A 72,089-nucleotide genomic window follows, 5' to 3' on the forward strand; every position below is an offset into this window, starting at 1 on the left:
AAATTTGAGTCTTTAAATATGCATGATGATGAATATATTTCAAAGTATTTCTTGAGAGTTTATGAGGATGTGAGCGTTATATGAGGTCTTGATGAGAAATTGGAAGAACCTATAATAGTTCAAAAGGTGTTGAGATCTCTCCCTAAGAGATTTAATCCCATGTTCTTAGCCATTGAGGAGATGACAAATTTGAAGACTCTCACTTTGGACGAGCTACTTGGCACACTTACTGCTTATGAGATGAGAATTTCTAATGGAAAGCCTACAACAAAGGAGTCAACTTTCAAAGTAGATAAAAAGTCCCAAGGAAGAGCATGATGATTCTTGTTGTGAATTAGATGAAGAAGAAACCAAGTTCATGAGGAAGCTCAAGAGAGGCTCAGGAAAGTATAAAGGTAAGTTAACTTTTAAGGATTTTAATTGTGGAAAATTTTTTCACTATGATTCCAAGTGTCTTAAAAGGATGAAGAAGGAGTATGATCCAAGAGAAAAGCTTAGAAAAATGCAAAAGGATAGGAAGAAGACAAAAAATAAGAGATTCTACGCTCGATATTCCATCTCATATGAAAGTGAAGGAAACCAATCCTTTGATGAGGGAGGAGATGATGAAAGCACAAAAAAGTTCATGATTATGGCTATAGACAATATGGAAGTTGAAGCCATTAATTTTGATGGTGAAGAGGCTGAGGTAGACTTAGAAGTAGAGTTGGTCAATGCACTTGAAGAGATTGATAGGGTGAGAAAGAAAAATGAATCGCAAATCAAGTTGTTGATCAAAGAAAAAGCTAAAGTTGTTAAACAATTATGCCTGCAAATCGAAGAAGGTAAGATGATGCAAGCCTGGCCTGCAATACACAGGATTTCCTCTCTTCAATTTCAACATACACCTCAGTTGATGCCAATCAAACACCCAAATGGCTAATTCTAAATCATTCATGTAAAAATTTGCTGCATTTCCAACGCCTATCGATCGCCTTTTACCTGTTATAAAGGTTCTAGCGCCAACACCATCAATCGATCTGTCCTTCTAATCATCTTTCATGGAGAGGTCAGAATATTATATTGAAATAAGGCAGATAATCAAATCACTAGACTAATCGTATAAAAGAATAACCTTCATTGTTAGAACAACTCGTATAAACGGTCTCAAGGCCCTCCGCTTGGATTCGAAAGCTTCCTCGCTGCCTCAGGTAGGAAGCTTCGCTCCACTTATAATTTAAATGCCATTACACGTACTTCAGGCAAATTGTGATTCAATTCAAGAAAATGTCACATAAACCCAACTGCGCCCATGCTTGCAGGTATTAATATACAGTTTATATATATATATATATATATATATATATATATATATATATATATATATATATATATATATATATATATATATATATATATATATCATCGGCAACCCTCTCCACGCGCACAGTTATATAACTAACAGTCAATATGTTAGGAACACACTGCCCTTTCCATACATATAATACCGCCTTCGAGCCAAACGCTGGAGAGTTCATTTCCAAAGTATTTAATACACATGGTTATATATATCCACGCTTGCAGGGCGGTATTAATACATAAGTTTATATATATCAAATAAAAACAGCTGTACCATGTGGAAGTGGCAGAATTCTCAAATGCAGCGTGTAAGGTTTGGTAATTCTTTCACTGGAAATTGCGCCTGAGGTTTGAACTTATACTGCACTGTCACCCAACTGTATTAATACACAGATCTTTCAAACATTCACTGGAAATTTACTTATACCGAATTTTGTGTCTTGGAATCGATCCATTGAGATTGATTTGTTAACTCCATGATTTCAATTAAGGCGCAGGCTAATTCGATAACTCCATAATTTCACACAATTTCATATAAACAAACAGTCATTCACATTGATGTCTTCACAACCAAATTCTATGAAACGTGTATTCAACTTAAAATCAAGTTACAAAAATATTCCACCACGTAATGAATCGAGCCCCACAATTCTGAAAACACATTGTTTTTACATTAATAAATGCAATTAAATACTTGCAACATTTCTTCGTGGCCAAATATTCAACAGTGGTGGCCTTACAATTTGTTGAAGGCTTACAACCTTGCTGTCTAAGCTTACTCTCCTTCTCTCTCCCTTCTTCAATGCCTTTGAGGCTTCATAATTTATTAAACTTAGCATGATCTAAAAATCCTAAAATCACTCAACTAAAAGCTCTAAGACTCTACATGCAATGCATACATATGGCAAAAAGCATCTCCTCAGCTTTATTCCATCTTTTTCCCTGTTCTAAAATAGAAAATCTTTCCTTATCACTTAATGGTCCACATCCATTCCTTTTATGCCTAAAAGATCTCCTAGTTTTATTTATTTATTTTGAGAATATCTAATTAAAAGCATAAATATTAAAGTGACTTGGAATTTAGGAAACTAATTCCACAATTGCATGACCCCTATGTCTATTATTTACAATAATTTCCCTTTGGGCTGAATGCTCCCGCATCATACTCCCAAGGTAGAAAAATTTCATGATCTCCTGATCATGTGTTCAGATCTATGTTTGCCTGGATCCCATATCTTGTACTGTAACTTTCCATTTGTCGTTGCTTCTGTCTGTTGTTCTTCTCCAGGTCTCCACACTTTATGCTGCTTTGCTCCACTAGCTGTACTCTTGCAATCTTCTGTTGTTTTCCTCTTGCTGCTTCTCTTTTGCTTCACTACTGCTGGTCTCTTCCGGAATTCCTTCATCATCATCCGCCTCATCATTTCAATTTCTTTGTCTAGCAGATTTTCTCCAGCTTCTTCAGTAAGACCTGTACTCACAAAACAATTGTTAGAATAAAAAATATAAGGCATCAGTGCCTCTTCTGCTGCTATCAATGTTGTCTCAGCTGTCATCATAAATGTCACCCCACATGTTGCTCTAGCTGTCACTATGGATGTTGCCGCCATTGATGTTGCTATCATTGCCACCATAGATGTTGTTGCCGCTGCTGCCATAGATGTTGCTGCCACTGCTGCCATAGATGTTGCTTCCTCCCAAACTTCCTAACCCTCTGCAACATTCTTTGGCTCACCACCTTCTTCTTCCTCTTCAAAAATCTTCAGTAATTGTCCACCATCATCTTGATTGATTTTCTCAATCAAATCAAGTCCTTCAAACATTGTAACCTCATCTTCTAACATTGTAGCAGCTCCAAAATTCTGTATACTAGTCTTCTCTTGGCTATTTATGCAAGCCAACTCTTTATTGTCACCCATAAAAACAAGTTTCTGCATATGAGACATGACTGTCTTATCTTCTTTTTGCAACAGTTCTTCTTCCCTCAAGACAATTCCAAGTGATGGATTGTCTTCTTCATCACCTGCACTCACAAAATACTTGTTAAAATTAAAAACATAAGGCTGTTGTGCCTTATCTCCTTTTGGCAATAATTCAAATGGTTGCTCTGTTTCCTCCTTCTCCTCTGTCAGCATATCAGCATGCTGATTCGAATTCTTAGCAAAATTCATAAGATTGTCCATTAGTCTATCTTCCACACCATCTATTCTAATGATGCCTTCTTGCTCTTGTACACTGTACTGAACTCTTTCATTTGCAATCTCCCTGTCATACCTTGGATTCTCCAACAAGTATTCCAACAATGCAATTTCTCTATGGCATTGTTGAAGCATTTCGTCATCACTTATAGTCCCTGCATTCACACACAAACTGTCAGTTTGAAAATCACAGAGTTCAAAAGTCTCAACGGTTGCTTCATTTATCCGTGCTACAGACTGATCTACTTCTTCTGCATCCATAAGAACTTCCTCTTGTGCTGTAGCAGCTTCACAAGATTGCACATCCTCCTTAGCCCCTGTAGCCACATCAAAAGTATCAGCTACATTATCCAGCTGGTCTGGATTTATCCAATAACTCAAAAAATCATCAATGATCTCCTCTTCACCACTCAACGGTATACTTATCATCTGCTCAAGGTATTCCTTTTTTCCAAGTAACCGGTTTTTGAATTAGTCTTCTGTCCCGGCTCATCTTCTTCTTGCAGAGGCAACAATGTATGATTGATACTATCCTTTCCAAACTTGTAGGTGTTTCTTTTTCCATCATGCATGGCTCCTTTGTCATATTGCCAAGGCCTTCCAAGAAATATGTGACACACATCCATAGGCATCACATCACAAACAATTTTATCTTTGTACTTGCCCACTTGAAATTCCACTTCACACTGTTCACTTACCAACAGTTGATGTCCCTTTTGTAACCATGACACCTTATAAGGTGTTGGATGCTTCATTGTCTTCAGCTTCAATTTCTCTACTACCTCTGTAGAGACCAAATTATCAGTGCTGCCACTATCAATGATCATCTGGCAACATTTCCCTTGGACTTTGCACACTGTCCTGAATAAAGTTTTCCTTTGTGGCAGTTCAGCCACCTCTTTTACTGGTTTAAGTAAGACTTTATTAACCACCAGAGATTCTCCTCTTTCTGGTAAATTTTCTTCTTCTGCTACCGCTGCCACTGGCATCTCTCCCTCAGCTGGAGCAACAATTGCATTCCTCTGCTTTATGTCTGCATTCTCTGGGCACTCAAAAGCTCTGTGTCCCAGCTTGTTACATCTGTAACATCTTAATTCTCTGCCCCTTCCTCTGCCTCCTCTTCCTCTGGAAAAACTCCCTCTACCTCTTGCATCACCTCCTGTGGGTGCATGCTAGGTTGAGCTACTGCTAGCTCCTTCTTTAGGTGCTGTAGATCCTCCTCTACCACCTTGACTTCCTTTTCCTCTGAAAGTCTCTCTCCCTCTGGCAGACTGCTTCCTCATGAGTTTTTCCTCAGCTTTCAGCGCTATCTGATAAGCTTCCTCTACTGTTTTAGGAGACAGCAAACTTATCTCATCCTGAATGTCCATCCTAAGGCCATTCAGATATCTAGCCACCTTCTCATCTGTATCTTGGGCTTCTCCAGCTCTTATGCTCACTTTATAAAACTCTTCTGTATACTCTTTTACTGTTAAAGCTCTCTGTCTAAGATTTTGCATTTGTCTAAACAACATTTGCTGATAATTACTTGGCAAGAACTTACCTCTTAACTTTGCTACCATTCGGCTCCAATTCTTGATTGGCTGCTTACCAAGTCTCTTCCTTTCCGCCTGTACACCATCCCACCAGAGTGTTGCGTGGCCTTTTAACTTGGTGATAGCAAACTTTACTTTCTTCTCATCTTCTATTTCTTCGTAATCGAAGAATTTCTCCATGCTGTTAATCAAGTCGATCAATTCTTCTGGATTCAGTCCTCCTTGATATACCGGTACTAATTGGTTCCATGGCCTGGCTGTAGATTTTAACACTGACTGAAAGAATCTCATCTCAGGAGTAACCTGTACAGCTTCCTCCTCTTCAGCAGCTTCAATTTCGGGCTCACTGATATCTCCATCATCTATATTTCTATCTGAAGTTAATGCATCCACTCTAGCTCGCAGCTCTTCTACAGTTGCCATTAGTTTAGCATTTGCAGCAGGTCGTCCTCTTCCACCACGTCCTCGTCCTCTTCCAACTCTGAAAGCCAATCCTTCTTCTTCACGACACTGCAATTGTCCTCCCTATCCAGCCTTCAGCTAAATGCCAGGTTCACTGCCACCTTCTCTGCAACCATAAACTTCATTTACAAATTTCAAATCAGAAAAATAATCTCACCTCTTAAGATCTTGCATGATCTTGTCTTCTTTCCTCTTCTGCAATCCTGTTCACTTGTGTAGTTTGCATATCAGATTTAAAAATCATTCATCACACTTCAGTTCTCAAAAAAAACAAACATGTTCAGCTGAGCATTCTAGCTCTAATACCACCTGATGCAAGCCTGGCCTGCAATACCCAGGATTTCCTCTCTTCAATTTCAACATACACCTCAGTTGATGCCAATCAAACACCCCAATGGCTAATTCTAAATCATTCATGTAAAAATTTGCTGCATTTCCAACGCCTACCGATCGCCTTTTACCTGTTATAAAGGTTCTAGCGCCAACACCATCAATCGATCTGTCCTTCTAATCATCTTTCATGGAGAGGTCAGAATATTATATTGAAATAAGGAAGATAATCAAATCACTGGACTAATCGTATAACAGAATAACCTTCATTGTTAGAACAACTCGTATAAACGGTCTCAAGGCCCTCCGCTTGGATTCGAAAGCTTCCTCGCTGCCTCAGGTAGGAAGCTTCGCTCCACTTATAATTTAAATGCCATTACACGTACTTCAGGCAAATTGTGATTCAATTCAAGAAAATGTCACATAAACCCAACTGCGCCCACGCTTGCAGGTATTAATATACAGTTTATATATATATCATCGGCAACCCTCTCCACGCGCACAGTTATATAACTAACAGTCAATATGTTAGGAACGCGCTGCCCTTTCCATACATATAATACCGCCTTCGAGCCAAACGCTGGAGAGTTCGTTTCCAAAGTATTTAATACACATGGTTATATATATCCACGCTTGCAGGGTGGTATTAATACATAAGTTTATATATATCAAATACAAACAGTTGTACCATGTGGAAGTGGCAGAATTCTCAAATGCAGCGTGTAAGGTTTGGTAATTCTTTCACTGGAAATTGTGCTTGAGGTTCGAACTTATACTGCACTGTCACCCAACTTTATTAATACACAGATCTTTCAAACATTCACTGGCAATTTACATATACCGAATTCTGTCTCTTGGAATCAATCCATTGAGATTGATTTGTTAACTCCATGATTTCAATTAAGGCACAGGCTAATTTGATAACTCCATAATTTCACACAGTTTCATATAAACAAACAGTCATTCACATTGATGTCTTCACAACCAAATTCTATGAAACGTGTATTCAACTTAAAATCTAGTTACAAAAATATTCCACCACTTAATGAATCGAGCCCCACAATTCTGAAAACACATTGTTTTTACATTAATAAATGCAATTAAATACTTACAACATTTCTTCGTGGCCAAATATTCAACAGTCGTGGCCTTACAATTTGTTGAAGGCTTACAGCCTTGCTGTCTAAGCTTACTCTCCTTCTCTCTCCCTTCTTCAATGCCTTTGAGGCTTCATAATTTATTAAATTTAGCATGATCTAAAAATCCTAAAATCACTCAACTAAAAGCTCTAAGACTCTACATGCAATGCATACATATGGCAAAAAGCATCTCCTCAGCTTTATTCCATCTTTTTCCCTGTTCTAAAATAGAAAAGCTTTCCTTATCACTTAATGGTCCACATCCATTCCTTTTATGCCTAAAAGCTCTCCTAGTTTTATTTATTTATTTTGAGAATATCTAATTAAAAGCCTAAATATTAAAGTGACTTGGAATTTAGGAAACTAATTCCACAATTGCATGACCCCTATGTCTATTATTTACAATAATTTCCCTTTGGGCTGAATGCTCCCGCATCATAAGAGGATGCAAGAGACTTTAAACTATCAACTCCATGAAAAGAATCAACTGTGTGATAGGCTTGGGAAAAAAGTTGTTTTGATAAGAAAGGAGTTGGAAAAGGCAAGGAGTCAGTTGAGTTTTAATTAGAAGATTTGAAAGGGGACAAATAATTTTAATGAGCTTTCGGAAGCATGGAGAGTCTCCATAAACCGATCTGGTCTTGTATTTGAGGACGAATCTAGCTTAGCAATAGAATTAAAGGGAAAGAAACCAATTACCTTCATGCAAGAAACCAAATATGGTGACATTGCAACAACAAAATAAGGGTCAATGAAACAACAAAAACAAAAAACTTGTGTGGATCGAAATAACCATGAACAATTACCAAATAAGAGGAGGAATTTTTCCCAGCCAAAGAAAAACAACATTAGAGAGGCAAATTGAAATTCATAGAGAGAAACACAACCATTGTTTAGAAATATATTTTCTTCCTAGTATGCAGACATATTTACTGGCTATTGCTTTACATGTACCAAGTGTGGACACAAGGAAGCGAACTACAGGGTGAATTTATCATACAAGAAACTCATATCAAGAAGAAGAAAATATTAGCATGATCATCAATTCAAACAAAGGATCATAAGGCTCAATTATAAAAATTAATTTTCTCCTTTGAAGAATTTAATTCAATGCTATAATTGTCAAAATTTTTGGCATATAGAAGTTGAGTGTAGATTTAAGATAAAAAGGTATGATCTAGTTACTAAGCAAACCAATCAAGAGCCCAAAATTTGGAAAGAAAATTAGAATTCATAATAGTGTAACATTGTCTTAGTGTAATAGTGTAACATGTGACTATAGAAGTTGTATGAAATGGTCTCTTAAAAAAATCAAGAAAGAAGATATTTCTACTAGGCATAAAGAAAAATACACCAAGGTATGGAGAAGAAAACAAGAGCCAAATATGGATCTATATGATCAAGGCATAGGAAATTTTTTTTTATGAAAGCTTCTTCAAATATATGAAAGGTTGAATACTCTAAGGAAATTGAAGAAAGGGACATTTGGCATATGCAACATGACCTTTTTCTTACTACATATTGATCATACGAAGTTTGCAGAGGATTTTTCAATATATATCTATATATATATATATATATATATATATATATATATATATATATATATATATATAGAAACACTAAAGTCTATGAGGACTCATACAAGTCCATAGAAAATATGGAAATGATCAATCCTTTCGAAGTGTCTTCAAGGGAAACTATTCAAGCTATCAATATGGCTTTATCATATAAAGATATCAGCTCACACCATCAAGGCAACTCAGCAGGAGGTCCATAAACAATTATGGATATTCTTATGTTAGGGAAACACAACTATTTATGGTAGAAATAGGGCAAGCATATTTTTTAGAGACCATAAGTGGATATGTCTACCCTCTTTATTCATGGAAGGAGGGATCTCGTGATGTGTTGGTACACGTTTTACAGGGACCTAGAATTTTTCTCAGCCTACCAACACTAAACTTTCATCATCCTTTTTCTGAAAAAACACGTAGGGAAATGGTGTTGCATTGATGAAGTATCAAGTTTTTGTGATTGGTGTTGTTTCACTAGATATGGAGTTCAGTATCATATATGGTGATACTTTGAGGTTCTCATGCACTCTCAAAAGGAGAAATGTCCCTAAGTTGGACCCAAATGTATAAACAATTTGGAGGGATCCAAAACGAATTATTTGACAAATGGTAGTGGTATTTGAAGAAGAATAATTCTTGCATGCCTTCCTATAGTCGAATGTGAAATCTAGGAAGCTACGGCATTATCCCTTGTGTCACCCTTTCAGGGCATATTTCTCTTGATACACTACCTTATAGATGTACTATAAGGCCTAAGGTGAATGCTTGATTGGAATATTGGTAGAATAAATTTAGTATGGCTATGGGGGATAATATGGGGTACAAAGGGAGGTACCGAAGGGAATAATTTACTGTAAGGATGATAAATAAATGGGCTATAATTAGTAACCCACATTATGCATGAGACCACAAGTAGTTAGGAAATATAGTGATAAACCCATTTATTTATCATCCTGTTGAGGTGAAAACTCAACACCCTAATTTTTGACTAATTTATTTCAAATAATTTGGACCCTTTCCATAATTTTTTTGCCTAAATAGTCTTTTAATATTTTTCATTTGTTAAGTGTCCTACAATTTTGCTAGATTTTCATTTACTTCAGATTTCCCTTTTGATTGCTCGATAGTGTTCAATTTTTTTCTAGTTTTCCATCAATACTATTTTATCTCATTTGGTTACACGGTTTGCAAATGATGTTCATTTGAAGTTTGATCATTTTGACTATGAGCCAAAAAAATGAAAAAAAATGTATATTGTTCTAATTTTTGCGAATTATTTGTCAATATTGAGTTTTAATTAATTTTTACTAATTAATTATTTTTTTCACTAATGATCCTACAAAATCACCACAGCCAAATTATAGAACAATTAAAATTATGCGTTTTCGTGATTTGAGGAGGTTATTCCAATTCTCATTTTTAAAAGAAATTACGAGATCTGAAATGTCAAAATTGCGAAGTGGTTATAGTTTATTTTGTCAATTTTTTAATTATAAAGTGGTTGTAGTCTATAACAGAAGGGATCTACTCTACACGGTCTCCACTTCACGTTATACCTCCCAATCCAACCATACCTAGAGGCTTATGTAATATCAAAACCCTTTTATAAAACCTCCGATGAAGCATTCTTCCCTCCCACTCCAACCATACCTAGAGACTTATGTAATATCAAAACTCTTTTATAAAACCTCCAATGAAACATTTTTCCCTCCCACTCCAACTATACCTAGAAACTTATGTAATATCAAAACTCTTTTATAAAACCTCCGATGAAACATTCTTCAAACCTCTAATGACATCCGGTCCTGATATAAAAAAAGTCTCGGAAAAACCATGATATAAAAATAAAATCTGATAAATAAAAAATCCCGATATAAAAAAAGTTTCGATATATTCAAACCTTTGATGCCCGATGACATCAGAACTCTCGTAACATGAGAGCCTTTTTTAAAAACTTATGATATAATTTATCCTTCGATGCCCGAGGTCCCAAGGTCTTCACAGTTTCGCTCCAATGGTTTTTTCCATATTAAAATTTAATGGGGCTTGTCAAATTAGAATTCTGATTACTGTTGGTTAGAAGTTAATTGTACAAAAGTTGAATCGGTGTGAGTTTTTGGTATGAAATGTTTAAGTCCAGGGGAATAAACAAAGGCTTTATATTAGTTAGATATTTTAATTTTATTTATTAATAAATTAATTTTAATATTAATGTAAATTAAATTTTAATTAATTTTTTTATATAATTAATTCTTGTTTATAATTTGATTAATTATAAATTAACTTGTAATTAATTTAATTAATTTAAATAATTGTGATTATAATGATTTTAAATTAGTTTGTATATATTTAATTAAAAATTTTAATTAATTGAATTTTAATTAGGATTAATTGATTTAGTATAGAATAAGAATATTTAATTATTTTTTTATAATTTTGGTTGAGGCCGCTATTTTTATAGAATTTTGGAATCTCATAAGTTGAGTTTGATTTGGCCAAATGAGGTCCAGGATGGGTCGTTAGATAGATAAAATTATGGAGAATATCTCTGAAGTGGTTGAATGATCAAATTTGGTCACTAAATGAGTCTAAAATTTAGCAAAAAATTAAGCTTCGAATTTGTAACCACAATTAATTTTCTAAGTTTAATTTTGCATTTTCATTTGCTCGAAACCTCTATTCATTGTAGACCCATTCATTTATGTTCTATTTGATAAATAATATCTTTAAAAGGATCAATGGAAAGCTCAGATTTACTTTTATTTAATTAATTAATTAAATTTTGATTGGAGATGTTTGTTTTCTAGATTTGGTATTTTTTATTTTGATTTGCATTTTAATTTAATTTTGATTGGTTTTTGGCAGGAGAACAGTTGAGGAGATGAGGAAGAGAAGATTTGGATCAATGGTATTGCTCCAGCAAGAGAGGAAAAAGAATGGTGGCCAATCAAATTTGTGGAAGCAAATTCATTTTCCAAAACAGTTCTCTCATTTTGATTTTGATTTGTAATTATAAATATGGCTTTTAGAGAATGTAAAGAGGCTCCTCTCTTCTGAAATTTTGTAATTCTTAAAGAACTATTGTAATAGAGGTTTCATGTTATAGGTAGAGAGGATCAATCTCAGATCTGGGAATTATTGGGATTTGTCTCTTTTCATTCTGAACTGTGTATGAGAGGCAAAGCTTGCACTATTGCAACTCTTTCTTTTAGCAACAGAGTTTATGATTTGTAGTAAATTGTACGAGATTGGATTTAAAAAATAGAGTAAGAGACTAAGTTTTAATAAATTTGTATTAGAAATACTATTATTTTTAATGTGAATTTCATTCTTGATGGAAAAATTATGTTAATTGGATTTATATTGTGCACTACTGTCAATATGAATACTTGTCTTACATATTAGATATCTAATTTGTTTGTCTCATGAATATATTTTCAATTGTATCTTTTTCTTTGATATATTAAAACCATATTTTTGAGTAACTATTTACTCATAAATCTGTCATCTAATTCAGATTTAATTTCCATTAGCATTATGTGAACTACTTCCTAATGTTATTGGTTCATCATTCATTGTTAATAGATCTTTGAACAACATGTTTGATAATTATAATATTAGTTAATTGAACTACTTCATTAGCTACATATTCATCTTAAGCCAGACATGTTAAAATCTCAATTATGTTAATATCTTTCTCTCAGTTGGGTTAGATCTACATCTTCCTAATCAAGATAGGCTTAGGATTTCTTTCCTTTTGCTTGCATTCTAGCATAAATCTGCAATTTAGATTAAGCCTTGAATTATAGTAGTCCTCTTCTAAAAGAGGCGTAACCATAGTGGTTTGGCTGAGCCTTAAATTAGCTTAAGGATTTGCTTTCTTGTTGTGCACAACAAGAAGGCTAATCTGATTGCTCTTTCATTGTTGGCAAGTTATAGACATACATTGAGCCAACAAATATAGAGAGAAGATAATTGGACCTAGTTTAACTAGTTGGAACCACCATTCCAAACGGAAAAGGAGATGCTTTAAGTTCCCAACCAGGTGGTCTCCCTTATAATGTTGAATGAGAATTTTGGGCCATCAACATTTTTCCGGCAAGAAAGAAGGCCATAGTAAAATTTTGTCTCTCATGATTTCATGCTTTAAGATTTTATTTTATTGCTATGGTTCCATGCGTAAGACTTCCCTGCAGTTGCTTTACTGGACCTCATCCAACTACCACTCTGGTAAAGGCAGTCCAGACCCTATCTTAGGTAAAAAATAATGGTAATACATCTGTGTTTTATCATCTCCTTACATTTAGGTTAAGTTGCAATAATTTCAATATTGACGAAGGTGTTATTTGTAGTGTTTTCACTATTACATTGACAGGAAAATCCAAAGACTGGTGCTTATCACTTCCAGTTGCCTCCGTACATAGTTGGGATGAATTTTTGAATATTTTACTTTATGCATTTTAGGAATATGATTATGAAAAAGGTGTGTGATGAGTTAAAATAATTGTGTAGGATGGAAGGTGAAACTTTGGATATGTTTTATATTAGATTTAAATTAATTTTAATGCAATTTCGGTCCAAATATTTTCCTCCTTAATTCCAATTAATTGGATGGTTTAAACATTTAGTGTCTTTGTTCTATGATAACTATGAAGAACCAGAAAATATATCCATTGTTGATACAATTGCTCAAAACGACAACTCTAATTCTTCACAAATTGAAATTACAAATGGTAATCATTATGCCAAAACTGCTCCAAATTTACATAATGTTGGTCATCTAGAAATTCAACAAGATGCACAATCTATTAGCAACAATCAACAACAATTAAATCAATCAGAGAGTGACAGAACTGTGTAGTCTACTGCAAAAATTAATTCACAATTTGCTGATAATAAAATGGATCAACTCAACAACAATTTGTTGATTGATCAAATGCATGAAAATTATGATCTTTGTGAAGTCAATAATCAGTAGACTGAAATTGATAAGAACACAATAATGAAAGGATCTAAAATGTTTATTTTATACAACGAGCAACATTCTTCTAAGAGAAAAATTTATAGGTTTGTAAATTCAAATTCCCACTTTTCTATATATCTCGATTTGTTTGATAATTCATTAAATAATAATGCATCTTCTTTCTTTGGCATTGATAATAGTTCAAAATATGAAGGAGTTATCATTTACAAATTATCAGTAAGTTCTGATAGGAATAGAGAAAATTTAATTGTTTACAATTCTGAAAATTTTTTGGCATACGATTCCCTATCTCATTCTGATTTAGGAAAAGAAGATACTAACGAAATTGTTCATGATGATGAAATCATTGAACCTTGTTATTCTTCTTCTTCAAAAAAATGTTTTAATTGACTCCCATTCTTTAAGTGAATCTATTTTTGAAGAGGGAAAGGATGCTAGTTTAAATGTTTTAGTTAATTCTTCATCATTCGATCATCACGATGATTTTAAAAATCATGAATATGCCCCAATTTATGACTCCTACGATGATGACATACCTTTTTGTGATCATATCCTTGAAATTGTCCCATCTCTACAAGTGAACAAAGAAAAAAATGACTTTAATTTGATAATGACTTGTGGAAATTAAATCTTTACAAACAAACACCCACTATGTTGTACTATTATCTATAATATAAATGTACATTATAGTTTTCCTTTCTCTCATTTCGCCCATTTTAGTTTCTTTCTTTTCCAAATTTTATTTTTGATTGTCTAGCCATATTGTGTTGGCATTTTGAGTACCAAAACTCTAGTCTCTCATCAAGTGTGTTAATCAACATATATGAAAATCGATTTCAGAATTTCAATCATGAGCATTGACAAATTCATATTTTTAGATTTTATTTGATGATTATGTGTTGCAAACTTGTTTCTGATTTTCAAATTATTTTTTCACAAATGTTGACATTTGAAATTCCATTATCGTATTCTCACCATCCACGTAAAACCTTTAGAAATATCCTACATTATTATCCACGTTTCATCAAAAAGAAGATTTCTAATCATGCACTTTCTTTTGTGCATAAAATAGTTTTCTTACAACAACATAAGATAGTTAAAGACATATCATTCAATGTTGGCATGTTGTTTCCTCTTCCTCTGAACCTCTTTCAAGCATCAATTGAAATACATCCTAAATTTTATGATCTTGTAAGCAGATGTTTGAAGGAATTTCAAGGTAAGGCTTATGTAAATAATTTTATTTTGTTAAGTTTAGATGTAAATAGTAGGTTGGGTTTTTATTTTAATGATTTAGTTGTAGTTTTATTTTTTTAATTGATTTTTGACATTTTCATATTTACATAAATAAAACTAAGAGAATGGCTTCACTGGAAGTATGACTATACTTAGTCATATGCTCTCTCAATTAGTTACAATAGTAATAGGATTAATTTTGTTTATTAGTTCATCTCTCTTTTATTTTTTAGTTTATTTTGTAATGTTTTAATAAATAAGTGATGGACTCAACTGTTTCCTTTGTTATCCATTTCATTTTTGGCAAAAGTGGCTTAGAGCGCTTTGAATCATGCACATATGTGATGCTCTTGATTATCCCTCTTCATAAATTTTCATCAAAATACTAAAATTGTTTTTCTTAAACAAAATCATGAATGATGAAATTTCAAAGAATCATTACAGCTGAGCATACCAATTTTCCCTAAATTCACAAACATTTCTTATGGTCATTTTTACCACAGTTTCCTCAATTTAAATGGGAAATAGATGAAAATTTCTCATTACTTAGTAGTTAATTTAAATTGAATAAGAAGATGATTTTGAACTTATGCAAATGCATGGGAGAACTTGAAGATTCATGAGGTAAACTTACAATTCGACTCTTCCAAGTATGCATAAATATGTTCATCTTCATCTGTTGCTAGTTTTCTATTTTCATTAGTCTATTTCTTATTTCCCTTTTACTTCTTTTTGCAGGTCTTCATTAGTTTGATTTGGAGACTTGATGTGTACAAAAAAATTTAGTTGGCTTTAGAATAAAGCGAGCAGTCAACCCTTTACAATTTGCAACATGTTCAGGGAAGTATTTGTTTTTTCATCAAAATCTTGGTATTTTATATTTTTTCTTCTATTCATATTTCCTTGCTTCACAAATGTATAAGATGAGCTAATAATCATTAATGTAGCTGAAATTGAACACTTAGCCATTCCTTGTTCAGATTTTTCATGGGTCTACAACTTCTCGCATTTTAAATTAAAGAAGGCCCATAAGCAAAGGAAATTTGCTCCAAAATCTTGCAGCAAGTCATAAAATAATCCTATCCATGATTTTATCTCTACCCATTCCGAATCTTACAATTGCCAAGTTGAGTTGAACCATTGCATCACACTCATTCATATTGTTTTCCCTTTAGTCATATTCCTTTCTTCCGAAGTGACTCAGAGCCTCTAATTGGTGAATCTTGGAATCCTGATCCTTTGCTTTTCATTTTTCCGAGATATTTCCTCAAAATTTCAGACTTTCTATCTTATCGAACTCTTGAGTTTGTATTATATTGGAATCATTTAAAAATAAATTCTGAGATTTACCTCTCTGAGATCCACATTTCCTTTTCCTCCACTTTCACGTCCATTACACTTAGCAAAAGAAAATGGTCCCTATTTCACTGTCTTCACTGGAATCGTATGGGCTCAAAGTTTTGTAAGTTTATTTGAGTTTCAAAAGGGTTTTTGAAATCTTTGACACCCGATTTATTCTCAAATTTATTAAATTTCTATTTCCTTTCCTCAGAATCTTATTTTTATAGGAAAACTTAGGTGCTCTTCTTATTTTGTTATCATAACAAAAGCTATCAGATCCATTTTATAAAAATATTACAAGATTGATTACCTTAGATAGTTGAATGCCCAATATACAATATTCCAATGTTATAAATTAAAATCCATTCACTATCGGGCATATTTGAGATCATAATATTTCTTTATAGGAAGTCACAAAAAAATGTTTCGAGATCTTGCTTCCCTTTAATATTTTAAATATCCAGACTTCTTATACCAAAGATGAAATTTAATTAAACTTCCAAAAATGAATGTTGTCAAAAATGTTAAGAAGCAAGTTCTTTGTTTATCGGAGTTTTACCCATTAAGAAATTTTTGGAAACCTTTAGCTCTTACCTTTGGCACATCATTTATCGATGCCTTCCATATCGAGACATATTTTAAAATTGTTATGAGATTTTATCTTTCCAAAATTTAGTTTTCCGATAGATATTTTTATACAGTTAAAATATTGTTATCAGAACATATTTATATTAGGGCCTTCATAACTCGTAATATGTCTATTGAGCCTCCCTATTTCGGTACATTGGAATATCATAACTTCATCCATTCTGAAGTCCAACATGGCAAGATTCTTGTGGTCTAAAATCTTTTCACTTAAAGTGAGATAAAAGAGGTGTAGGTCCCTGACATATTGAAGAAATGAAGAAGGTTAACAAGGCACAAAAAAGGCACTCTTCACCAACTAACTAGTAAGAAAGTTTGGAACACACAAATGCAACAGAGCATGACCAATTCATTTTTAAACTCTATTTTGTTTGAATTTTTAACATATCACTTCATATTTAGCATACAAAATTGAAGTCCTCTCCCTCTACACAAAGTTGGGATTTGGTCTTGAATTTTGAGATTTTATGAAAATCTTGAAGTTGATATGAAATCTAAAAAGACAAAGAGAACAATTATTGCTACAATTAATAAAGAAGCATATCTTCATTCTCTTTTTTTATGGATTTTATTCATTTCATATCCCCTGAACATGAAACATTGTTTTCTTCTAGTTTACTGCTCGTCATAATTTAGCTTTAATAAGTTATGATTTTGGGCTAATGAAAACTACATTGACAACCACTTCTTCATGTTTTTACTTCCAATTAAAAGAAGAGTTTACATTTTGTTGAAGAAGATCCTCTCCTTTCAAGTAAGTTAGCCGATATTTTCTAATGGTAAGTCGCATATGCCCATATTCATTATTTTTTATTATTAGTTTTATTTTGAATTTTTCTGATATATATCTCTATTTTTACAGGTCTCCCAGAATTAGCTCACACCCCTCCTCACTCAGATTTCGCACTCGGTCTTTTTTTTTATGTGTTTCCGATTTTTTGAAGAAGTGATGATCGTTACCAAATCAACTAAACTGGGGAGTTTCTAAACCTTTAGTTTGTTTTTTAAACATTGCTTTTATAAAAAATCGTTAAGATGCTTTTATGCAGAATTTGCTTTGAAACAAGAAAACTTGCAGTAGGTAGTGATTTCTCATTTGGGCTAAATTTTACCTTATAATTGTTTTTCGCCTTGTTTGTTTCAGAGCCTAATAGCTTGTACGATTGCAAGATAAAATTCATTAGATTCTCAACATAAAATGAAAACACACATGTTTATCTTCTTTTACTCTTTTTTTGAGACATTTATATAATTAATCTTGTTGGATTTGTCTTTAATTTGGGCTTTTCTTTCAACTTTTCGTTTCTCATTTTGACATGTTTGGATTTGTTTCTTTCCTCTTTCATTTCAATTCCGATTCCTTTTTCTCTTTCACGATTAGTGATGGTTTGATTTTGGTGACTCCACTATCATTTATGTGAAACATATTCTTCTCACCCAACATTGATTGGCATACATGGGAAATTCTTACTCTGTCAATTTCATGAATTTCATTTACCATTAAAGGTATATCTTTATGGAATCATAAAGCCTTCTTGCTTTGGATATTGTGAGGATCCCTCATAGGGTCCTCTAACTAAAAACTAAATTTATCTAATTTTAAACATAATAAGATGGGAAATAACTTATTTATATCTAAACATTTATTTGATGATAATATACCATTAAATTTTATTTACCACAAATTAAATAAGTAAGAATTTAATTTCAACCATTTACATAAGTAATCAATAAACGGAGGAATACTTGTTCCAATAGCTTAGTTGAGATTCTCCTAAACTCCTGACTTTGTTGGGATGCTCCTCTTGACTACCCAACTGGATTTGCCTCCCATCCAACTAGGAAGTATTTCCTAGCCCAAGGAACCTCCACAAGTTCCCTAGCCCTCCAATCCCAAGTCCAACCAGATGTAGTGTGTCCAATTTTAACAAACACTCTCCAGATCCAAGTTTGTATTCCATCATTTATATCTCCATTCTCTCCCTTCTCTTTCTCCACATTCCTCCCCTAAAACACAATCCTCCAAAAAAAATTCAAGACCAAGAATCCCCCCTCTCCTCTCATGATCCTTCCCCTTTTATGTCTCTTCCTCCCATCCACCTCAACCACCTATCATTAATGTCATGACTAACCCCTCATCCTTTCATTTAGTATCCTTGACTTTTCTTACCATATCTTGTTCAAGTAGATTTGAGAAGACATTTTGGGGATAAGATATGGATATTTAATTTGGAAATTAATTGGAGAAGACCATATCTTCTCCCAAGTAGATTTTCATAAGACACCTTGGGATATGGATATTTAATTTGGAATAAATGGAAGGAGACCATATCCTATCCAAAATTAAATTTGAGAAGACAAGTTGGGAATTGAATAATAACAATAATAAAATTTATATCAGTAAATAAAATTACAGTTTCACAAATGTAGGTATATACAAATATTTCTTGATAATTATAAGTCAATATTTTCAGGTAATTTAAACACTAATAAAATTTGCAGGCTAAGATTAAGTAGGGAATTACATACACCCCTCATTTAGAAAACTTCATCCCGAAGTTAGAGTGAAAAAGATACAAGGAGTTTGAAAGGAGTTTGACAGTAAGGCATAACAAAATAGAGAGAGAGTTATGGTAGTAAAATTTAATAAGTTAGACAATGATACCACTTCCCATCAATAGTCTCCAACTAATCTATATCCTCCTATCCTTCCTAACCTACTTCCATTCCCACCCTTTCCATCCTGTGCTACTATATACTATGGCATCAGCTATACCAATCTAACCACTGATAAAACCAATATGGCGAAAGCATCGACTATATTGACCTAACTTCCCGAGCAGGCAACTGAAATTGTCATCACATATCTAGGAGAGCATGTCCATCACTGCCCTCCCACAATTCCAGGTTTGGAGGTTACATGGTGGGAAATACCTCCACCCCTCCTTACAACTAAGGTCAACACCCTAATATGGACGACACTACAACACTGGTTGGATACTTGTCATCGAATAATCCACTCAGGTAGTCTTGCCACCTGTCATTTACATTTTACCCATGTCATAACAGTGCATATCATTTACATACCAAATGTAATAGGACAATGTACATCATACCATTCCTCATTGGGTTTATCGACCTTCCCCAATGGAAGAGTAGATATTGGTTATCATATAGTTCTTCCCAATCTGCAGGTTAGTTCTCATTCATGCATACATATAGCAAAAAACCACATATAGATACGTGGTCTTAAACATCATATTATTAAGTCTAATATCCACGTGTCAATTTTGTAGTTCATACTGGAAATAAATCTTACATTAGATAAATCATAATTTCACTAAGTCATTCATTAGATAAATCATATCCACTTAAGCCATACATGAAACAACAATAACTCTGATAAGTCATGCACTAGACAAGTCATAACCAATTAAGTCATACATTAGGTCATACATCAAACATTTCAATCATCAATACCTAATCCATCTAATGATTTATATAAGTAGTTTCACATTTACAACTACATGCATCAATATTACATAGCGTTCATAAATAAATAACATGGAAATACAAATAGAGCCTTAGCATAGGTAGTTATCTAAGTCAAAATGAGCATCACAGGTGCTCAAAAAGTGAGGGGTAGTCATGATGTATAGGCTCTGCATCCTCCCAGGTAGCAGATCCTGGGCTATACTTGTCCGACTGGACGTTAACCCGGTCCACCATGTGACGTCTGAGCTGTCGAACCCTATGGTCCAAATACTCCCTGAACACACCATTCATGAGGCTCATGAATACTACTAGTGCATTTTTCAAACCAAATGGAACAACTACGAACTTGTAGTGCCCAAACCTAGTTTGAAATGCAGTAACATTAGGATATTTTTCTTGCTTTGATAACTAATTCTGATGTTTTTTTACTTCACTTACTTAGCTTCTTCTTTCTGTTGATATTATTATTGTCTCTTCATCAAACAACTACCAAACAATAAAGAACAATGAGACTCAGGGCATAAGATATAGGTGATCATCCAAGGCCAAAACCTCTCAAATCAAAGAGGAAAACCCACGAGAATTATTCTTCTTCTAGAATCTTCAATTGACGAATTCCAAGACCTAGACCCTTGACCAAAAACTTCTCTAAGACCAAGTCAAAACAATCCTTTGATCAACTCTTCTTCCACAAAGTCAATAGTAGTTAAACTTACTTGCAATACTCTTGTTTTCAGCTTCTCCTCAAATCTTCGGCCTCTATTACAGATCTGTAATTATCGGCCTACCTGTAATCTTTTGTAGTTCTACACGTGTGAACAATGAGGACAAATCAACAAGTCTTTTCTTCTTCGCTTGGGATTACTCTTCTTCCATGTCACTTCGACATAGCAAAACTAACTCTTGACACCTTGTTTCGGCCTTCTTAGGATGACCATAACTTTTATCTTTGTTGGCACAAAGAGTGGCCCTAAAATCTTGCATGTGTGAAGTATATATCCCAGAAAGAAAACAATCCTTCCAACCTTCAATTTCCTTATCTTCTTATCCTCCTCTTCTTCTCACTTTTCCTCTTTCTTAGTCAAACTTGTGTGAGGGATAGGTGTGAGCTTTAATGAGGCTCAGTCCTCCTTTATATAGGATGACCTGTAACTACCTTTAGGCCGACTTGTTGCTTGTGTAGAGTGACTTGTTCATTGCATTATGACTTGGTATGAGAGAGTTATTTGGCTCGAATAAATTCTTCTTACAATTTGTAACATGCCCAAATGGGTCATTCATACATGAAAATGACTTTCTTGACTTGCAGACTCAATGACAAGTCCTATGAACTCACAATGGTAGCCAAACCTAAAATAAATTTCCTTTAGCATGAAACCCATGGCTTAAGAACAACAACAATAAATTTATTTTTCTTATTACATCAAATACATAAAATTATGATTACATATGTCATTATGAAGACCAAACCTAGTTACATATTTTGACAGGTTTTTCCCTAGCCTTTGGCCTAACTTCTAGTGTCTCTTGGTTCTTGTGCATTATGATATATACTTTTCTTTATGTTTTTGAATGTATAATTGTTTGATGACATAACCTAATGAAGTAAATGTTATAAGGAGACATATATCAATGACAAGTAATTATCATGAATCAGAAATTCATCCTTGTAACTGAATTTCCAACAATGGCAGCTTATATAACTTAGTCAAACTTCATATTTACTTCTTGACTTCGCACATGTGGAGAAGAATAGAAGAGAGAGAATGTGTGTGATCCGAATTTCTCAAGGTGGAGGAGTCACATGTGTATTTATACTAGTAAAATGGGGTGGACTTTGACCAAGTGTCACACCCATTCATTGGTGGGGATGGCTTGACACTTTGGGGCCTACATGAAGCCAAAACTAATAATTTTAATTTTAATTCTCATAATCTTCCTTGGCCGACTTGGGAGGGCCTTTTTGGCATGCGGGAATACCTCGTGACGCTACACAAAAATCAACATGGACATGTGCCAAATTTTCTGCACCAATCATAATGCAAGGCCTGAAAATAGTTTAATAATTAATGCTGGTGTGTGTGTGTATATATATATATATATATCACAAGTGGGATCATTGAATGAACATAATTTCCTTTGAATGCATTGATTTTGATACTGTCCATGGCATATTGTTTATCAAGTATTAGCAGCATAGTTATAATTGTGGAATAGTTTTCACTTGCCAAATTATTTGGTGTATCATGGTTTCATGGTGTTCTGTTGAATGATCATGTAAGAGAATATGTTGAAGATTTGATTTTCTCTTGCTGCAATAAAACATTCACAAGCACCTAATTGATCGAATATGGACAATATAATTTCTTGGTTTTCATAAGAATTTTTGGATTATTTTTCAATTCAAACATCCTGTTGTGTAATAGAATCACGTTTGAAATATGCAATAAAGTCATCACTCAGTTTGAGAAGTTTCCTTGTTAGTAAAACTTAAGATCAACACCACTTGAGCTAGTTGAATCAAACGCACTAATCCTAGGCCACTTTCAATAAAGGTGAAATGGTTGGATTATTTTATATCTAGGTATTGTGAGAAATGACTAAATCAATGGTTTTGAAGAATGTCAAATCTCCCCTTTTTTGTGTTTGTCACCTGAATTATTGTTTCTTTTTTGTGGCTACTGGGCCTATAGTCTGCACTTGATAAATGTCGAGCCTGTGGACACCCATCCTTCTCTAAACCACTACATTATTAAGAACATAAGGTTGTTGATCTCTCACTCTACCCTTGCTAAAAACTAAAGATTGGTTGTAAACATGAAAAGGCATAAGACAGGGATAATGTGGACACATCAATATGCAAGCATATTTTAGAGAAAGGGAGGAGATAAAAAAAGAACAAGGATGGAAGTATGTTTTCAAGAAGGAAAATAGCATGCAGGTTTAAGGAAAACTCAGAGAAAAGAATGAAGAGAACTAATAAATAATTCGTAAATTTCAGTAAATGATATGCATTTTAAAAAGGATATGTGCCTAAATTTCCCTAAAATTTCTTATCTTTGTTCTAGTGTTGTTACTATACTTGTATCTTTTACATTTTTGTTTACTTCTTATATTTCCTTCTCTGTTAATAACTCCAGTCTATCTTTAACTAATGTTCTTGAACATTCTAAGAATTTTCTAATTTGTTGCTTTCTATTCTCTCCACCTAAAGTGTGTACCCATTTTTGCCCTCTACAAAAGTTAGCATGTAGCTTTCCATATGACTGTAGATATTTTTCACAAAGTGAGTTTTGTTTCTCTTTATTTGTTGTAATGCTTCAAATTCTTATTTAGTAATATTTAAGCTGTATTTTCTCTGGAGGAGAGGTCTTAAGGACTTGTAACAGTCTTCGTGATACTCTCCGAACAAATGTATGTTGTTTGACAATGTCAAACTCAAGTTTCCTTGACAGTTTCAAATATAGGTCATGTGTTATACTAGTTAAATAAAATAAAATAAAAATTATGACCAAATGTGACATCTACCTTCTTTCCTTATGTGTATTTAAATGCTTCTTTTCTAATTCTCTGGATCATGATTTTATTTGTCGCTTTTGAAATACGACCATTATTATAGGGATCAAATATTGTGTGAACAACATCACACTGGACACTGGGTTATGGTTTGGATCTGTAGATAATGATAACCATACTTATCAAAACTGGAAGTTCTCTTGGTTCCCCAGTAGAAAGCAAAATCTAATGACTAGAGTGACAGGAAGAGAGCCAAAAATATAAAGATATGCATAAAGAAACCAAGGGATTCAAGGAATTCATAAACGCCTCTCTAATTAATAATGCATGCATTGTTATGAAACCCAAATAAGTGCGGACTAAATAATCGCAAGTCTAATGGAATGCCAAAAAAAATGTCATTTCCAGCTGACTCCAGGCTTCAACCGTTGCGAGTTGTAAACAGGCTGGAAGGAAACTTTGACGAGTCGTACCCATATGCAGATAAATACTTGTACTACTATAGTTAGATCATGTACTGAAGAAATGTGAATGATGTACAGAGGTTCCAAATGAAGCCATAGTTGAAGAAGTTATTTTTTTTAATGAATTCCAAAATCAAAGTGTTTTCAAGGAAGTTAGATCCAGGCACAACAATGTTGAAAGCATTATTTATTAATCTCTTATCAATCATAATCAAGTATTTACAAGAGCTTTGAAGGAAAATAGAGTCTTTGACGAAATTTATAAAATTGTTGTTGGAGATGATAAGAATAAATTCAACCACTACCTATGTATGATCTTTTGAGATGTGTATCTTTATTTTCTCCTATTCTAAATTCCATCTGACCTCTCTCTTTTGTTTTCTATTTGCTAAGGTATTCTATGAATACTAAAACTTATGCTACGATGTTTTTTATGTTTGACACTTCTTTCAGCCTCTCTGAGCAGTCTGGAATTCAGGTCATCCTAAATTTGTATTTAATGGATATTTTGCATCGTCCATCTTTCAAGTATTTTATTACCTGTTTCTGTGCTCTATCACTTTATGCTTACGATGTTTGTATTCCAATAGAATATAGGGTCATATCACTACCGAGGCACTTGACTTTTTTTTTTTTAATCCTATTTTGGGCCTTAATATGTGTTGCTTTTAAATTTCAATATTAAACCATTCAAATTGTTGCACCATTTCTCTATCCATGCATGATAGCATGATGAATAGAGGTATTGCGGAATTTGGATGCTAATGTTATTGGCAAGACATGTATAGTCGGTGACTCTATAGGCTAGCCTGGAATCAACAACCTCACTCTTGCCTTCAGGTTGAGAGCAAGACCAATTTCTCTATAAGAAAAGAAATAAGTAACAGAACGAACCTGAACTAGTAATAGGCCCAATATATAATTATAGCACTGATTCACAGTCATGGCCATTCTTTGCATATTTATAACCATGAATTAGAAACTCAGAATGCCACAATTAGTTGTTAATTTTCCGTGGATGACAACATGTGTGAGTTGCCTCATTTGGCCAAAAGATGCTTACTTGACAACCACATTGTCCAAACTGAAGCTGTAAACAAAATAAAACAGTTTCACACACCTACCATGTGCTCTTTGGACTGTTACATCATACATGCAACCAAAAATAGGCAACCAAGTCTAAGTAGAAAAACATATATGCATTTTGTAAACCATTTAAGTGCTCATCCAATTCATGCTAATAGTTTTTATGATTGAAAGGGTTCAAATACACATACTTATATCAGTATTCTAAGCAATGTAAATATTTTACATTTAAACTTAGGCATATTTAATCTCTAATCAATGCTCATCAAAATTATAAACCATGATGTCCAGAGCAGTAAAGAACAGTGCATATTTATCAAACCTATATTTTATTTACTTATTTATGTTAGTCTTTAAGGTGACAAGAATATCAGATATTTGAACTCATGCATTTTTAATCTCTTATAGCTTCTCAATAAGCCAGCCTTTTTAATCTCTAATTAATACTCATTGACACTATAAACATGATATCCATAGCTTAAAGATCAATGCAGATTAATCAAAGCTTATATTATCTATATACTTCTTTGGTGAAAGGTGGACGTTCAGAGCTCACAATCATGGACGTTCAGAGCTCAAGTAAAATCCAAGAAGAAATCATCAAGCAAGTATGTTGGTACATAGAATATCGTTGCTCAATAGAGAGCCATCAATCCTTCCTAGCCTATTCAAATGTACCAAGTCCAATGTCATATATTCTGGAGATGGATATGAGTTCAAATATCTAAAGGCACGCTGTAGCGGTGGTAAGAAAATGATCAAGCCATTCAAGTAAACACATGCACAGAAAAGGACTGCTATGCGCAAGAAGTTTAAGACAAAAAAAGGAATAAAGTCCAGAAATTCAGACAGATATCTCAAAGAACATTGATGTAAACTCATAATAATAAACATTCAGAACACCCATGTAAAAGTCCAACAACTGATCGAGAAAATGTGCTAGTGCGGGCTCTAAAATTATTAAATTGATCTAAAAATCTCAACACATCCATAGACAAAGTATCATGACTCGTAATCGAGTCATCAATCCTTTCTACCCAAATGTACCAAATTCAGTGTCATATACTCTGGAGATGAATATGAACTTGAATACCAAAAAGGGCATAACTATAGGCGTTGTAAGCACATGATTAATTCATTCAAATGCACACATGCACAGGAAAAGGGCTACAAAGGATTATGGGTTTTATGCATTTGACTTGTAATTATGGATGCCACATATCAACTTAACTCAATAAACAGATATGTTGAATCACAATATGTAGGTAAGATAATTTATAGGTTCTTCAAAGATAATGGAAAAAAAATTACATGTTAGAGTTGTGTTTGTAGGTTTAGTTTTGCAGAGCTCCATTGCAGTCGCTAATAAGTAATTTGAGCTCCATATAGCTATTGGGTGTGTACTTGATTTTATTTGTGCATTTTTGATAAATTAGTTGTGTTTTGATGACTTTTCTTTAGCGTTATCACAATCCTGAGACCACACTAAAGCATAATTTGGTTCAGTCCATGTCTTTGTAGTTAATTTTTTGTGAGTAACTGTGTTGTTCATCTATCAATATGGATTTGTCATTCAATTTTTTCTCTCAATGAGGAACTAATTAACTGATATCAGTGTCTAAAGATTTAAGGCAACTCCAAAATGTTGTTCTAATAAGAGAACATGTAAAACACTGCCCTTCTTCTGTCCATGAAATCATCCATTCTCCACCCTAAAATTAGGAGATAGACGAGTTCTTTTTCGTTGGCAATTAATGACTTGGTTGATATTTTCTAAGTTCAAAAGTTTGATTCCCTTGAAGCCTCACAACAGTATTATCCATACCAGTAAACTTACAAGCATGGAATGACGTAAACATAGACATAGTGTAAATGTAGATTCCCTATATCAGAAATAACGTGCTCCTCCTCTGGAAAAATGGAGAACTGTCTCATTTGTCTGTTTGACATTTTGGATTGTGTGCACTACACACTTCCCTTGTTGTTATACACTATTTACTTGTTTTACATTTACCACCTTACTTTTCTTCTTGTCCTATTTTCCTTTCATTTTTATTCCCCTATCGATACATTTCTTATGTTTTCCTTTAGGACTATGGTTTACAACAGATATATCTTTATCGTTTTTTTTTTTGCTAATTAAACAGTACAAAAAAAAAATATGTTTTAACAATGCTATGCATTTGCAACTGTTTCCTAATGCAGCCCAAGTCAAAATGAAAGTTAATAAAGATGGAAATGTATGTTTCACAATAAATCAAATATATGGAATAATAAAGAGATCGGGTTCGAGAAAATCAGAGAAGATCCAATCTTACAACAAAAATATCTATGTTTGTCGATGGGGTTCACTGTAGCCATTTCATTCTCACCAGATGTGGCATAAGCCCAGTGGAGTGAAACCAGGAGATAGTTGTATCCTCAAGAGTCATTAATTGAGAGAAACCCAAGTCAGGAAAGATACATCCCTTTGGTTTTGAGAGTTTGGCATCGAAGATGTGGCAGTGCCCCTCCTTTCCCAAAAGAGTCGAGTCGAGAAGAGGTGAATATGCTAGGAGTTTAAAAACAACAGAACGGTGGTGGGAAAGGAACAAATGGATTCAAAGGCATCGCCGGATAGGGCAATGGAGGACTTTGAGGTTCTCATCACAGATGAAACCTAGAAAAGTCCGACATCAAAGGCTGAATGGATAGCCTTTGTGAAGAAAGCCACAAAGGTCTCGGAGGTAAGAAAAAAAAAAAAAACTTCCCACGGTTTACTCAGGAAGACATGGAATCCTCAGAGGGCGGAGAGTGTAGTATTAGGGTTGAAGACTCCCACGACATTTATGCAACATTGATTTTCAAAGAACCGGAGGAAGATGCTTCTCTACCTCCTCTTCTCCAAAGGATACGTAAGGATAGAAGAGGACCTAACGATTTCGATGCAGCACATGTCGACGAGGAAGATGATATTTACTCTACAGTTGTCGTCAAATCCGAGGAACCTTCCTCTTCTTCTGGCCTGTATTTTGGCGGAGGATGATTCCGAAGTTCCACAACAAATCTTTCGAGTAGATACACAAGACCGTCGGTTACTGGTAGTGGTAGAAAGTTTAGAAAAAATGAAGAGAAAATCCAGCAAGAAGATGCTTATTCAACTTTTCTGGTTAATCCTACGATAAGCCCTAGAAGAGAAAGCCAAGAGTTCCTATTCCCGCTGACAATATAGATTCAACCATGATTCAGAATAATGATTATGGAATTATATTAGATGATTAAGATTTGTCTGAGAAGTTTTGTTTTATCCTTATTTAATTATTGCATCGAGGTTTTGAATATTGAATATTTCTTCGTTTTTCTTTATGGCTAGCTCCCCTCCCTGAGATTATCCTACCTTTACCCTGTTATTATAGATCCATATTCACCCTAGATTTATTAATCAAGGTGATGGATCAAAGAACCCAAATTTATTAATCAAACAGGTGGACTAGCATTTGGACGCTCAAAGGATAGTTTCTTGTATTGTTATTATTATTATTATTTCCCATGTATCACAATTAATACAGTTAATATGTATTATAGTTATAACGATGACTATAAAACGCAACTCTAACATGTCTTTACTCCAATTTTATCGCTTTCCAAGGCAATAAAGAGACGTATCATTTTCAATCTAAAAACAAATTGATATATATATATATATATATATATATATATATATATATATATATATATATATATATATATATATATATATATATATATATATATATATATAGATAGATATATATAGATATATATATATATATATATAGAGGGTCATATATATAAATATATTAGGATTACAAGTAATTATGAGGGTTACAAGCTCTTATAGTAGAAATTTGGGTTTAGTGGGTTTTGTGTCCAGATTTTGAATCTAGGCTCTGATACCACGTGTGAGGGTCCCTCCTAGAGTCCTCTAACTAAAAACTAAATTTATCTAATTTTAAACACAATAAGATGGGAAATAACTTAGCTATACCTAAACACTTATTTCATGATAATATATAATTAAAATTTATTTACCACAAATTAAATGAGTAAGAATTTAATTGCAACCATTTACATAAGTAATCAGTAAACGGTGGAATACATGTTCCAATAGCTTAGTTGAGATGGTCCTAAGCTCCTGACTCTGTTGGGATACTCCTCTTGACTACTCGATTGGATTTTACTCCTAGCCAACTAGGAAGTATTTCCTAACCCAGGGAACCTCCACAAGTTCCGTAGCCCTCCCAGCTGATGTCCAACTAGATGTAGTGTGTCCAAATTTAACAAACACTCTCCAGATCCAAGTTTTTATTCCCTCATCTATCTCCCCATTCTCTCCCTTTCATTTCTCCACATTCATCCCCAAAAAAATAATCCTCCAAAACAAAATCAAGACCAAGGATCCCCCCTCTCCTCTCATCATCCTTCCCCTTTTATGTCTCTTCCTCCCATCCACCTCAACCACCTATCATTAATTTCATGACTAACCCCTCATTCTTTCATTTAGTATCCTTGACTTTTCTTACCATATCTTGTTCAAGTAGATTTGAGGAGACATTTTGGGGATAAGATATGGATATTAATTTGGAAATTAATTAGAAAAGACCATATCTTCTCCCTAGTAGATTTTGAGAAGACACCTTGGGATATGGATATTTAATTTGGAATAAATGGAAGGAGACCATATACTATCCAAAATTAAATTTGAGAAGACAAATTGGGAATTGAATAATAACAATAATAAAATTTATATCAGTAAATAAAATTACAGTTTCACAAATGTAGGTATATGCCAATATTTCTTGATAATTATAAGTCAATATTTTCAAGTAATTTAAACACTAATAAAATTTGCAGGACAAGATTAAGTAGGGAATTACAGATATTTTCCTTGGAGGCACATACATCCTTTCTAAGAAATATCGTTCACATTTTCAAGGAAAGAATTGACTTTAGTTTAACTAAATGGATCCCTCCCATCCATCCACGTCATATAAAAGCTTCTAATTGATAGTCACGGGGAAAGAATTTGGAGTCAACATTATGGAAGTATTATATCCATTAGCATAAGTCTCTATTACCATCCCACCTCTTTCACTCAGGTACATCATAAACTAAAAGCTCACATACGCGCTTATCAAAAGGGTGATCAAAAGGGGAAGCATGTGCAATACAAGTAAACCTATTGGGGCTATGGAAGCTCGCTAGTAGCGGGGCCATGATTCTATGGAATAAAAGACAACTTCGTTGAGGTATTATTCAAGCTTGCTGGCAGCGACACGATGTCAAAGACCATTCATAACAATGGATATATGCTTTATCAAAAAACTCTTGTCTGTACCTTCTTATATTTTTCATACGAGGTAATCTTAAAGAATAATTTTTTCCCAAAATTCGGATTCATGACTTTAGGTTTAGTATATTTTGAGTACTTATTTTTTAAAAATTATATTTATTAATTCATTAATGTAGGACCCTTGGAAATTTTTATTATTTGACGATTTAATAAATTTCCTCACTTTTAACCTTTGGGTAAATTGAATTTCATCACTTTTAACCAGAGATAGTTGGTTCTTCCCTGTGTGTCACCATTGTTGAGGTGAAAACTCAACACCCGCATTTTTTACTTATTTATTTCAAATAATGGGGATCTTCTAGATAAATTTTTGGCTAAATCACCTTCTAATATTTTTCATTTGGTTAAGTTTCCTACAATTTTGCTAGAGTTTCATTTTCCTCAGATTTCCCTTTTGATTGAATCATTGTGTTCGAGTTTTCGCTAGCTTTCTATCGACACTAATTTTATCTAATTTGGTTATATAGTTTGCAAATGGTGCTCATCAGAAGTTCGATAATTTGCACTGCCAAAGCTAAAAAAATGAAAAAATGTATATTGTTTTAATTTTTGTAAATTATTTGTAAATATTGATTTTTAATTATTATTTAAGAATTAATTCATTTTTTCACTAATGGTCCTACAAAATATCTTTATCCAAATTGTAGAAAAATTACAATTATGTGTTTTCGTGATCTCGAAAGTTTATTCCAATTCTATTTTTAAAAGAAATTCAGAGATCTAAAATCTCAAAGTTGCGAAGTAGTTATAGTGCATTTTGTCAAATTTTTAATTATAAAATGATAATAATTTATAACGAAAAAAATCCACTCTACATAGACTTCACTTCACCTTATACCTTCCATCCAATCATAACTTAAGACTTGTCTAATATCGAAACTCTTTTATAAAACCTCCTATCAAACATTTTTCAAACCTCGGATGGCACTAAGTCCCCATATAAAAGTCTCGATATAAAAAAAATTCTGGATAAAAAACTTCCAATAAATAAAAATAGCGATATAAAAATAAAGCCCTGATCGAAATATTCCGATAATTAAAAAATCCCAATATAAAAATCTCATTATAAAAAAAAAAGTTATATTCAAACTTTCGATGCCCAATGACATCAGAACTCTCGTAACCTCGGAGCCTTTATTAAAAACTTATGATATCATTTATCCTTTGATGCCTGAGGTCCCGACGTCTTCGCACGTTCGCTCCAATGGTTTTCTCTGTATTAAAATTTAATGTGGTTTGTCAAATTAGGATTCTGATTGACGTTGGTTAGAAATCAGTTGTACAAAGGTTGAATCGATATGCGTTTTTGGTATGAAATGTTTAAGTCTAGGGGAATAAAAAAAGATTGTATATTAGTTAGATATTTTAATTCTATTTATTAACAAATTAATTTTAATATTAATGTAAATTAATTTTTAATTAATTTATTTATAGAATATATATATATTTTTATATAATTTGATTAATCATAGATTAAATTGTAATTATTTTAATTGATTTAATTAATTAATTAATTTAATTAATTGTGATTATAAGGATTTTAAATTTGTTTGTACATATTTAATTAAAAATTGTAATTAATTAACTCTTAATTAGGATTAATTGATTTAATATAGAATTAGAATATTTAATTAAATTTTATATTTTTGGTTCGAGGAATTTTCCAAAGTTCTAGTAGTTTTGAACCTTTAACTTTGGAAGCTCATAAGTTGAGTTTTATTTAGCGAAATGAGGCCCATGACATCTCATTAGACAGATAAAATCATGGAGAATATCTTTGAAGTGGTTGCATGACCATAATCAGTCACCAAATGAGTCCAAAATGTAGCAGAAAATTAAGCTTTGAATATGTAACCAAACTTAATTTTCTGAGTTTAATTTATTGCATTTTCATATGCTCAAAACCTTTGTTGATTGCAAATACTTGTTCTCTTTGATAAATACGATCTTTAAAAGGATCAATAGAAAGCTCATATTTCGTTTTATTTATTTATTTGAATTTTTATTGGAGATTTTTGTTTTCCATATTTGGTATTTTTCATTTTGATTTGCATTTTAATTTATTTTTTATTGGTTTTCGACATGAGAAATGTTGAGGAGATGGGGAAGAAAAAATTTGGATCAATGGTATTTCTCCAACAACAGAGGAAAAAGAATGGTGGTCAATCACATTTGTGGAGAAAATTCTTTTTCCAAAATAGTTCTCTAATTTTGATTTTGATTTGTAGTTATGAAATATGGATTTTAGAGTGTAATGAGGCTCCTCTCTTATGAATTATGAGATTCTTAAATCACTATTGTAATAGAGGTTTTAGGTTGTAGTTAGAGAGGATCAATCTCAGATCTAGGGATTATTGGGATTCGTCTCTTTTCGTTATGGATCGTGTATGAGAGGTGCAGATTTCACTATTGAAGCTCTTTCTTTTAGTTGCACAATTTATTCTTTAGAGGAGATCCTATTTAAATAACAGAGCAGGAGACCACATTTTAATAAATTTGCATTAGAAATACAATTATTTTTGATGTGATTTTCATTCTTTATGAATTATGTTAATTGGATTTATATTGTGCACTGCTATCAACATGAATACTTGTCTTACAGATTAGCTATCTAATCTCTTTGTCTCATGAATCTCTTGTCAATTTTATCTTTTGCTCTGATATATTAAAACCAAATTTCTGAGTAACTATTTACTTACAAATATTTCATCTAATTTTGATTTAATTTCCATTGGAATGATGTGAACTACTTCTGAATGTTATTGGTTCACCTTTCATTGTTAATCAATCTCTGAACAACATGTTGCATAATTATAATATTAGTTGATTGAACTACTTCATTAGCTACATATTCTTCTTAAGCCGGACATGTTAAAATCCCAATTATGCTAATATGTTGCTCTCGTTTGGGTTAGATCTACATCTTCCTAATTGAGATAAGCTTAGGATTTCTTTCATTTCTCTTTCATTCTAGCATAAATATGCAATTTAGATTAAATCTTGCATTGTAGAAGTCCTCTTCTAAAAGAGTCAAAGCCATAGTTGTGGTTTGGCTAGGCCTTGAATCAACTTAAGGATTTTCTTCCTTGCCCGTGCACAACAAGAAGGCTAATCTAATATCTCTTTCTTTGTTGGTGAGTTAAAGACATACTTTTAGACAGTAGAGATAGGGAGAAGGTAATTGAACCTAGTTTAACCAGTTGTAATCACCATTACAAACAAAAAAGGAGTTGCTTTAAGTTCTTGAATAGGCGTCTCCCTTATAATGTTGAATGGTCATTTTGGCCATCAATCCATCCTTACATTACATTATTCCCTTGGGTACCTCCCTCTATATGCCATATTATCCCCCATTGGTATACTACAATACATATATACAAATGTATCTCATGCACTTGATAATGACTCGAAGGGAGATAGGATATAGACAGAAATATTTTTGTTGGAAGAAACTATCCATCTTATCACTCGAATTCCATGTTCCATAGATGTAGTAGACTAATAAGTGTTGTCAAATTTCATAACAAACAAAGAGAAAACTCCTATTGAGTATAGTATGATTGATTTTATGAGGTTTGTTCTACTTTTTTGAAACTTGAGGTCGATTGTATCCAGAATCCACTTAGCTTGATGTATCCATAGAAATTTCATCCATTTAATTTCAGTCAAGGACCGTTGTTTATTTTATCCTTCAGAATTTATAGATTTGGGTGCGTACCAAGCAAAGTGGTGGTTTTTAGATATTAAGAGTTGTATTATAGCTTTGGACAAGTTTCTTTCATCAATACATGAAGCTAACTGATTTTTCTTAAGTGGTTGTCTCAAAATCGTGGAAGTTAAGGTGTGAAGCTCCCCCACAATCTCAGTGTCTGCACCTTTTTTCCACTTGTTTCCCATAACTATATATGCTTGTATATTTTCATATGATTTATTCTATGTTTGTATATACATATGCAAGAAAACTATTATATTCATGACATCTGAGTTATATTATTCATATTCCTAATTTAATGATATTGAATCGATCTTGTTTATAATTCCCAATTTCATGCTTGTAGTTGTTCATACTTATTTATATTTCATTGTTGATATTAGCAGTTGTTAGTGTAAAGTTTTAGGAAAAGTGTACCGAAATCCCTTAAGTTATAGGTGACTTATAACCCTAACAACAAAATATGGCTTCTTCTATGCTCCAGATCTACAATAAAACATGAATAAAAATGCCACAACACAATGGATCTTGCAAATAGAAACATATTACCACATAAAATAGAAGTGCAATAACTCAATGGAGGAATTAATAAGATGATGATGTTATTAATGAATACACATGGTGAGGATAAATTAAAACATTGGTTTGCAGTTCCTCCTCCGTGGGATGGGTTATTTCTTGTCTTTCTGCTTTAGCAATATGCTTCTCTCTCTCAATTTGTAATGGGAGGAAAAAAAAGGTGCTTGAACTTAAGTGGTAGCTAAATTGCTATGAGGCGATAATGTTGACGATGGAACCTGTCACGATGAAGAATGAATAGAAATCCCTTTATTTATAAGAAATTACTGAGTTAAATTAGGAAATAGAAAATAATAAAATATTATTGACTAAATCAAAATCTAACCATTGTGAATACCTTATTATATTTTTTGAGAGGAGAAAGATATTCAAACTGGTCAAATATCTCTATTTAGAAAGTGATTGAAGTAATTAACAAATAAAAAGGATTTATTAATCACTTTGTGAGAATTAAGAAAGAAATAATTATTAAATAATGGTTTAATAATGATCTCATAAAGAAAATAAGGAATAATAAATAAATAATGGTTTATTTAATTATTCCAAGGTGATAAAGTAAAAAAGTGTTAAGAAGTAATTATGAAATAATTATTTCTAGACAAAATTAAATAAATATTTATTTATTCAACTACTCTCATGGGGTTTTTTGAATTTTAATGAGAAATAATTTAGAAAAGTGGTTTTCTAAATTATTTCCTATGGGGAAAGTGGGTTTTACCATGGTAAAATTAATCTTACATGGTGTATTTTGATCCACCTAGTAAGAAATAGCTATGCGGACATTTTTTGAGTGATAACAGATTGCCCCCCAATTTAAGAATGTCAGCAGTAAATCGTATGACCGAAATATGTTGTAGGTTGCACTTTCACAAGACATTGAAGGGGAGTCATAAAGACAGAGAGAGAGAGAGAGAGAGAGAGAGAGTTGAGTCAAGGAAAGGAAGGACTGAAAATGAAGGAGGAGAGACCTACTTAGTTGATAGAAGTCTCCTTTTATTGGTAAGTACATAATTTTAAATGAGGTGGAGGAGGCATACCCATACCCGTTGAGATAAATTAGTACAAATAATATTGATGTACCCAACAATGTGGGTCTGAGAAAAAAAGTACTTGATACATCATATGTTAGCATAAATGGGCTAGAAAGTGATACAATGATATGATGAGTCCCATATACATTAGTTCCTTGAAGACAGTCCATGACTAATATAATGAGATCTATTGATATGAGTACATGAGACATATTGCCCCTCAAGCTAACATGGTGGGGGGAGATAACAACCAAAGAATCCATGTTCAACAAGTTAGGGATCTGAAGATATAAATGGATCATTTGAAGGAGAAGGCCATGCAGTGAGCGCTTTGATCCACAGAGACCAAACTAGTCAAATTAATAGATTGACATCATAGGTTGTATTGAGAGCTATTAAAATACAGGCATGTTGGGGTTTGCTTGAAGGGTCACCCCCTCATGAGGTTTGTAACATCTCAAACATGCCCAAGAAATGTTGGTACAATAGTGTGGATCACTGGACCATCAACTGTATAATTTTAGATTGTGTAATAACGAGTTGGAGTTGAGGAAATGAGAATCAACCAAGTCAAAGGGCAATGGGGATTCCATTTTCTTGATATGAGGCACCAAGAAATGATGAAGTTTGGAAACAAGATACACTACCCTCTAGACCTCTCAACTAGAATAGATGTTCTAAAGTAGACAAAAGAGGGTCTTCCAGAGTCGAGGCAATGAACTTTCCTCAACAAAGGCATGAGGGATATAGTAATATGACTGATAAACTGACACCAAGGATGATGATGGACGGAAAATATGAGTGGTTAACTGATGAATTCCCTTATCAAAAAATATTATGCATGGTTGACCTGATAACAACTGACTCGATTCTAGAGTGGACGGCCAATTACTCAAATAGAGGCTTTTCAAAGATAGTTCATTATAGCTAGAGGCCAGATATGAGTGAAATGTGATGAATGTAATGAAACGATGGATTATGGAATGTAGGAAGACATGATGGGACTTGGAATAGGCTGCATGGATGTAATACTGACTCATCTCTGATGCTCTAAACAAGGGTGACTTGATGATGCTACCACATGGTGGAGGCCGAAAGGGGACCATAAAACCATGAGTAAATAATGGTTACTCATGATGAAACTCGAAACAAAGTCAACAAGTGAAGGGAAGAGTCGTACCAAAGTACATGCCATTCATATGAAGAGATTTAGTTTCGAGAGGTGGCAAAGTGAGACCTCATGGAAAAAATGGCTTCCTAGTGAAGTTTCAAATTAACAAAAAGAAAGAGATACCCATTATAGAGCTTGGTGAGATATTTCTAATGGCACTGACAGTTCGTCAAAAAAAGCTATGGTTTTTCTATATTTTTCAATTCAAAAACTATGGTTTTTCTTATAAAAGGGATTCATACCCCCAAATCTAATTCATTTACATATTGAGTTGTTGGAGAAGTTGGAGAGGAGGAGAAGGCCCTAAATCTTGGAGATCTCATAGTGGACAAACCAACCAATGGATTTCACATATGTGACTTTCAGTTAGGTGACCTTACTTATCTAAAAATGGCAATAATTGTTCTTGGAAGGGTGGTTCGTGGTGAAGAATCAAAGTAAGAAAGAAGTATGGGAATGAACTACTAGAGAATATCTAGGATCATTGCTACCCACCAAGTCAAAAATGGGGATTGGGCGGTAAGTCTGGTATCACATAAAGTAGAATATTTGAAAATATGGAATCAAGCATCTAAAATATGTGATGTTTATATGGCTCAACAGAGAGGCTAGTAAGACAAACTATACAAAGAATGAAATGATAACCAATCGTACCTATATCATTGGGATCTAAGTCGAGACTCATGTTAATTAAATGAAAAGGTGGCTGGGGGTGTCATCATGCCCCCAGGCATGAATTATTTGCCCCCAACATATGATGAGGGAGGGGACTTATCATGTATATAAAGGTGGTAATAATGCCCCTAGCTGGATCCATTTTTGGACCGCCATTTTGTTCCAAGTGCTCAAATAAGGGATTCAAGCATTGGACACTATTGGCATAAGAGTCTCTAGAGGATGATGAGTACCCCTAGCTTTTTATGTATATTTATGCTATGGACATGCTAGATGTATTTATAATAATGGTCCACTCTAAATACTTTATTGGATGTACATAATATGGTTATCCATGTTATCGTGGTGTCGCCATTTATTTTTTATGATTTTATTCTTGTGGGAAGAATGGATAGATGTAGTAGGAGATAGGAAATGGTGGATTACCAATATCATTTAATACTGCATATATAAGTCAAATGGATTGAATTTCTGGGTCCACACACATGGTGTCACTATACCAAAGAGCGGCTTCAAATATAATGAACTGATGCACACCTAGATGATACGGGGATTGAAAAACAACAATGTCTAAGGGGCTGGGTTGTTGATTGAATATGGAAGAATAATTAAGTGGATCATTCCCAAGGTGATTTGGAGTGATATGGGACTATAGAGGTTCTTCAAAATGGGGAATAATAGTGGTTCTAGATTTAACACTACCAGATACACTAGGAGGGTTGGAAAGAATTTCTTTTTCTAGGTTGGCAAAGTGGATGCCCCTTACAGAAACATTGAATGCCAATGTAATGGCCACAAGGTGGATGTGGTTCAAATTTATGGGTTCACAGTAACGGGTGATTAAACCAATCATCATCATGAGAGACATAGTTCACATGCGCATCATCAAAAGGGTTAGATGAATGACTAGCAGACGTGACCTCTACTTATGTTGAGACCAAAGAGTCATCTGAAGAAGTTTCGAAAGAAGCCTAATAGGAAACTCCTAAAGAGTCTGAATAAATTGATCCCATCAATGAAGATAGGTATAGAATAAGGGTGGAACTATCTGTTATCTTGACATCAAGGGAGGGAATCATGATGGTGGGTTGAGAAACCTTCTGTCATGGTGAAGCATTTGGGTCAGGACCCGTAGGTAGAGGGGAAGTGGAATCACCGTGAGAGACATCTAACTTGCGAAGAAATTGAAGTGTATCATGAAAATATTCTAGATGGGGACAAATATGGGAATAATATCCATACTTATCACACAAAGCACAAGGGTGATTCATGCATATGGTTTTATTCTTCTTGGTGGACTCATATAAGGTAACATGAACCTCAGGAATGTTAGTGTTATCGGGAAATCTAGTGTCCACTCAGAGCTGCTAGTCCCACTAAGACTTGTAGCTATCTTAGAAACAAACAAATTAAAACTACTTTCATTTTCCTTTATGAGAAGTAGATAAGAGAGGAATGAAGGACACCAACCTCAGTCTTGCGCTTGGTTCCTTGCTCGGTTCCTCTCCCTTCTGACAGATCCTTGCCGCTTCTCCTTCGTCTACCCAGCTTCAAAGAGCGCCCGTGGAATCAAAGTAGCATAATGCTATCGAATAATAGAGATCTACAATCATAAAAAATATAGGACCAAATATATATTGACCACACAAATGCATATATCATCAAACATACAAGAATGTGGAGGAAAACTTGAATAGCTTTATTAATATCAAGAATAAGCAAAGAGGATTACAACCAATTGTTCTAACCCAGCATCATCCTCCAGCATGAAAGCCCTTCTTTCACCTCATGAAAAGCTTATATCACCCAACACTATGATGTTCCACCAAGAAACCAACAACACTTCCTTAGAAAATACAAAATTCTAACCTATGGATCTCTGGGATGAGGGATCCATATATAGATGATTGCAGGGGGGTGAGTCAGCTTCTGGGATTTTGATTAGTGTCCTCTGTCTGATAGTTCATGATTCCACTTGGAGATTGATGATCTATTACTAATCCCTGGGCGAATTCAGAGAGGCAAGTGTCACATGAGAAGTTTCTCGAAGATTCCATGATCATCCACCTCACAAACTGTCGCTGCAATTTGTCCACTCTCACCCATTATACCCTATAAAAGGGATTTTCAATATGCATCACACCCTTTTCACTGGGCAGGTGGGATGCATCGCACCCTTAGCACTGAGCAACTTGTATGGTCCAGTTTTGACTAGTTTTGAGCAGTTTCCTGTGGAGAACTTCTGGGAGATGATGTAATCAGTTGTCCTTGTTCCTTTAGAGTATGAAACAACACTTTTAGGGACTTAAGAGCCCTTGGTTTATGGACATGTTTGATTGGGTTTGTAGTTCCCAAAAATTTCTATAATAGTTTCCCCCTAAAGCATGAGGTCGTTAATCCTTTGATGTCGAGTGAAATTCTTTATCATGAGGATCCGAAGTTTTTTCGAGCTGGAAGGCAACCCGTAATAAGATACAATATAATACATTACCTTCATAATATTTTTCATGATCTAGCTTAGGCGGGCATTCCCATGCTCAGCTTTAGAAATTCATTTTTATGTACATAAGATAGAAAACCGCCTGTGCGATAGACTGATGATTCTGATAGAGTCATCATCCTTTGATTTGGATGATCATCTATGTAGAAACAATGTACATTTGATGTCTTTATTTTCCTGAATATATCGTAGCCCGGACAGATGAAACTAGATCCGGGGTCTTCAAACTCATTCAATCTTCACTCGGAGTACAAGTCGATCCATGTGAAAGATGTTATGGAGTCGAACATGGAAGGACATCGCCTGATTACCAGCCAATGATGTAAGTTGTTAACAGGCATGAGAGGAATCACCGATAATGACGATGACCCTCAAGGTACTACAATACAATTCGCATGGTATGAAAAGGGACTTGGCATCAAACACTAAGAAAAATCTTTCAGTCAAAGGCCAATGATATAAAACCTGTCGTCAGAAGTGAGAAACTTGCCATTGAGGCATGCAAGCTTCAAAGTACTGAAAGGGTTGTTCCTAAGTCGACTTCTTGGATAATGAGCTAATGTCGACAAAAAGCGACCCGTCATAGGAGGGCCTTAATGAATCCCACTTTTATGACACGGAACAGAGTAAATGACTTTGGAGGTGAAAACGATCTGATGATACAGGGTTCATGGTGGCGGTCATTAAAGAATGGAGTGTGAATGTATTGCAGTGGATGAGACACAGGTGAATTCTCTGAGCGACTTCTCTTGAACATACTGACGACACTGACATAGATTGGTAGCATTAACCCCAAATATGGATGGTGTGATGGACCAATGGTGATATGACCAGTGAACGGAACAACCCAACCCGACTTGGATGTGGAGTGAAAGTGTCATGTTCAAGAGCGACTTGCTACCAATAAAGTTTCTTCAAGTTTTCTTCCCAATTTTTCCCCAGTCATTGTTGACCAGTACCTCTTTACTTTTGTCAAGCTTGAGGAGGATAACATATGCTTGTTCTATAATTTTCCCTTCAGGCAAACCCGTCGGTATATTTTAACGAGCCTAGCGACAGTGAAGCTCGTTCTTATCTATATGGACAAGTTTGTCGCTATTCGGTTTTAACGAGTTTAACGAAAAAGATAACTCTTTCCTTTTCAATTTTAGAGAGTCTGAAAGGGATGTAAAGGAAACTCCAATAATCCTTTTTCATAATATAATCCCTTAAGTCCGAAAAAGTATAAAATAATACAAAAGGGATGAATTTTCGTTAATTTTAACAAGTCGAACAATACAAGTGCTCAATATTTTTCTGTAATAATCCCTCAAGTCCAAAAAGATTAAAATCTAGAGGAGGCATAGCACTTCCGGTCGCTTTAATGAGATGGAGAGGCCAATTTCTCGACAATCTTTTCATATTTTATGAGTCATATGAAAAGAGCTTAAAGGAGACTCATTTTTTGAGGAACGAGTGATAATTCTAGGTAGCAGCTGATTCCAGGTAAGGTTTGGAATTTTCCATTCACGGCAGTGTCACAAGGATGGCTAACAGGATCACTCTTCGCATCTATTCCTCAAAAGGGGTAAACAATCAAATGGAGGTGAATGATCGGCTAAAACAGAGTGGAGGTGATGATGAGAACATGGCCAGGGCTCAAAAGCTTATGATAATGCATTCACAATGGTTATTTACCGGAAATTGGTTCATTTTTTAATGAGGTTAAACTCTGGGGGGAACGTTTGCTCATTGCTTATGTTTAATTTTTAACGAGCTTGAACTCCACATAAAAACTGCTCGTGCCAATCGTATAATAAGGATGTCTCATCGATAGGTTCAATTTTTAGGGAGCTTGCACCATTCGAAACTTTTCTCCGAATCCTCTCATTATGAAAGCTAGGAACGACCAATCCTACGAGTTTAAAGGGTTGAGAAACTACAAACCAAGAAAATAAATGGTCTCTCTTTTCTTGCATGCAAAATAGTTTGCATGCCCCTAGGTATAGTGAAAAATTTCCAAGCTACCATATGAAAGCTCTCCATCCGCGTTGCAGACAAAATGCTTCCTTGGCGATGTCTACCAAAATAGACAAAGGTGAGTGGCGCAGTCGCCTCCACTCACATAACTTTGACGATGGAATCTTATTCCAGTCTAATCCCATTTTCCTAAACGGACGGGTGTGTCAAACTAGTCATATATCCTCCGCGGAAACCTACCCTATACCCAAGGTTTTCCTGCCAAAACAAGCCAGGGTGCACGCCCCCTTGGTTTTAGTCATGTCCGCGCGAATCACTCACGCTCTTCAGGTATACGGATTGGAGATTGATGAGACATTCCTTGCATGAAAAGACCATTTAGGGATGGAATTTTACCATTAGCTATGTGTGACCCGGGGAGCGAAATCTAGTCTACGAGCTTGACCACTCGTCCTTCATGTGAAAAACACATTACTCTAAAGAGTGAGGATACAATGGCTTCCATGCTATAAATATAGTCGCGCCCAAGGAGTAGATTATAGTCTAGAGGTCCTTGGACTACCATTACGTTCATATTAACGGTTTTCCTTCTTAATGTTATGGGCACATTGGGAAGGATCCCTAACGGTCGATTGGTTCCTTTGTCGAAGCATCTCAGATTTCTCATCTCAGGCAGAAGCAATGGCAAACCAAGCGCTTTCCAAGCCGTTGAGGAAAGGATACTCACAGAAGCCTCTTCATCTATGACGGTATTGGCCATGACCATTCTGTAAGCTTGTACAATGATTCAGAATGGTACACTAGCTGGTAAACGGGGTCTGCCTAGTAGATTGCAGTCAAAGGAAACGACTAGGTTGCTTGGAGGTGGGACCGAATAGACCACCAGATATGACTCTAACAAACTTCTTTCCTGTGATAAAGGAATGGGTAGACTACCCCCATGTTCATCGGAGTCTGCGTTTATGAAAAGAATTTGAACGGTGTTGTTCCCATTCTCTTCGGTGATTATGTCATCTGAAGATGGACCTTCCAAAGAAAAGACTAGGTCGACTGCCACCTCGACCTTTTGACTTTCGTCTGGTATGGATTCAGTGGGTTTATCTTCAATGAAAGATGCTTCGACCGACCACAATGGCGTGTCGGTCAGATTTTCAACTAGTGACGGACTCGGCAAGAGTTTCTTATATCCAGGAGGAATCCGTAGCGGTGAAGCTGGACAGTTATCCAAAAAAAATTTTAGCTTCATCTAGGAAAGGACAACAGTGGACGACGTGATTGCCTTCACACAGTTTACAAGGAAATTTACATTTCCTTTTGGTCCAAATGCTTCACTTTCACTAGTTGAGGGTGTACTTTCAACATGATCTTCAGAGGTTGATGACACCGGATTGTGCAAACAAGGAGACCAGTCCCTTAAGATCCAAGGGATGTAAGGAAAATCTCGATGATAGTGGTATCCTTTGCAAATGACACATGGAGATTTAGGCTTTGATGGTCCAGTGTGTGGATTTTCACTAGACAATGCCTGGTTACCCCTTTTTGAGTTTGGCTCCTTCTTCTTCTTCTCTTTCTTCTCCTTCCCTTTCTTCTTCTTCTTAGTTACTTGATTTTTAGCTTTACCAGCTTTATCAAGCGAAGAGGAAGGAGGAGAGGGAGAATCAGATGAAGTAGAAGGTTGGGGGGTAACTTTAGTATCATCCAGTTGCTGACTCGATTGTTTAGGAATCACGGTGTTCTGAACGATGGAGGTCAAGAAGAGCCATATTGGCAAGCCAATCATCAATCCTGGAAGTGATAATGTGGCCATATGAGGTGCACCAACATCTCCCCAAGAGGAGAAAGGACCAGGATTTCCTCCAAGGGGAAATCCTTGGTTGGTCGACCCCATTTTTCTCAACCTAATACCAATGTGGGAATGGTGATATTATTCCGATTGAAATAAATTTTAGACTGTTTGACACAACTTGCCTTTTCAATTTTTAAGAGTCGAGAAAAAACAAAAGATGACTCTAGTCGCCTTCAATTTTTAATGATCCTGAAGTGACAAGTGCTCGGATGGACCTTTTCATTTAAGGAGTCTGAAAAGGAACAAAAGAGACTACTCTGGAAATCTAGACAGAGGGATTACCAAACCAATCGAAAAACTTCAAAATACTTTTTATGGTACGGCAGTTAATCTTCCTGAATACTATGTTCAGTGCATTGTGACTGATAGGGTGGAAGACACGGCTTCCTATGGATAAAGGATATAGCCTATTGTGGTCTCCCAATATTTACTCGACGGTATGTGGGAGCACAAGTCCGTACTAGCACTTGTCGTCTGAAAGAGGAGGAATCACCCGACCAATAGTGAAAACGACAGTTACCAAGCTTTACGACGCCAGAATACGTCTCTAGCCTAGACTTCTAGATGTTGTGCGTTAGGTTCCAAAGCATTTTTATGTTCATTGAATTTATTTTAAGTTGATCTTTCTTAAGAAATTTTCCTTTTAGGTTCACCGCGTGATGTAAATATAATTCCTAAAATGCAATCTAAGATGATAAACAATCGTTTAATCTTCTTTTTGCAATGAAAATCCTAGCTACTAAAGAAAGAGAGATGATATTCTTTCAACATAGAGCAGAGAGAACACACTAGATGCACTATCCTAAATCAAACCAACAAGCAGTCTAAATGAAAATGCACATGCATGTATTTGTTTTCAACTTTCTTAATGTGTGAATGACAAGAAGAATTCCAAGTACAAATCTGAATTATCTTTTCAAAGCGACAGTACTAACAAATTTATTTTCAAAAACAAAAGGAAGATAATGATGACCCTTTGCTATTTTGAACTAAAAACTGCTTTCGACACTTGAAAAACTACTAATTCAAATCAAATACAAGAGTGACTATATAATCGACCATCCAGAACAATAGAATTCTTTTCTTTGACTGAAATTGACACTTGCGACACTTTCAAATCAAAAGACGACATTTTGATTATGCTACTTCTTTGTAAAAGAGAACTGAAAATGGCACACAATACATAAAAAAATTCATAGTTCTTTACATAATGGAGGTAGAATGATGGAAAGGAAGGGGGTTTCCACAGTTGCATATTGATCAGAGGCAACAAAACTCCTGAATAAAGCTGAAGAGAGTGAACACAGAAACCAAAATCTGAGGGCAGAAGAGGTCTTGTCTGATCAGCGCACCTGCAACACAGGGAAAGTGCGATGCAGTGCACCTACTGCACACGGGAAGTGTGATGCATCCATATTCCCAAGAGGAGAAGGTGAGATGGTCCAGGGACGAGACTTCAACTAGGTTCCGGGCCATAGTTTGCAGCTCTATTCAGGGATTTAGGCTGAGTAAGTGATGTACAATAAATAGAAATCACAGGGGCTGATCTAATGAGGTTACTAGAGCCACCACTAGGGAAATTAGAATGTTTTCAAATCAATTGTTCAGTTTATAAACAAAACCCGGAGATAGACTAAAGCAACATTGATCTACTTTGCACTTGCATAGCAAATGCAGTTCAAAGGCTAGCTGGCTTGACTTCAGGCTCCGTCTGTAAGTTTATAAAACAAAAAATATAGACAAACAAACAATCTATTCACTCCCCAGTGGAGTCGCCATTTTGTTATCAGGAAATCTAGTGTCCACTCAGAGCTGCTAGTCCCACTAAGACTGGTAGTTATCTTAGAAACAAACAAACTAAAACTACTTTCGTTTTCCTTTATGAGATGTAGATAAGAGAGGAATGAAGGACACCAACCTCAGTCTTGCGCTTGGTTCCTTGCTCGGTTCCTCTCCCTTCTGACACATCCTTGTCGCTTCTCCTTTGTCTACCCTGCTTCAAAGAGCACCTGTGGAATCAAAGCAGCATAATACTACCGAAGAACAGAGATCTACAATCATAAAAAATATAGGACTAGATATATATTGACCACACAAATGCATATATCATCAAACATACAATAATGTGGAGGAAAACTTGAATAGCTTTATTAATATCAAGAATAAGCAAAGAGGATTACAACCAATTATTCTAACCCAGCGTCATCCTCCAACATGAAAGACCTTCTTTCACCTCATGAGAAGCTTAGATCACCCAACACTATGATGTTCCACCAAGAAACCAACAACACTTCCTTACAAAATACAAAATTCCAGCCTCTGGATCTCTGGGACAAGGGATCCATATATAGATTATTGCAGGGGGGTGAGTTAGCTTATGGGATTTTGATTAGTGTCCTCTCTTTGATAGTTCTTAATTCCACTTGGAGATTGATGATCTCTTACTCATCCCTGGGTGAATTCAGAGAGGCAAGTGTCACAGGAGAAGTTTTTGGAAGATTCCATGATCATCCACCTCACAAACTGTCTCTGCCATTTGGCCACTCTCGCCCATCGCACCCTACAGAAGGGATTTTCAGTATGCATCACACCCTTTTCATTGGGCAGGGGGGATGCATTACACCCTTAGCACTAAGCAACCTGTATGGTCCAGTTTTGACAAGTTCTGAGCAGTTTCCTGTGGAGAACTTTTGGGAGATGATGTAATCAGCTGACCTTGTTCCTTTAGGGTATGAAACAACACTTTTAGGGACTTAGGAGCCCTTGGTTTATGGACATGTTTGATTGGGGTTGTAGTGCCCAAAAATGTCTATAACAGTTAGGGTCAGTGAAATATGAGAAACAACATTCTAAATATGAGGGAGCTCAAGAAAGTTATTAGTGGCATGCTCAACCACATCACTCAAAGCACATGTAGGAGAAGGTTGAAATTTCTTAGGACGAGTGGGATTTTCTTGGGGTTCCTTGTCTTTATTTCCATTTTTCTAGATTTTTCCCCCCTCAACAAATGCTTTTGCAATAGGAGTGCCTTCTTGCTGAGGTTTTTTTGGAACTTAGGCAAATGAAGGGGAGGGAACAATAGGTTGAACTGGAGTCAAATATATGTAAGGTTTAAGATGATTGGGATGTGCGTTTGTGAGGGGATCTATGTACCGAACTGAGTTCCCAAAAGTGATGTTATGAAGACTCAACATAGCCATTACAAGGGTAGAAATGATTACCGGTGGTGAGAGTAAGAAAGGGGTCTTATTAAAGGGGTAATGACATGGAGGAACTACTCCTGGATGGGAAATACCAAGGAGAACTATTTCTGCTTGAAAGGGACTAGGAGGGATGCGAGTAGGAGGGAGTTGGCTTGGAGGAATTGTATGTGGAGGACGAGTTGAGACTTGAGAAATAGGTTGCAGAGGAGTTGGATGTTGAAAAGGCATACCAGATTGCTCATTGATAGCCCATTATGCTTGAAGCATGCAAACACTCGAAGAGATAGGCCCATAAGGGGTATGCGAAGGGCCATAATAAGCCCCACAAAACATGGAATATTTATAGACTCTAGGGGACATAGTGGTAACGATAGTGGTAGCATTGTTTCCTACCATCGGAGGAGATGTTTGAGACTGAGGGTCATTGTAAGTATGTTGATTGAAAGTAACAACCTTCCCATTATGGGGCAATCACCTCTTGTAGAAGAAAAAAGATTCGAAAATTGACATGGCATATGTGTAACTATGACCCAAAAAGTGTGTATAATCCAAAGGGACATCGATGGCTTTCATATCAAACATGACTATCTTACCAGTGATAGTGATAGGGAAATTCCCATAGAGACCAAGAAGCTTAGAGGGGTGACCATCCCATGTAAAAAGTGTGACGGTGGATGGTGATAGGTTAGGGGAACCAAGTTTCTTCCGGAAACTAGCAACCATCACGCATGTGGAGGCACCTTAATCAATTATACACCATTGGATAGTGGCATTTTTTATGGAAACTTGCATCTAAGAGGAAGAAGATGAGGGAAAACGACTATGTTCTTCTTTATCATCATCAAAGAAAATCAGACAAACATTAGAGGGATATCCAACACCCAAAGCATATAGTAGAGCTTTCCTTTGGGATGGGTATGTATGAAAGTCTTCCAACGTTTACATGGCGACAGGAGATTGCATCAAGTCATCTACTATACTATAGGTATGGGTGGATTTAGAAGAAGCATAATTTTGACGTAATGGACCTTGAACTTAGGTTGAGGGATTTCTAAGGTACAAATTAGTGATGAAAAGGACTTAGTGCTACTTTTGGGTGGGGAATAAATTGTTGAATTATTAGTAGGATTGTCATATTAGCGTGATTAAACTTGGATGTTGATTTCTTTAGAATCCATCATAAGAATCTAACAATTCCCATTTCCAGGTTGTGAAGGTTGAGAAGGTGGAGGATTTTGGCTCGGTTAGGTAACCACATATCCTTGATGAGGAAATGGATTGGTAAGCACTACCAGTTGTGAAAAATAAGGTGGGTTAGGGATTGGAGCGATGGATTGAGGTCCTCTAGAGGAAGTTTCTTAAGCTTCCCATGCCTGGTGCACATGAGGTAAAATGGGAAATTCATGAGTATAATAGCCAAAAAATCCACAAAAAGCACAAGGTTTATTAGTTTTAAGAGCATGTTATTCTTGGGTTGTTTTCCCTATTTCTAGGTTGCGGGATTAGGTTGGTCACCCTTAGGGGCATTAGGTTGTCGACCTTGATTTCCTTAGTTACCTTGATGTTTCTGATTCTGGTTATCTTTCACCTTATTCCATCTCTTGGGGTTATGGATATTGGTAGTGCTCTCTTCATCATACACTTGAATCTGTGGAGGTGATTGCTATTGAGGCAGAGGAAGTGGAGGCATGGAAGGTTAAGGCACTAGTCCTAGCGAGGTAAAAATCACTTGGTGGTGCATAAGGGTAGTAAGGAGTCATGGAAAACTTTTGATAGCAAGGTTGAGAAACTACTAGCCTTGGCATGGGTTGATGCGGATGGGTAACTATGTATGAAGTTCTTGTACCTTGGTAAGAGTTGAAACGTGAAGGATTAGGAGGGGCATAGGCGTAACTGGAATTGGCCCCCGCCTGAGGTGGACCATGACTCATAGGAGGCTGAGGATACAGTTGTGGTTGACCGTGGGAAAGAGGTATAATGATATCATAAGCATCATGAGACTCCCATCGTGCATTAGTAGCACTAGGCCAAGGCAGATCAGGGAGGATAGTATAAACATAACCTAACTAGGCATATATTAGATCATATTTTAAGGCTATTTCGAGAGATTTTTCCTCAGTTTGTGGGAAGTGAGAAGTGACATATTTACCTATGGAGGCTAAAAGGATTCTCAAAAAATAATCCATATATACATGGTCTTCAAAATGAGGGGTTCTAAACATGCTCCTCCTTTTACACCATTCTTGTATGTGGTTAGAAAGGCAAGTGATAGAAGTTTGACAAAAAGATGTCAATAGTTTGGCACCTATGTCATATTGAAGAGTTAATTGGAAATAAGAAAGGAAAGCTTCGGTGACAGTTGCAAAGGTAGAATGAGAGGCATGTGATTGGTCCACATACCATTTTGCAGTGGTTGTAGTTAGGGTGTATTGGAAGAGACGAAGATGAATGGAGTCTTTGGTAATGGAATTTAATGAACACCGCATGTGAAAAGAACAAACATGATGGGTGGGGTCTTCTCTAGGATTACCTTCAAACTTAGAAATGTATGAGGTGAGTTTGGTGGGAATAGGAGGCCAATCTTGGTCATGGAGAAGGGGATCATTAATGAGTTAGATGAAATCGGGGAGGCTCATGATAGCCATATAAGGAATGAAGGGAGGATTAGTGGCCATACCTGCATAGGTTCTGTCGGTCGAGTTACCTTGGTTACGACCTTGGTTAACACCTTCATTTCGACAACCCAGATTGGTGTCAGACATGGTGGAAGTGTGTGGTGGGGAAGATGCAGAATCATAGGAAGAACTAGAGGAATCAAAGGAACTAGAGTCTGTATGGGGATTCAATGTACTAGGAGGATGGGTTTGAGCTAAAGAAGTAGGAGTTAGATGTCTTAAAGGAAACTAGGGGTGAAGGCCATGAAGTCTCTATGACAGAAGACTAGGCGGTACAATGGTGTCAATAAAAAGATGACTTAAGAGGCTAAAGAGTGATGATAGGTAAAAAGAGTAACAAACGACAGAAAAACACTAGTGTAGTGGTGCAAGTGCAAACTAATGATATGCTACTCTAATTCAGGAAAACACATCCTATCAAATAAAAAATGATGTCCAACATATAGGTGATCTAAATCCTCAAAGAAGTCCTAGTTTTATTATTTTAGATGGCCTTTGAAGAGACTTCTTACTTGATGGAATCAGATCCCCAAAAACAGAGTTGTCTAGAGAAAGGTGGGATAGAGGACCAACTTCTTGCCCACAACCAGTTATATAGGGTGTTTTCCTAAGATTTGTCACTAAGGTTACCTTCATCCCATGGGGGTAGTCGATTATTGAGCTTCTTGGTGAGAAATTATGGCACAAAATTCCCTACCATGAGTTGGGTAGACTCGATGAGAACTGTTCACATCGTCATCAAGCCTAGCCCCCTCTGAATCAGGTTTTTGATGCACTCTGATTTTGGAACATGGGATGGTAAACGATTTTAAGCTCCCTGATATGTCAACTTTCAATGTCTCAATTCAAGTGATCAGTGGGTGTTATTGGAGTCCCATCCCACTGATATTACACCTAACTATAAAGATTTGTTTTTGCGTTGGTGCCCAAGTGGGCTTAATATATATGTGTGAATTTATTAATATGGTTTATTTCAAGCCTTGGCTTGGAAATGATAACCAAGATCATGTTCATTTAGGGTGTGTGTGTGTGTGTGTAGTGTGTGTCAAGTGGATGATTCGATTAAGCATGTTTTGACGATGCCAATGTTGCTGAAAATAGAGTTCATAAACTGTAAAGAGTATTGAGAATGAACAGTAAAATAAACAACAAATTGAAGTGCAAAAAACCCCACACAAGAATTTAATCAAATAGCAAGAAACAATTAACTGAAGGACAAAACAAATGGTCAAAATATCTAGTTTTTGAAAAGTGTGCAAGAAACCAAAAAAAATAGAGGTGAAAATGTTAAAAAAAGATAGGCAAGAATCTACCAAAACATGGATAAAAAAGGTATATCAAGAGGAAAGGAAACACAATATTCTAAATGGAACTAGGCGTTCTAAAAATTGATCTAAAATGACTAAAAAATAGTCAACAAACTATGGAAAAAAAGTCGCTAAAAATGTTGTACTCTAGACTCCTCATCTCACTAATTCCCTTTCGAGATGATGGAGGTGTACTCTAAACCCTAGGGTGGTTTTTCCTTCCTCAATGAGAAACTACTAAGTGGATCCATGCCTAGAGGTAAATAAAGAAAGAAGTGAAACCCTTCCCAAAAAACAAGCAACAATCTCGGCAAAATCTAAAAAAATTAAAAAATTTCTAAAAAATTGGATAGTGCAGAAACTAACCTGGAAAATGTATTGGGCACATTTTTTGGGCATAAAATTACATTAGACATAGAAAAGAGCCAAAAAATATGCTATGTTCCTTCTTTTTTCTCTCGACAGATCTGACCTAGATTGTGTCATCTCCTACTTGGCTAGTATCAATGACCTGCACAAAGATGCGAAACCCCAACAAGAGCAGAAAATTTTCCATAAAATCGAAGGGATCTAAAAGTGGAAATTGAAAGGAATAAAAATTCTTATGAAACACTAAAAATAGTTGAAAAAAATCGAGAAGGTTATAAATCATGACACCATTAGAGTTTCCATTTGTTGAAAACTAAAGTGTTAAACACCCTATTGTTTCCCCAGAGACACTTCTTGGCTATAAGGGAACCAGTGTCTGGGACATCTCAAGATTAATGAAGCATTGTTAAGATATGTGGTTGGAGGTGTTACATAAAATTGATGACTACTGACAAATTATACTCCATAGACCTAGTGGATTGGTCTAGAACAACAAGAGGCAAAGAATATAAAGTTTCCCTTAGATAAATTGGAGAATGGAAAGAGGGTTACTTGGAATCTGTCACAAGATTTCCCTTCCCCTCAGCTTGTAAGATCCAATCATAGCTATAATTGTTATAATCAGAACTTACACATGCAATCAATACCAGCCAAATATTCATAGCATCTATGTAGCATTATCCAATTACTCTATTCAACAGATCAAGAAAGAATTGAAATATATGAATATAAACATAGCATAACACATATAGGAAAAAAGTATACTCTTTGCATTTGTTGTAGCTCATTTTAGTTTTATGTGTATGTAGGAGAGGTGTATGAATATGTATATTTTTATATATATATATATATATATATATATATATACATATTCATACATCTCTCCTATATATATATATAAATATATATATATATATATATAAATATATATATATATAAATATATATATATATATATATATAGGAGAGGTGTATGAATATGTATATATATATATATATATATATATATATATATATATAATAAATGAAAAAGAAAGAAAGACAAGAATTTTATGTTATGACTAATTAAGCTTCTTGAATCAAGTTTTCCACAAGTATTAAGGTAAATAGGTGGGGCCCAAAGTCAATGTCACTGTGTTGGAGTTTAAAGGTTAGGAAAATTTATAAGTGAAATGAAATAAAGGAGTGGGGCCCGTGGGATGGATAAAACCTGATGGGACTCCATGGATGACGGTTCTCTCACTTCGTCCCCCTGTATGACTACGATCAACAAATCTATAGCTAAGGATGGTTGCAGGGGTAGTCCGTTGGGTTTCTCTTGTATTAGAGTCTGCCCTCATATGACATTAGCAGAAGAGAGTGTTTCATCGGCAAGCGAGCATGTATTTGTATGTTAAACATTTTCCATTGCACTTTCACCATTTTCTCTCTACCAACTCATCCACCACATCAGCCATCATTTCATCCATCATGTCACCAGCTCATTTTTCTTGATTCTTTCAAAATTACCACTAATTCTATTTACCTACCCATTACTCTACCTTCCATTAAATATCATTTTCTCCACATTTCCCTCATTGTTTTTTGTGTTCTTTCTATAAAATTGTACTATATCGATTACAAAATCAGTAGTCATCACTAGTAATTTTTTCGACATTTAGACAAAGTTGTAGCATTCAGAATTTGGTAAAATATCAAAGAAGGCAACTACTATAGGTTCTATCTCCCATATTCCTTTGATGGACACTAAAAGAGATACTTTTGACCCAATTTGTTCCATGAATTATATATAAATTCATCATCAAATTTTGTTGAACCAAAAGGAGTCACCAATATATGTTGTTTTTATTGAGTCTCGTGTCCTAGCTGCCATGTTTCCTCAAACTTACATCTTCCATGAGTTCATAAATTGGCTCGTCTCTACCCTTTACTCTAGGAAATGTTTTGTTATGAATCAATTAGGAGAAAATGTTTTTCAGGTCTCAACCTTGTTAATTTAGAAAGCTTTATGCTTCCCAACTGCAAATTCTTATACTGCATTGTCAAAAGAAACTTTGATTGCAACTTTCCAAGACTTGTCTACTTCTAATTATGCTCAACACAATTTCTTTTTAATGTCTACTAGAACCAATTTGCATATGGAGCCTTCTCAATTTCCTCTAGATACTTTTATTGAACAAGTTAGAGTTGTGCTATAAATTCTGGCCAAAATCTTAGGAAAGGAAGATATAAACACTATGGATAAGGCCATTTTAGGAATGTTCAGTTTGATGATGAACCCAAAAATAGTTTTTGATATACCTTCTTTCTAGGAAAAGATGATAAATTATCAATTAACAAATCTTCCTGTCACTGGTTGATTTAGATTTCCATCTCTTGTTACATATCTCTTTTTGTATACCCATGTGGAAATAATCATGCATTTAGGGATGAATATCATGGACCCTCATAAAAACAAGTAGCCAGTGGTATTTTGGACTAATTTGATAAGAAGCACTAGTACTGGCCAAGGATTAATGTATTTTGCTTCTTATATCATATCGGTTGTTTATTCAATCTTGAATAGTTCTCCTCCACCTTATTTTTTACCAATGGTCCAGTCTTTAATTCATCTTAGTTAAGATGTTAAAGTTGGTGATTGGTTTTAATTTCAAGTTTATTCACAAATTAGATTATATGGATAACAAGTTGCCCCTTTTCAACTTTTAGGTTTTGTACCTATGAGGTTATTTACGTTGGAACTCATCAAGGAGAGCTTGAATGTAGAACAAATACACTTTGTGCCAGCAAAGAAGGGGTATTTGTTTAAATTTCCAAAGATAGTGAGACCTTTCATTGTAAACAATAGACAAGCTACAGGAGAAGTACATAAATTACTTGAGGAGATGGATTTACAGCTGGGTGAAAAATGGGCATATGAACCACATCACATTATTTCAAGCAAGAGGGTAGAAAATGCTTATGCTTCCTTTATTCAAGAAGCTAGACTAGAAATGGAGAAACTGTCCAATGGAGGCCAATCTAACTTATCAAGAGGTATGGAAATTAAGACGACTCATCAAAGTGAGAAGAATTTGAAAAGAAGTAGTGAGGATGTCATTGCCTTAGAAGAGGAAATAGACAAAAGCTCAAAGAAGGCTAAATTATCTTAAGGTGGCAGTTCATCATCATTTCAGCTACAATTAGGAGAGGTTTTTTGTACACATTCTTCTCCTATTCCAGAAGAAGCTGACCAAAGTTCAGTGTCCATGATTAAACATGTGTACTCATAAGTTGCGGTAAGAAAAAATAAGTTCAGAGAAAATATGGAGTCTCAGGTGGAAGCACAATCTGTTTTAGACTATCAAGCAAGACTGCTTTTAGCTATGGATCTGGAGAGAAATCAGCTTAAACTAGCTTTCTCTCACCCTTCTGCTCTAAGTGTATCTTCTTCTTATGGCTTCAAGATTGTAAACTTAATAGTGGATGCTAGGGAAATTCCTCTGCCTAACAAAATTATTCTACACAGGCAAACTAGGGAATTAATTTACAGTGATTTGAAGAAAACCTCCTTGGTTTCCAGTAGAGAAGAAACTTTATCGAAAAATGTGGTGAGTTAATTAAAGTTGGAAAGGGCTAATTCAAGAGCCTTACTCACTAATAATTAAGAGTTGAAGAAGATGATAATTAAAATTGGGGTGAATCCAGAATACATAAGTGTTTTTCAGAAGTTGTTTGAGGGAGCAAAAATAGAGGTTCAAGTATTGAGGAAAAAAATTAAAATGCCTACAATAGAACACACAATCGTACCAAAAGTACACATGTAGAAAAGGAGAAAGAAGCTTTTACTGGGGAGTTTATCAAAAGAAATGATGAGATTAGAAAGTTGAAAGAAATAAATATTGTTCTAAAATAGAAGATTGAATCTCATGTTTGTGATGTTGTAATATCAACTGATTCATAACAGCCAGCTGATAAGATGACTAGAATCATGAATAAAATGAACATTTCTAAGAATGAGATGAAGAAGGAGTATAGAGACTATGAAACTACCTTGAAAATCATAAAAGCTAATGATAGGTAAATAGCCATGTCTGAGGAGACTCCAGACAAATACAAAAATTATTTTCAAGATGCTTCTAAGGAAATTAAAGAATTGAAAGAGAAGGTGAAGGGAAACATTTCCCTTATTCAGGTTGGGGAATTTCTATGGAATGACATCATTCATACTATTAAAGATATCTGGGAATAATTTTCAATAGTGGAAGAAGAAAAGATCATCATCAAGGACCTAGAAAATATGATTGTTGCAAACAAACAAAAGTTACAACAAAGACCTTAGTTTGAAACTAAAATGATATTTTTCCTTAATTCATGATATTCTCAGCAGTTAAGTGAATTAGGATTTGAAGACAAAATTGAATATGTATTAGAGATGTAAAAAAAAATATTATGAAGAACTTTTACAAGAAAACAATACAGACAAAGTTAATAGAGGTAAAGGCAACTGCAATGAGATTCAACACTAATTTTGATAAGAGAACAAGATCAGGTTTGCCTTCATGCTAGGACCAACAAGGTAATTTATAACCCTGGGAGACTTATGAGGCTCTACTAGTGGAGGCAAAAAGAAAAATTGGATCAACTCATGAAAGGAAAACAATGTTGAAAGGAACAATTATTGTCAACTACTTGCAGAGGTATTTTCAGTTATGATGGTTGATGATATCTCTTTTTGTGGAGAAGACAACATAGAGTAGAATTACAAATTTCAAGATGGCACAGTCAAAGTTTGAAAAAATTCCCAATCCTAATAAATCCATGTGGATAAAGTTCAGGGAATGGATGTCACCATTAGAAACTATTACGGAATGAGGACCTTGATCTGTAGCTCAATATCAAATCATCAAATAAAACAATGCCACCTTTCATTCAAAATCGTGTCATTCATTTTTGGATCATGTATTAATATTTTATTTTTCATGATGTAAAGTTCATAATAACTATTAGTTTAAATTAGTTTAGGAAGTTATGTAGTTTTGGGTAGTTGACAGTTTTCTAATTGTATTTTGAAATTTTGTATAAATCTTATTCAAAAAGAAAAATGAGGGTTCCGAGTCTGGTACCTCAGAAGAAAGAACACTTGTATCTTTTCATCCTCACATGGAATTGAATAAATAAGTTTCAACTGATTCCAATCACTTATTGAGTACAAATATTATTTTCCCTATTGTTTCATTTTATTTTTTCTTCATAATAAAGAGTAATGAAGTTGCTGGACTTTAATGTTATAGTTCTCTAAACTAGTTTTTTGTGATTTAAAGATAAAAAATACTTAATGATGTGCTCCTCTTTCCTAAACTCCATATTCTTCTAAATTCATTTTTCTTCTAAGGTTGAAAACATAGATTCTTCATTAATCAACCTACATTGGAAACTTTCCACTATCATTCTATCTTTTCTTTCATTAAAATTGTAATCAACATCAAAAGTCCTATTTGAACAAATTGTTTCCTTCTATTGAAGGTTAAGAACCATTTCCTTCAAACGGTAATCTCTGGGGTTTGAACAATGGGACAACCAATTTATATTTTTTTTTGTTTGAAAAAATGTCTTGGGCACTGATCTCTCCTCAGTCAGAGGTTGTCTTCCAAGGTACACAAGTATTAATATGAATAGGAGAGAGTTTACAACCAAGAATAGTAGTTGATCTTGTAGAGATCTCCCCAAGTTAACTTATCCTTCTTTGTCACAAAGCACACCTCAATGTCACCCTAATGCACAAATATGATGGCTCTCTGAGGTTGAAAGCAGACAAATGAGGATATGATTAGTCTCCAAAAGCCAACCCTGGTTTTGTAGATGAATTTAGATTTATAGGATAGTGTGGTAGTTTAGGAATTCTTATCCATTTACCAATCTAGGCTTGATGTCCACTTAGGAGGGGAGGATGAGCTTAAGGGATAAGAAGTGAACTTTATAAGGTAGGATAATATAGGATTCGAAGTTCTTATCCAAGGTAAGTTGTTAAAACAAATCCTAGAAGCTTATGGAAGAGGAAGCTTCAATATTCTTTTTATTTTTCCTGAATTTCTAGAATCAGTGCACCCACAACAGGGAAAACCTGATGTTGATCAATTCTGATGTAGAATTGAGTAGCATGTTCTTGAACACACGTCCATAAAGGGCTAGGGTGCATTGGGCCTTAAAAGCACTGATTCGGGGCAGTTAGGCCAAGAAAATCAGGGATTTGGGAGAGTCATTCTTAGGGATTTGTGTAGGGATGATGAAAATGTGTTCATGGATGTTGATTGATCTAGTTTGTAGGCCTATTAACCAAATGGAGCAAAATGGCATATAACCTATTTCCCCTTAAAGTGAAAAGTTAGAAATGATAGTTGATGACTAAAGTGCTTTACCTGGTGACAAATTTGGATCAATAAAAACTAGTCGAGACCATCATCTGTTATAATAAATTTTCATCATGATATCTTTGTTGAGGGAGGCATACACATGCTTAAAACATATGATAAAATTACATGTACAATGATCAATAAGTCATGTTCACTAATGATAAAGTGTGGATTCATGCTTAGATGATTGTTTGTATGATCATAGCCATCATGCTTTGTAATCTTGCATTAATCCTGAAATTGCAACCCGAATGGATGGAACTAGATCCAAGGCCTTCTATCTCATTCACTTGATTTTCTAATGTACATGCCTAACCATGCGAATAAAGGAGTTGAAGCCAAACATAGTAGAGACCATCTGATTACCAGTCAATGACATAAGTTGTTAACAAATGTGATAGAAACCATCGATGATATTAATGGATCTGAAGGTACAATATTAAAATCCATATGTTGTGAATGAATTAGTTGAAGTTGAACACCACACATAATATTTTGGTCTAAGTCCAGTGATGAAAACTTGTCACTAAGAGCGAGGAAAATTTCCATTGATGTAAGAAATCCTAAAGGCATCGAATGAATTGTTTCTAAGTCAACTTTCTGGATAATGAGCTGATGTTGATAGGAAGTGAATCGTTGCAGGAGGGCCTTGATGTATCCCCCAAAAACGACACAAAGCAGATATCATGATTTGAGATAGAATGACATTGATTTGAAACTGGCTCCGGAATGACAAACATGAATGAGGGCTTAAGGGCATCGTATAAAATATCAACTGAATGACTTCTCATGAACATATCAATGACATTGAATGGAGTTTGGTAGCATTGACCCAAAACCAAAAGAAAAGGCTTTGATATGGTGTGATGAAACAAAATAAAAGTATATTTCCCAACCCAATAGCCACATAAATGAAGTGGAACAATATCATGTTCAAGAGAAACTCACTGCCATTAATAGGTAGAGTATCCCATTTTCGAAATATCCCCAACCATTTCTAGTCAGTACCTCTTTATTTTCTAACAATCTTGTGGAGGATAACATATGCTCGATCTGTAAGTCCATCCTCCGAACGAATCCATATGAGTATTTTTAATGAACCCTTAGAAAGAGTGGTTTGGTCCTGCCATGTTCAATGAGCCCATCGATGTTTGATGTTTTGACGAGTCCAGAGAAGGTCTAACTTAAACCTTTTTTCATTTCTAAAGAGTTTGGAAAAGAGTCAAAAAAGAAAAATCTAAAGATTCCTTTTCGTAGATAGTATTTTGAGTCCGAAAAGGTAGAAAACAATGCACAAGAGAATATATTAGCCATGTTCAAATAAGGTATTCCTTTTTCATAAATAGTCTATCTTAGTCCGAAAAAGGGTTAAACTTATACTAAGTAGATGTCTTTTCATTTACTTTAATGAGCTCGAAAAGACAAGTTCTCGAAAATATTTTCATATTTTGGGAGTCTAAAAAGAGTTGATAGAGGACTCTAGGGTGTTCCTTTTTTGTAGGTTTACATAGCCTAAAAATTTGATAAAAATATTCTCTCTAGTCACAATGACCTGTTTCAATTCAAACATCATCAAATCTATTAAACAGTCATCAATCTGTGCAAAGCACCTCCAAAATATTAAAAATACTTGTCTCATGATAAAATTGAATCACATTTAGGTAAAATAATTAGAATAATGATGAAAATGACCATAAAATAGGCAAAAGGTAACTCATTTTTACCATTTCACATTTTACCTCTTGGAGAATGAGTTATGAGTGTTTTTTCCCAACCCTCTATAGCCGATAGTGGCCAATCCAATGTATCATTTTGAGGATTGTCACTTCCAGGTAGCAGCTATAACCCTCCTCTTTCCTTTCAAGATTTTTGTGATTTCATGAAAATTTTCCTCATTTTTTAGGGCCCTAGGGATATAATTCCTTGCCCTAAGTCAAACACACTCCCATAAGGTCGAAAGGAGCACTAAACAAGAGAAAAAACACTATGTATGGAAATGAAATGCACTATCTTACCTTATAGGGGTGCGCCAAGTGCAATTCCCAATCCTTTTTTTATTGTTTGCCTCGCAATTTCCCTAGTTTTTTGTATGGAACGTGTCTGAATGATCCTTCATGTTATTAATTTTCCTTAAGGAAACATTCTTCTTTACAATGATAGTTGGATTTCACCATTAATACTTTAAGTTCACCCCATATCATCATTTGATTATTCAGATCTACACTATTATACATCATCATGTGCAATAATACATAAAGAAACAACATCACCACCATCATCAATGCAGTGGGATATAAAACGAACAATAGAAGAGATCATGAACACATATAGAGACACCAGGATTGGTCCATGACTAGGGAAAATCCCACTATGGGGAAAATCCTTGCAAATCTTCTTCTCCTTCTTATATCGTCATAAAAAGTTATAGCAGTGAGTACAACGAGCCTAATACATATGATCAACAACATGTAACAATAAGTTAGATCTATAAATCTATAGATTTGTCATAACAACAAAGAAACCTAGATACACCAATCTGCAGCAAAGAAACCCAAATCGACAGATAAATGATACTGAGATGCCAAAGCCCTATATATAAAGTTGGTCTCTCTCATAACTATTATCTTTGAGCAACTGAAAACCTCAAAGTTGCACTCACGAAGACAACAGCAAAGTCGCTCCCAGGAGGTCTCTGTGCCTACGATTATGGCCCTAAATAGAGAAGAACCAAAGTCTCTCTCCTTTTGGGCTGTCCGAGCAACCAGCAAGTCAAAGTCGCACCCTCACAAAGCTATCCAAGTGACTAAATTGACAAAGTCGTTCCATAGGTTACCTGAAGCTAGCAACCAAGGATCAGAACCTTTCGATCTGTCTCTAAACCCAAAGTCGCTCTCTTTGAACTACCTCCCAATGACCAAAGGGAAAAAATCGCTCTCTTACCTACTTTGTGCTTGTGACTGAAGAAAAAATGTCATATCTGTGCCAGCGACTGAGATCTAGAAGACCCTAACCTAGAGTGAACCTTTCACCTATTATCTCAAATCCTTGATCGAACTCCTTCTTTCGAACCTTTGTGAACCAAGACAAAAGGGAAGAGAATATGTGTTTGTCAAAATAATCTTGAGGTCTCTTCTATTTATAGAATTTTCTGAGGGGTCACTTGGGGTTAAGATTGACCCAAGAAGTTACTCAAGTGGTTAGGGCCGACCTAATCCATAATACATGCGTGAATAAAATAACTCATAACTTAACTTCCGCTTAACCAAATTGGGTAATCTTTAGGTCGATTTTGGTCCTCTAAAACATGGAAATCTAATGAAATAATTATCTCAATAATTTGGGTTGTCTAAGGTGGAATGTTACTGTATTTGCAAAAATTGACGCTCCCTCTCAACCAGGAGAACTCCACTTGCCAATATTTATCCATCGAACAACATGCCATTATAGAATCTTAGTGTGTCATCACATATTATCATAGATCATATCTGGCATGTTGTCATCTTGTCATGTCAATATCAACTATCTCATCATAAAAAATCATCATTGTACATCTCGATCTATCCTTTTCTTATTCACGTTTATCTATTGATTATTCTTGCTTGTCCATATCTTTACATCTTGTCAACTTGTTGTAATGCTTGACAATCTCTGCTCAACTATAACTGTGAAAACTTTCTCTTATTTAAAAGAAAAAGAATTGTTACGAGAGGGGATCTCAATATGTCGCCCTCTATCCATCAAGCTACTATTTGGAATCTCTGCTAGTGGGCTACTACCTGGAATATGATCAGGCTACTACCTGGAAATGCCATCAGGCTTCTACCCAAAAGCACCAGCGAGGAGTTAGATCTACGATCCGCATCATCATCAAAGTGCATATCATCAAGGATCATGTCTCAACCTGGAACGATATCGAGAAGCTACTAATCAACCCAAAATCCAATGACAATGAGGAAGGTCCTATGTGACACTCTCACCTCATGTCTATGACAATGGGGAAGTTCCTATGGGACATGCTTACCCCAAGTCATCTCATATAGGGGAGCATATAATTGTCACCTTATATTGAGCAGTAGGATAACTCTCCTCATAGGGGAGCACACCCTCAACCCTAGAATCTCATCGTGGAACACATCTCGACCGAGAATCACATGGGGGAGTTATACATCTACAGCCCCATATCTTATCAATAGGATATCCAAACATACATGGAAGCATATCACGACCCTGGGATCTCATCAGGGAGCTCAATCTCAACCCATAAATGGATAGGGTTATATCAACCCATATTATTGCCTATTGAACTTCTCATCAATTGTAGAACACCTACATAATAATCGACTTGGATTGTACACCCCAATCACACTCTCAACGCATTGTCCAAAATGAGGAGTGATATTCCCATCAAGTTAGCCTATTTGAGGGAATGATGCCAAATGGGGTACACTATGCAAATACTAATAGGTGAACAACATTCTTTGACCCTATGAAGGTAGGGGAGAATCATTCTTCAACCCTGGGTAACAGATAGTGTAACGCCCTATTTTTTAGAGTTCCCTCAACCCGAGGAGCCCTCTATCTCAATTCCTCACAGGGTAGGAAGAGTATGTTGAGTGTCCTCGATCAACACTGCCCCTTATCCATATGGGTAACATCCATCATTGCAAGTTGTTCTCATCATCAACTTTCCTCAATAGCAGTTGTTTCCTATTCATACAAAACATCAAATCAAATATCATGTCAGATCATATATAATCATATGAATCACAAAAGGATTACATAATCATCCTGTAACAGAGGGGCCAACCAGAAGCCTAAGCTTGTTTCGAACAACTGAACTATCTTGATAGATGAGAGTATCTTGGTCCCAACCATAGATATGAGACTTACTATTAATCAGATAATCACAATGTATCCATGGTATCCATGTCATATCCAAATCATGCTCAAACAACTCTTCTAAGGAGATTGTGTATCCTTCCTCACAACTATCTATGCTAACAACATCATGATCAACCTTGGTTATGTTATGGACCTATCATCCAAGATATCATGGTAGCTCTCATGCTATAGCAACATCCGAATGTGCATATAAGAAATAATCTCAAGTATCAACAATACATCTATACAGATACATATCATAGAAGAAATATCACATTATCAAAACAGAACACCTCATGCAGATATTTCAAACCATGCATTGTGACAACTCTATGTGAGTAAAGAAAATCACTCATGAATTCATTATGCACATCATACATATATAGATGGATGTTCAAAATGGAACATCAATGCTCCAACTATTGGATTCCATGTCAAGTTCAAAAACATATTGAACTTCAAATTAGAGTATCCAAGGATTTTCATTTTCATGAGATTTTCCATTATCTTTGCAATATGGAATTTCTTTCCAAATTCAAGAAATAAATTCATCATGGCATGAAACATTATTTTGGGGTTCATAAGCCTTCTCCCTCTAATTAGATCATTAGAGGCTCATCACCTATCAAAAGAAGATCATTAGGATATAAAACCAAAACCATAACCAATATCAAAGCCATACCTTGGAACTCATCATCCTGACTTCATCAGATAATTCTCAAATCTAGACATATCTGGATTGCAATGCTCTAAGCATAATACCAACATTATCATCCTTACATAACTTAATGTTGTACCATCAACAACAAAGTCAACTCATAAAAGTTTAGAAGCCAGATCACGACCATTATCAAAGTCATCATTATCATGGTATTAATACTTTCAACCAAGAGACAGGTGTAGCTCATATCAAATCATGACTTCATCATGCCAAGAAGTCATGCATTATCAACCCAAATTTTATCAAGTCATTCTCATAAGAATAATATAAGTCATCTTGTCACTAGGTGTAAATGAATACATCAAGGATGCATCATGCAAATTCCATTTTTCATGCCAAATCACAACTATCATTATTTCATCTGTTGTGATAAGAATGAGGATCCTAATAAGTCATCATGCCCACATAGTATCGATATCAGGTCAAATCAAGAATCACCACATCAGGTCATTAGACATCAAGTCAAGTCCAAATTCTATCGAAGAGAGATATATAGTCAAAGAACATCTCAATATTCAATTCAAAGTTATTGTCAAACATCATGACAAAACATTTTTCATATATAGCATTAATGCCAAATCATGCTAATCTCTTCTAACTCAGATATAGTGATAGATCTATTTGTATGTCCTGGTCAACAATGAACACAAATAAAGTCCACATGTTCATGTTATGGAAAACATTCAATATTTTCCTATTAGCATATATTTATGTTATTTTCAATAACTATTTGTTTTTGGTATCTTTCAGGTGACCATCTGATTTCAAGCACAATACTTCATCATAAGATCAATAATTTAACCTAGCGACTTAATAAATCATTTAACTGTGGCAGAATATGTGAGGTGTTGTGGCCACCAACAACCCCCCTCCTTATTTAGTATTAGCAATAACAATATGTAAGTGGGGACCCTTAGTGAAATTTTTTTAAAAGAAATCAATTAACACTTATATGTCACTCCTTAAAAAATATCGCATCACGCCAAGTATGATAGGGCATCTTCTTATGGGTCAAAATGATAAAATGCAGGATTGCGACGTGAACTCCATCGCATCGCATGTATTAATAAACACTCACGTTAGAAAACCTTAAAATAACCGATATGCGATATCGCATATCGCATGTCGCAAAATCACATAAAATGCATATAACAATTAAACGATTAAGCGATCCACGATCTTGCAATATTGCGATCCACGATCTTGCAATATTGCGATCCGCGATCTTGCGATATTGCGATCCGCGATCTTGCGATATTGCGATCCACGATCTTGCAATATTGCAATCACTGATCTTTGCAATAGTGCAATCAAGCAACCCTGTGATAGAACAATACAATGAAATTGCGGTAATGCGATACAGCGAAATGCGATACTGCGATGCAGATCGCAAAAACATTCCATCGCAGATTTTCCTGGCTCAATATTCAAGAAAACGTTTTCCACAAACCAAGAACTGGATACGTCCTTTAATGATAATTAATTAATTACATGCCAGTTGTTAATAAAGTATGGTTTTGTGTTTTTCAAAGAGCTATTTCACGTCAGATGGCATGTTTTTGCATATTCGTGGAATTTAAAGCTTTCCTATCATTATTTATTATCATTACTCTCTCCTCACTTGTGAACTGCAGGAACGAAGAACAAAAGTTACACAAAGCAATGTGCAGGAGGCTACGAGGAAAAAGGGTAGAGATCAAATGTTTAAAGACAGAGAAAAGACGCCCTCATAAACAGATACCGCATGTGACAGAGCCGCAGATTCACAAAATGCTGCTGAGCCATCCATTACAAGTCTTTCATATACAACCATGGTTAAATGGGTACTGAACGATGCTGATATCAACAGGCAGTTTAATGCTCAGAGTCAAGAGCTCACGAGGTCATTATTTTTACAAATTTTGAAGCTTTATACTCGATAAAGATGAAGAGGTGCAAAAGGCGAAAAACACATCAGAGAAGCTCGGATCAAAGAACGAAGGAAGTTTTCGATGCGCGATTAGCACCTAGCACTAATCGCGCATCGCTGAGAAAATTGCTCGAGAAGGAAAGCCTCTAACTGCTCAATCACCTGTAAGCCTGAAAAATGCAAGAAAGCTATGGTAAAAAGCAAACTGGAAACAGAAAGCTAAATAAAAGGCAGAAGCAATCCAAAGGGTTAACCAAGTTGAACTAAGATTATTACTGGGCATACACGGTAAAGCCATATAGTCAGTGGATGACTCTTGAGTATATCATCGATTTTACTGAGAAGATGGTGCCAACTCTTACCAATTCTGTTTGCTTAGCTCAACCAAAAGTGGAAGACAGTCAGCCGACTCTACTCAAGCAAATACTGAATGCTTGCAACATTAAGGAGCAAATGCAGAAATAGTCAGATATTAGATTTAATTCTTAGAAATAGTTTTGTTTTATTTTTTCTTAGAAAAAGGGCAGTCATTTAAACCGTATCCTGAATCTGTGTAATTAAGCTATTTAGTTAGTAGTATTTAAACCCTTCTCATGCATTTAGAGAAGGGTCCATAAATTTATCAAAAACTTGTCCTCAGAACATGCACTTTTCACCCTCAGAGGAGGTTTTGGTGAACGAATGGAATAGGATTTGTTTATGTTTACATTTGATATCTACTACTGATGTTGCACTTTTGTAATCTTAGTGGATGTTAGAGCAATGAGAGATAAATCATTGTCGCTTGAAGCTCATGAGTAGGACTAGTCATAAATGGTACTTTTATCTCTTGACCATTTCTGCTTATGTGTTAAAGTGATATACAGTTTTTAGTTGTTTATGTATTATTGCATGAATGCCTGAGTTATCATTTGGCACTTTTGTATGGTGATAGCTATTTATTTATGCTTAATGTATGAATAGCTCATTATGCGATATGTTTTTCACAATTGTTTCATCTAAATTTTTATGCGAAGTGGTTCATCCTTATTGATTTCTTTTCTCATAATAGCTGAATGATCTTTATTACCAGTTGTTATTTGAAATCTTTCTAGATCGCATAATAGAAGAATTACATCCCGAGTTAGTATAGACTTAGATGTTGCTACTTATTAGATTACAATAGCATAGCATTAGATTAAAGTTAGAATTAGAATATCTCAATTAGGAACTGTTAAAATAGGAACATCAAAATCTACACACACACATACTCATAGATTGGGAAACTGGTCCCATATCCCCAGTCAGACCCACTATACCAAACGGATAAGGAGCTGCCAACCAAGGTCCGGACCGGGCGGGTATCCCCCTTGTTGTAGACCTGATTTTTGGGGCTTCAACATATTTGTCACTAGAAGGAGGGCCTAAACTATGAATGGCAAGTAAATCTAAATCTGAATACCATTCTGGGAGTAAATCTCCCTCACCATCTCCCCCGACTTCTCCATTACACTTAAATCGAGAGTTAGAAGTCGCTGGAGTATCAACCGCTGCTACGCACCCTGACATTTCAGAACAATCTACCATTGAACTTCCTGAAGTCGAATCTCTGATTCACAAACTTCAGTGATTTTCCATTTCTCCTCAAAGGTTTGATAAATCTCAAGGCAGCGTGACTTTGCAATATAACCCTGCTCATCCCTTGACCAGATTAAAGAGTGAAAAGTTTGGTGTTCAACCAACCGAATTACCTCTTCCCACAAGGAAAAGAGCAAGGAAATCACCAAAGGAGTCCGATAGCGAGACTCTTTCATCATCATCATCCATTTCAACCTCTTCATCGCAAAGTCAACCATCCACTCCGCCACTTCATATCATCGTCCATCCATCCACTGGAACCCCCACAACTCTTCCTCAATCATCTACAATCGTAGTATCCTCATCTTCCCAACCACAGGGATCATCTTCTGCACTTTCCTCTGTTAGTAGTACAACAATGGCCCAGTCTCCATGGAATAACCCTGGGGTAGTCTTAATGCCTGCACCCTTGAGTCAAATACTGGCCCATCCTGAGAAATGGCTGCCTAAATTTAATCCCGAGGCAGACATGCTAGCAGAAGAGCACATAAACAACTTTATGCTATCCATGAATCTCAATGGGGTTACTAATGAAGATGCTATTGTTCGACTCTTTCCTTATACTCTGCAAGGAACAACGAGATCATGATATTTTTCATTACCCTCCGGATCTATCACTAGTTAGGATATCTTCCAGGAGCAATTCCTGACCAAGTTTGGTGATGACAGGTCTACGGCAACGTTAATCAATGACCTATCCAACCTTAGGGCCGGATCTAGAGATCCTATCAAAGATTTCAATTTACATTTCAGTAAAATCCTAAACAAAATTCCTACTGCTTCCCAGCCCAGCTAAGAAGTACGAAGTGAATGGTATGTCACTTCTCTGCCATCAAACATAGCAATCTTCGTGGATAGGGCTAATAAAACAACCTTAGCCAAAAAAATGAAAGAAGCAATAGTAGTAGAGAAATGTATAATAGCCCTAGAAAAGAAATCCGCGATAGAGGAACGTAAATCCAAGAAAGTCACCTTCAAGGAAGACTCCAAGAAGAAACAAGCAAAAGATCCATTCGATTTGGAAGGATTGCAGAAAGTTCTAAAGACCATGTCCAATGAAATGGTCGACATCAAAAAGAAAGTAGCATAAACTTCTTCAAAAAAGCCCTACAGAGCTTTTAAAAGTGGCCCCTCAATGGATTCAAGGCCACCCAATGCTATTTCAAATGCTGAATCCAAAGAAGAGGAAGAGGAAATTGGCACTGAAGGGCAAACTGATGAAGAAGAAGTTGTGGAATTACAAGGAATGTGGGATTTCATCCTCCCACAAGAAGAAGATCAAGAAGTATTCCCAGTTAGCACACAAAGTAAAAATCAGCTTGATCCTCCCCAAACTATACCTAAGCCAAAGAGCGCAAGCTCTGTAATAAAGGATAAAGTCGCAACAAAGAAATCGACATTTGAAGCAACTCAAACCAGCCCAGTCCAAACAGATGCATTAACTCCATCTAAAACACTGATCGTGTCAGATGAAATGGAGTACAATATTATAGAAGATATGAAAAAGACTAGGGCCAACATCACCCTTTACAAACTGTGCAAGTTAAAGCATCAATAGAAGATAATGATGAAAGAATTACATGTTGTGCCAGTTGCACCTTTGCCTACCGCTGTAGTTTCTCAAGCTTCTCATAACATGGGAAGACCTCCAACTAATGCGATCAATAAGATTGATCCAACTGACATATCTCTAATTGGAGGAAGATTGAGATCTCATACTCCCCCGTTTCTCCTTACTTATGAATTTTTCAATAAAAATGTGCACAATTGTTTGGTAGATTCTGGTGCTTCATCGAATATTTGACCAAAGTCCATATGTGCCAAGTTAAACGTTCAACCACAGAAATCCGTTGTGCACATAGTTCAGCTAGATCGATCTCAATTTGAAGTGATTGGCAAACTAAATCAACCAACCATAAGGCTGTCATCCAACCCGAAGGTATGTCAAGTTATTGACATTTTAGTTGCTGATATTCCAGAATTTTATGGCTTAATTCTTAACAGGGATTGGTCAGAAAAACTTCATGGATACTTTGCAACCGACTAGTCGCACATGTGGCTACCCTACAATGGTAAACCAAATAAAATAAAAGTTGAATGAGAAATACATGAGAAATACATAGTAATGGAGCTAGAGGGGGAAAATGAAACAATAGCATATAACAGTAGCATTATTGGCAGTTACTCGGTAGATTCTTTCCTCGAAATTTCAATGCTCATGTGTCACCCTATTTAGAACACTCTGTTTTGTCCAAGTCGAAAATTTTTCTCGAACTGATAGTTCGAAATGTATCAATTTTTTAGATAGTCCTCTAAATAAATCTTTGTTTTGGAAATTATTTTTTGATGGTTCTAAATCTAACGAAGGAGCAGGAGCAGGATGCATTCTAATTAGTCCAGAAGGAGATAAAATCATGCTAACATGCAGACTCAAATTTGATTGCACCAATAATACAGCAGAATATGAGGCTTTGGTCCAAGGGTTGTACAAAGCAATCGGGTTAGACGTCAAGTACCTTCAAGTTTTCGGAGACTCTGAGATTGCGGTCAGACAAGTACGTAATACTATACATTGCTTATCAGGTCATTTAAAACATTATCAATCCTTAGTTCAAGATCTGACTGAGCATTTTATAACATTTAATATCTCTTCAATTCCCAGACTCCAAAATGCAAGTGCAGACCTTTTGGCTAACGTAGCTTCTAAGCTTATTCCTTCAAAAGATTTTAGTCCAGATAGATTCTCAATAGAATTAATCTTTAGACCATCCATTCCTGATAACATCACAAATTGGAGAGTATTCAATGACGATCCTGATATTGTAAATTTCCTCACATCTGAAGGATCCTACTCCAATCAAATAATTGACGAAGACCAACATGATCGACAATTGCAACAAGATAGCACTAACAATGCTATACCTAATTCGGTAGTCAAGTTAGAAGACTTGTACGATTTGAAGGATCGGTTTAAAAGGTCTACCAATTCAAAACTCCAAAGTTCAACCTTGAACTACGAATTAGTAAACCTAGGAACCGATGCCAAACCACAAAACATTAATCTAGATCTCAGCCTAGCCCCTGAAGGAAAATTAGCGTATATTCGTCTTTTGAGACAATATAAAAATGTTTTTGCCTGGAATTATGATGAGCTCAAAACATACAACACTTCCATCATCCAACATACTATTCCCATGATCGATAATGAAAAACTTGTCCAACAAAAGCTGAGAAAGATCCATCCCAATTTAGAAAATCAGATAAAAACTGAGCTCAATAAGTTATTGAAAGACAAAATAATCTTTCCCGTCAAACATTTTAAATGGGTCTCTAATATGGTACCTGTTAGAAAGAAAAACGAAGATATTAGGATTTGCATTGACTTTCGAAACCTTAGCAAGGCCTGTCAAAAAGATAATTTTCCTTTATCACCTATTGCAGGCAGTGGCGGGCTCAGAATTAATGTCTTTCTTGGATGGATTTTCAAGATACAATCAAGTGTTGGTACATCTTGATGATCAATTGAAAACCACATTTATAACTAAATGGGGCACATACGCATATCGAAAGATGCCATTTGGTTTGATTAATGCTTGTGCCACATTTCAGAGAGCCATGGACATCGCATTCAAAGGTTTAGTCAATAAATCTGTAGTAATTTATTTGGATGATATAACAGTGTATTCCAAGAAATGAAGCGACCATCTTAGAGACTTAAAACAAATCTTCCAATGGTGCTTAAGGTATGGAATTTCACTTAACCCGAAGAAATATTTTTTCGCACTAAGTGAAGGGAAACTTCTAGGTTTCATAGTGTCAAAATCTAGTATTCACATCAATTCCGACAGAATCAAAGAGATTTATGAAATATCCTTACCTCACAACGAAAAAGCCATGCAATCTTTCCTTGGTCAGATCAACTTTGTAAAGAGATTCGTTCCAGATTTTTCATGAATCGTGTCTCCTTTGTAAGCCATGATTAAAAAGAACTCAAATTTTAAATGGGGCCAAGATGAACATGAAGCATTCAACCTGATCAAACAAGCTATTATTAATGCTACATCATTAGCAACTCCGAATTTTTCAGAGCCTTTTATTTTATATACATTTGCCTCAGATAGGTCATAGGCTGCGATATTCACTCCAGCAAATCAAGAAAAAGCGGAATACCCAATTGCGATTTTCAATTCAAATTTACAGGGCGCTGAATTAAATTATTCAGACGTGGAGAAACAGGCTTATGTTGTTTTCAAAGCGGTCAAATACTTCAGACCTTTCTTACTCAAAACCCATACTAAAATTATAGTACTGTTTCCAGTGGTAAGGAATCTTCTAGTACAGAAGGATGTGGGTGAGAAAAGGGCCAATTGGGTTACTGCCTTACAGGAATATGACATTGAGATTAAACCAACAAACATTGTAAGAGGCCAAGGATTTTGCAAAATGTTGGCTGGAGCATCGCAAATTTCCGAAATTCCATCTGCAGAGGTACAAATGTGCGAGGTAAGCCTAAACGATGCAGAGTCATTATACGTTGATATCATTTATTATCTTAAGAATGGGTATGCTCCTTCACACCTCGATCATACTAAGAAAAGAGCTCTAAGGTTGAAAGCCAAACAATATCATCTCATAAATGATATTATTTTTAGAATAAATTATGATTCCGTTCTTCTTAGGTGTCTTGAGAAATCTGCAGCTGAAAAAGTTTTGCAGGAACTCCACAATGGGCTAGCAGGCGGACACTATGCTGGAGATGCTACTGCACATAAAATCTTGTGCGCAAGATATTACTGGCCCACGTTATTTAAAGACTCGCACAGTTA

Source organism: Pinus tabuliformis, chromosome 8 (genome assembly GCF_031772625.1).
Source record: "Pinus tabuliformis cultivar Carrire ecotype Pingquan chromosome 8, CPIR1, whole genome shotgun sequence".
Classification (NCBI taxonomy): Eukaryota; Viridiplantae; Streptophyta; class Pinopsida; order Pinales; family Pinaceae; genus Pinus; species Pinus tabuliformis.